The sequence below is a fragment of the Peromyscus maniculatus genome, chromosome 1, assembly GCF_049852395.1.
Source record: "Peromyscus maniculatus bairdii isolate BWxNUB_F1_BW_parent chromosome 1, HU_Pman_BW_mat_3.1, whole genome shotgun sequence".
NCBI lineage: Eukaryota > Metazoa > Chordata > Mammalia > Rodentia > Cricetidae > Peromyscus > Peromyscus maniculatus.
Genome location: NC_134852.1, coordinates 150,997,448 through 151,069,536, shown reverse-complemented (window position 1 = coordinate 151,069,536; position 72,089 = coordinate 150,997,448). Strand labels below are relative to the sequence as shown.

General features: G+C 41.7%; 2 protein-coding genes and 1 pseudogene across 5 annotated transcripts; all 3 read right to left on the bottom strand.

Annotated features, from left to right (window-relative positions):
- Positions 1-33,171: 33,171 nt before the first annotated feature.
- LOC143269528 (olfactory receptor 13A1-like) lies at positions 33,172-36,254 on the bottom strand (annotated as a pseudogene).
- Positions 36,255-40,685: 4,431 nt separating this feature from the next.
- Positions 40,686-56,436, bottom strand: LOC102923916 (olfactory receptor 13A1-like). 4 transcript variants are annotated; one of them, XR_013045990.1, is made up of 3 exons: positions 56,170-56,436; positions 50,175-52,548; positions 40,687-41,480 (listed from the first exon to the last, which is right to left on the bottom strand). XR_013045990.1 is itself a non-coding variant. In XM_076554835.1 (2 exons), the coding sequence occupies exon 2, from the start codon at positions 52,439-52,441 to the stop codon at positions 51,506-51,508; it is 936 nt and encodes a 311-aa protein (XP_076410950.1). In that variant the 5' UTR covers positions 52,442-52,548; positions 56,170-56,436; the 3' UTR covers positions 47,791-51,505. The 4 variants fall into 4 exon arrangements, 1 of the variants encoding a protein (XP_076410950.1); XR_013045994.1 differs by having other exon boundaries at positions 50,175-52,545; XR_013045995.1 differs by lacking the exon at positions 56,170-56,436 and having other exon boundaries at positions 40,686-41,480; positions 50,175-52,498.
- Positions 56,437-65,512: 9,076 nt separating this feature from the next.
- LOC102923606 (olfactory receptor 13A1-like) lies at positions 65,513-66,466 on the bottom strand. The gene has a single exon (XM_006977176.2). The coding sequence runs from the start codon at positions 66,446-66,448 to the stop codon at positions 65,513-65,515; it is 936 nt and encodes a 311-aa protein (XP_006977238.2). The 5' UTR covers positions 66,449-66,466.
- Between the last annotated feature and the right edge of the window lie 5,623 nt (positions 66,467-72,089).

Genomic DNA, 72,089 nt, shown 5'->3' with positions numbered 1-72,089 from the left:
CCTGCTCTCCTGTCTTGGGCCCAAATTGACCCTTTTGATGTTGCTGGAGGGGCACAGACCACTCTGCTCAGGCTCAGTCAGTCTTGGGATCTGGTGGACTGAGTGGGTAATGAGGATATGGGGGTAGAGCAAGCCTCTGGAACCTATGACTGAGAATGCCTGTACTTGCACAACTCACTTGAACACATACATTCTGAGAGTCCCAGAGTGTCACCAAATGCAGGTGTAGTTTGCAGCCAAGTTGAGTATCTCAGAGTTTTCTGTCTATAATGTTATTGGATTCCCAGACACCATTAGGTAATAAATACAAATATTCATGTCTTTTGACATTTCTGTGTATTTGAGTGTTTGAAGTGATAGCTTTTATTTTCTTTGCATATTGCTCAATTGACTGGACCTTGTAGGTTAGGTTAGATAAACTAGGACAGAGTGACTGTGCCTAGTGCTACAGAAGTGGCTGTTTCTTCATGATTCGATCACATTTATAGTGCCAAGTGTACAGAGTGGAGATGATGATGTTGGAAGAGGTTTCTTCTTTACCTAGTTGACTACCAGTATGAACTGTACTAACAGTACCAATTGAGAGTTGAGATTATGACATGTTTTGATTGAGACAGTCCTTCCATCTTTTTTTTTGTTGTTGTTCAAGACAGGGTTTCCCTGACTATCCTGGAACTCATTCTGTAGACCATACTGGCTTCAAACTCAGAGGTCTGCTTACCTCTGCCTCCCAAGTGCTGGGGTTAGAGGTATGTGCCGCCACTGTCTGGCTCAGTTTTTGTTCTTAGACCTTCCTGTTTGATTCTGGATATGTTGTCTCATGTAAATGCACTTCTATGCCTACTTCACAGAATGCTACTATTAGTTGGTGAATAGGCTTAACTGTATTGCTGTGGATCTTGCATTTGTACCATAAATAAAACTGAGCCATGGTGTTGTGTGTTCTGTTATGTTCTTATGTTTTAATTGTGCTAACTCTAGAAATTGTGGAAATACACACACTTTCTCCAAGCTTTTGGTTGCTTTAACCTATAGGGGATTGTCTGGACTTTGGTAGATCTCACTAGTAAAACAATAGAGAGAAGCTTTGCTGGAATGTAAGTATTGTTTATAAATATTAGGAAGATACTCTGGGGAAGTTAAGAAAGGGATTTACTATATAGCTCAAGGGTAGCCTTAAACTTGAGATCTTCCTGCCCCACAAGTGTTAGAAATACATGCCTAGTGTTAGACTTTTTTTTTTTTTTTTTTTTTTTGCACTTGGGATGCTTAGGCAAAAGAATTCAAGGCCAGTCTAGGTTACGTAGAGACACTCTATCTCAAAACAGCAACATCTTGACCCCTCACAAAAGAACAACAATAACAACAAAAACCTAAAACTAAAGTTGAAACATGATACTTTTAATTGGGAAAAGAAAACACCTCCAGTTATAGATCTAGACTATAAAAAGTAGATGAAACTCCAAGAGTTCCACACCTGACCCAATGAAGTAGCTTCCACATTTCAAATACCATTAAGAGAGAACAAGTAGCCAATACTCTCCATTGTTTCTGATTTTTAGTTTGTTTCTACTTATTCTCTCACTCTTTAACTGTGTCAAACCTGCTTAAACACTATTCAGCATCCTTTTGTTCTATCTGGAAAGACATCTTTAGCATTTCTTTTAAGACAAGCCTGCTCATCATGATTTTGGAGACTTTTTCCTTTCTGAAAAATTGTTCTCTCTCTCTCTCTCTCTCTCTCTCTCTCTCTCTCTCTCTCTCTCTCTCTCTCTCTCTCTCTCACACACACACACACACACACACACACACACACACACACACACAAATACACCTTTTTTTTTTTAAAACAGGGTTTCTCTGTGTAACAGCCTTGACTGTCCTGGAACTCACTCTGTAGACCAGGCTGGCTCCAAACTCACAGAGACCCGCCTGCCTCTGTCTTCTGAGTACTGGGATTAAAGGCGTGCACCACCATTGCCCAGCTTTCTCTTTTTTTCTATATGCAGAATTCTGTATTGGCAGCGATTTCTTCTTAGTGATTTCAATGTATCTGCAGTCCTCCTGCCTCTGTGACTCCACTCCGTGGAGGAAGCTGCCATGTCTTACCACCTTGCTCTGATCCAGTGCTATTTGAGTCTCTCTCTCACTGTCTTCTGCAGGTTGGCTGTGCTATGTCTTGCTATGGACCTCCCTCTCTACTCACCTTGGACTTTGCTCAGGTTATTGCACATGTACACAAATGTTTTAAATTAAATTTGGAGTCTCTTCAGCCATACTTCCTTGGAAAAGCTTTTCCGTTCCCTTCTCTTCTCCTGTTATCAGGTATTGCTCATGATCCTATAGGCCTTAATATTCTGCTCTGAGGCCTTTGCTGGAGGTTGGTGATACTGCTAATGTTATTGTTGTTTTCTGAGAAGACAGCGAGGTTCTTATTCTGCCATTCCTAAGGGCTTCTTTTGTCTCCTCTTCTCATCAGAATGGCAGCTTCTCAAGAAACCTCTGGAAAATGTGAAAGTTTAAAAAAATATTGGTTAGAGGATGTCTTAGGTTTCTATTGCTGTGAAGAGACACCATGACCACAGCAACGCTTATAAAAGAAAACATTTAATTTGAGCTAGTTTACAGTTCAGAGGTTTAGTTCATTATCATCATGGAGCGAAGACGGCAGCATGCAGGCAGACATGGTACTGGAGAAGGAGCTGAGAGTTCTACAGTTTGATTTGCAGACAATAGGAAGTGAACGGTGTACCACACTGAACATAGATTGAGCAAAGAAGACCTTAAAGCCCACCCCCACAGTGACACACTTCCTCCAACAAGGCCATACCTACTCCAACAAATCCATACCTCCTAATAGTTCCATTCCTTTTCTGGGCCATTTTCTTTCAAACTACCACATTGCATTGCCTCCAAAGGCTTGTAGCTGTATCATAATGCAAACATGTATTCAGCCCAACTTCAAAAGTCCCCATAGTTGTAACAGTCTCAAACTTATTTAAAAGTCTAAAGTTCAAAGTCTCTTCTGAGACTTTCCATCTCTCAACTATAATCACCTATAAAATCAAAATAAAAAACCAGACCACATACTTCCTGCTATGGGGTCCAGGAATATATTCTAAGAACTCAGCTGGTTATGGCAAAGCCACTACCTGAAGGGATCAAGGAATTCCTTCGGAGGAAGCCAAATTCTAAGGAGCTTTTGGTGCTATTTGGCTTGTTATACATCAGCTGTATTCTGTTGTGAAAATCATGCTTGCCTTCATAGTTTTCCCAATTGATTTTTCCCTAAGAATTGCTAACAGTGTGGACTGATCACTCTTTGGACATATACATTCAAGGTATTTGGAGAAGAGCCCCAGGAAAGGCTTCCTCCCAGCCCATCCATTTCTCCCCTTTCAGCACTGGAATCAGATATCTCCCTTAGCCACATTCAAGGACTAACAGAAATAACAGCCCAGACCACATGCTAGTCTTCTGACTTAAGGTAAATTCCACAAGGAGATACCACCTAGGTTAGGTGGATCTTAAGTAATAGCTTCGCACAATTTAGCTCAGACTCTCCTTTTCTTACAGCCTTACTAACTTTATAGAACTCTAACTCCTTACCTAACCACTTCTAGGAATATTTAGATAATCTGCACTGACAGCTATGCTCAGCCAGAACCCCAGTTCAAGCCTCCCTGTAATTATAGTCATTGGCAGTATCCCGCCAGGTCCATCCCCAGATGGAGAAAAGTACTTTGTCAGAGATACCTCTGTACTTTCTAAGAACAAACTTAAGAGTCCAGACTACCCATTTGAGAAGGCCTGGCAGATGTACCAATTAAGCTTAACTTCCTCCTTTCCCAAATCTTACCTCTACTTCCAGATCTCCCTTTAACTATCACCAGGGCATCTAGCTGTACACAGGTTGCTTAGCGACTGAGCACACTTTCCCCCACCCTGCAGAAAAATGGCAGATAGATTGGACAGATAGGAATCACAGGAAAAAAAGAAGACAGTTTTATTTTCTCCCATTGACCTAGCAACTTATAGATTCTTTTTTTGTTTGTTTGTTTTGTTTTGTTTTTTGAGACAGGGTTTCCTCTGTGTAGCTTTGTGCCTTTCCTGGAACTCACTCTGTAGCCTAGGCTGGCTTTGAACTCACAGAGATCCGCCTGGCTCTGCCTCTCTAGTGCTGGGATTAAAGGCGTGCGCCACCACTGCCTGCCAACTTATAAATTCTTAACATTTTCTACCAATCACGTTTAAGAATATAGTTGAGCACATAAGATCCCTCTTTTTAGATATTACCTGAATTTAGCCTTTAGTTAATTCATTTCCCCATTAGTCACTTTCCTTTTGGGTTACAAATGATAATTAACAATTACTGCCTCTCTTTGTGATTCTTATCACCCCTCTGTTTGACCCTGAAAGCTTGACTTTGCACTGCCAAGGGATTACTCTTGTAAGTGTATATATACCGGGACTCCCAGGTCATGAAGGGTGGGGAGGGGGATGGAGAAGAAGATTTGGAAGAATAATTGACTAGACTAAGACCTCAGTGTGCTGAGATCCTATTTCTCGAAAATAGTCCTTGCCATTCATAGTTTTCTCTCCTGAGCCCCTGGGATGTATAATATTAAGGCTGGTCCTTCTAATATTATATAAGAACTTCCAACACATAATGGCACAGGATACACATTACTATTCCAAAATGTAGGAAGGTAGCACGGTGAGGAAGTACTGGACCAAATCAAGACTGAAAACCAGCTGGGCAAACTCCAAACTCTGCATCTTCATATCTAATGTCAAAATGACCTTCAGAGCTCCAACTCCTTTCATCTTTGTTGACTATAGCACACTTCTCTCTCTTGGGCTGGTTCCACTTTCTGTTAGCAGCTTTCCTTGGCAGGTACCCACATCTCTGGCATCTCCAACATCTTGGAGTCTCTAAGGCAATCCAGGCTTCACCTTCACAAGTTCACAAAATGGCCTTTCCAGACTTTCATTCAGGGATACCCCTGACACATGCCTGGCCTCAGCAACCTTCCTTAGTCACAGAATAGGATTCCATAACCCCTTTCTTCTATCCTCTAAAGACAGAACCACGTGGCCAAAGCTGCTAAATTCTGTTGCTTCCTGGAACTGGAACATAGCTCCCTTGTTCAGTTGCATCTTTAGTAGCTTTCTGTTTTATGTGGTTTCCTTTACACTTAAGCCTGGCTCTTCTGGAACTCACTCTGTAGACCAAGCTGGCCTCAAACTCTGAGATCTACTAGCCTCTGCTTACTGAATGCTGGATTAAAGGCGTGGGCCACCACAACCAGCTCTAAGCTTTTCTTTAACTCCTTTTTACAAGTCAGAAACTTAGCTGGGTGGGATCTTGCCCTGAGGTCACCACTCCTTTTATTCATTTCTTAATCTGTTTATCTCCTTGAATGCAGGATTTAGCTCTATTCCATTTACTGGTGCTCCTTTTCTCCTCAAATTGTACATTTTGTGTTTTTACTTTCTCAGCTTGCTCCTTTTCATTATAAATCTTCATTAGAGTTAACACTAATAACCACACAGCAGAGTCTATACTAGGCTGTTTTGAGATTTCTTCGGCCAATGGAATTAACCCAAATCTCTTCACTTTAGCCTCAGGCAGACTCTTCAGACAAGGACAAAAAACAGCCACATTTTTAACTAAAATGTCACAAAAAATGATCTCTAGGCAACATACTAAAATTCTTCTTTTTTAAGACCTCTTGAGCCAGGGCCCCATAGCTCAAATCATCCTCAATACCACTGTCTTCCATGCTTTTACTAATATGGCCCATTAAGCAGTTCTTAAAGCATTCCACTGCTTTCCTAACCTAAACTCCCAAAGTCCAAATTCCTCCAAACAAAAGCATGATCAGGCCTATCACAATAATACTCCAGTCCCTGGTACCAACTTCTGCCTAAGCTAGGGTTTTGTATTGCTGTGAAGACACACCAAGATCACAGCAACTCTTACAAAGGAAAATATTTAATTGGGGTTAGCTTACAGTTCAGAAGTTTAGCCCATTATCTTCATGGAGAGATGAAGATATATCTCCAGACATGGTGCTGGAGAAGGGGCTGAGAGTTCTACATCTTGATCCACAGGCAACAGGACATGAGCAAAGGAGATTTCAAAGCCCTCAGTAATACACTTCCTCCAACAAGTCCACACCTACTTTTACAAAGCCATACCTCTTAATGGTGCCACCCCCTTTGGGGGCCATTTTCTTTCAAACCACCACAGAAGGTGTCCTCTGCTATCTGCCAGAGGTTGCAAAGTGATTAAACTGGTATTCATAATGTTCTGCCTCCACTATCACCATAGCTTCACGTTTCTGTTTATTATATTGTCCTAATTTTTGTTCATTCTCACATTTGAAATATTGCTATGTTATTTTTATCTTAATAAGCATATTGAAAACATTCTACTATTCTATTTAATTATCTGAATCTGAGGCTATTTTCACTCAGGTACTTTGAATACTCTGAACATATTTCCCTCACACTGCCTTACTGTCTGTATTTCACCCTCTCCTATTAATCTCCCCTATTCCTGAAGTTTTGTTTCCATTTTTATCTCATACACACACACACACACACACACACACACACACACACACACACGATTTTATGTAGCTCTATAAAACTTAGGTCTTACAGAAGAGAGAAAACTTACATAGCTTTGACATAAGCTGACAGTTTTTTAATGGTTTCAAAAGTGGTGACTGCTGGCCTGGACTCACCAGTTAAGCTAGGCAAGCTAGTGGTCTCTTGCCTCTTCCTCTCCAGGGCTGAAATTACAAGTACATGCCACTATTACGCCTTTTTTTTTTTTACATGGATTCTTGGGATTGAATTTTGGCCCTCATGCTAGTGTGGCAATTAGTTCAGTGAGCTATAGATCTCACATGGTAAATATATTTATAATAAACTAAAAAAAGCAAACAAACAAAAGAGGTGATTGATTTATTGGAAAGGGGAGCTGCTGGGTCCTGCTCAACTATCAAACAGTCTTGAATGGAGGAGTGAGGATTAAAAATAATAGATATGAAAAATAGAGATGTAGACGATGTAAAAGAAAAAGACAGAGACACAGAATGGCATTGGTAGGGCTCTGGGTCAATACCACAGTCGCCTCTAGTTTATTCCTCATGGGATTTTTATACACTAGCAAGGGGAGAGGCAAAAGATCTCCCCCTCTCAAGGACACAATGGTTCAAGGTACAAAGTACAGACAAGCATAAACACTTCCTTAATTCCCAAAACATCTAGTAGCCATGACTTATGGCAAAACATTCTGTAATTATGAGACACCTGATAACTATGCCTTTGGCCAAAACATCCTATTATGCAAGCTTGTGGGGCAAAACAAGCTCAGACTCTCTGACCTTGAGTCAGGATGGAATAAGGTCACACTATGGAGTCTCTGTATGCCTCCACAGAGAGCACATAAGATTACCATTATATGTACTTGGACACTGGTTGGACTTGGATGGAATGGGAAAGCACCACATATATGCATGTATAACTCAAGTACTAAACAATAGTATCTTTGTAAAACACACACATGTGACTAAAGCACCACACAATGGAAAATTTCAAAAAACAATGTACTACTCCTGCAGCAAAATCTAAACTCCATTTACAATAAAGCCTATGAGTTTACTAGCCCAAGTCTTGCACCAGAGAGCAGCATACCAGCTCCTAAGTGGATAGTGATGGTTAAGAAGACGATGAAAATGGTAGCACTATTATCACATCGTGAATTTATTAATAGCAATGCACCACACTCAGAGTGCTGTAAGAGATCTGATGATAGATTACAGGAAAGCAGAGCACACAAGATTATTATTGTAGCACTGAATCAGGACACCGATTGAACAAGAATGGGATAGGAGAGCACAGCACATGGATCTCTAACTGACGCAGTGTACAGTGGCATCCTTGGAAAGCACACACACATGTGGCTAAAACAACACAATGGTGAATCTGCAATAGCCAGTGTGCAACGATTGTAGTGAAACCCAATGTGCATGATAAGAGAGCCGGGATGTTTATTATAATCACTGGCCAATTAGGCTTTATGATATATGTGTTCCCTTTCCAGCTTTTGCTTGCTTGATCATATTTTGTTAGCTCCTTTTCTTCCTTGATACATCAGCATTCTAAAGACTTACTGCTATTCTTTGAATTGCTATCCCTCCATCTGAGAGCATGTTTAGGCTTTATGTTCTTAATTAGCTTTGTTATACCTGTGTAGTGAGTCCTCAACAAGACCACCAAGGAGCTGACTTTTGATGCAAAAACAAAAGGTTTCTTTATTCAAGCCCAGGCAGGGACTTCATCCAACACTCAGATACAGTGAGTGAAGGAGGAAGCCATGAGCATCTATTACAAGGGTTTATGTAGGAAAAAGTTTACAGGCAGTGGGTTACGTATATTGGCATCCCAGGGTTGGATGAGGGAGCTATGGGTGAGGTAGTTCTTTGAAGTTATTGGTTGAAAGCATGAAATTACTAATGGCTGACAGGATGCAGGGTATCTATAGAGACATACATTTTTTACTCCCTATATCCTGTTTTGCTGGGTCCAGGATATATACATTTAGATTTATTGTTCCAGCCCATTTCTACATGTGTTTAGTCTCCGGTCAACAGATACCTCGAGATGGGGGCCAACTCTCAAGAGGGCTACTGGTTTTCCCCCTTCAGCTTGAATAGCTTAATTAATGAGTTTAGCAGGTGTTTCTTCTTCACTCTCCACCCAATGTGCAGACTTAGGAATTTTAGAACATTAGCTTTAAATTTGTTTGGATTACATTTTCTCTTACTTTATAAATTAATTCTAGTAATGACATTAATGTTTACAGTGGTCCTATCCAGTGATTCTTTGTGCTTTACTAGCCCCTCTCTGCCTTCTGTGTCATATCTGGTCCATCCTGGGGTCCGTCCTGGCTTCCTGCTCCTGGTTATGTGAACTGTCTTACACCACAACAGTTGTTATGTGTAAGAGATCAAGTTCCACAAACGTGCCAAAGGAACATCCACCTCCTGGATCCTGGCCCCTCCCCCTGGGACAGGTCACATGTCAGTCCTGGTGCACTGACTTTCCATTCTTTTACACTCAAAGAAGAACGTTTTTGAGCAAGCATAAATTCTTAGGCCACAATGGTTTAAAACAACAGTAGGCAAATAGGACATTGTGAACACCAAAAAACAAAACAAAACAAAAACAAAAACAAACAAACTAGTAAAGTGGGAGCTGATTCAAGGACTCTTTCCTGTAAAATTTCTATTGTTTTAGTACAGTAAAATGCCAGGCCATTGTTAAGTTCTTATTTCCAATTAAAAGGGCCCCAAATTAGACATTTGTTGGATAAGTACCTGAAATTTAATACTATTTTCCATTAAAATTAATGTCTTTGACTGAAGCCCAAAATTCTCTTCCAAGTAAAATAAAAGCACAGAATTGATAATGTGTACTATCAATGCAAACAAGGTAGCCTGGCCTGGGTACAGAGTCCCCACATCAAAGGAGTTGGAATTGCTGTGCTCTTATCTGCCAGATGGCCTCCAAGTCTGAACTGCTGCTTGACCTTCTGGGAACAAACAATGTTTTCCTATTAACAGACCTGGGGGGTGGAGGAAGTAGCCGGTTCCCGAGTGGACTTCAGCACTCTGGGACCTCAGTGGAGATATTGTGAAACACATGCCCTGTGGAAAGCTTAGCCAGGGCAGGGGGAGGCAAAGCCCAGCCTGCTGGCCAGAGGTCAAGACAGAATGCAGCTGTGCAGCAAATTCCTCTCATGTTTGAGGTCTGAAGGAGGGTGGGGCAGTCCTCTCCGCAAGTGGAAAGACATGCTAGCTTAATTAGCAGGAGTTCTTGCTCCTCACCCAGCACATACATTTCAGCTGTGCCCCATCCGGAGCTAAAATTACCCTCAATGTTGCTCTTTATAGTCTCTGATTTTTCTTGTATCTTTAGTGTTCATTTTCTTATTTTTTTATTTTTATTTTAATATGTTATTTCATGACATTTGTGTTCGCAGAGGCCTGAGTTTTCAGCCGTTATTACCTTTATGAGATGCATCAACCATGTGAGATGTGGTGATGGCCACTGAGTTCAAGATGTCATACCTTTTTGAGACTTTTATAATGCATATTTATTGACTTATTTTCTCATGGGAACTTTTGTGAACATATAAACTTACGTTTGTAATTATGTCAATAATTTCAAAATATTACCTAGGAAAATGTAAACAAACTGCTAAAGAAGTTTGAATATGTTTTTTTTTTTTTCAGCCAAGAAATCCTAGCAGATTCTAAAACGAAGTTTATAAACAGCAGAGTTAGCAGCATGGGCAGTTTGAAGAAACTCAGTTTTAGAAGTTCTCTTTGTACTCAATGGCCAGGTTGTCACAGGACAATAGTTCACTGGAAGGAACAACAGTTTTGGTAATGGTGGACGGCTGCAGGAGCACAGATCAGGGAAGTGCATCCGTGTTAGTAAGCAGACTAACCCTAACCCTTTGTTCTTTTTCTCTGTTTATATGATTTGTATGAATGCCACTTTCTCTTTTAAACCTAGATTGTTGTCTGCTATCCCCAGGCTCCAGGGGACTTTGGGGTTGTAGCTTCAGTTTCCACCTCCACCCTACCCCACCCTACCCAGGGCTCCTCCAGTGGAGCTGGAGCCGGCTGCTGCTTTTCTTCGTCTTTCTGTTCTCCCTTCTTTCTATATGCCCAGTCACTGCTTTCCCCATTCCCACATGTTTCCTCCTTTTCTCTCCTCAGAACATACTCTCTTTCTTCTTCTTCTTTTTTCTTTCTTTCTCAAGACAGAGTTTCTCTGTATAGCCTTGGCTGTCCTAAAACTCACTCTGTAGATCAGGCTGGCCTCAAACTCACAGAGATCCACCTGCCTCTGCCTCCTGAGTGCTGGGATTAAAGGTATGCACCACCACCACCTGGCATAACAATATTTTTATAATGTATATCTTTTAACAAAATATGAGGGATTTTTTAAAATTCATTAACACAATTTGGTTGAGAGATGCAAAAAAAATCAATAAATTATCCTTCTGGATTTATTTTTGAAGGTGTTTCCAGAGACCTGTGATGTGTGTAAGTGAACTGAAATTGGAAGTTTGCCTTGAATCTGGGCATCACTGTCCAACAGACTCTTAGCCCCGATGGAACAAAAGTTTGAAAAAGAAGAGCCCTATCCATGCAGACAAGCTTGATTCTTGAGTATATGGATTTAAAAAATAATTTTTATTAGTTTATTGAGAATTGTGTACTGTGAGTTTTGACTATACTCACCCTTTCCCCCAGCACCTCCCAGATAACCCCCTTTTCCTTTCCATTCAATTTTTTATCCTTTAAAAAATCCATTAAGTCTAATATGTGCTGCTCCTATATTCACTGATGTGTGGCCTTCCACTGGAGTGTACCCAACCTACCAGTGGCAACAATCTTAGAGAAAACTGACTCCCTCTTTCCAGGGAGCTCTTTGGCTAGGGGTGGGATTTCATGTGTCCCTCCCCTCTCAGTGCTGGGACTTGGTCTGGCTTGAGCACGTGTGGGTTTGTGCATGTTGCATAACCACTGTGAGTTCATAAGTGCAACTGCCCTGTTGTGTCCAGAGAACATCGTTCCTTTGTGTTCATTCACAGCTGCTGGCTCTTACCTCTTTCTGCTTCCTCTTTCCCAATGATCCCCCAGGGTGCAGAATAGATGTTCCACTTAGGGATGCACATTTCCAAGGCTCGTAGTCTTTGTGCCTTAGCCAATTGTGGGTCTCTATGTGAATCACCATCTACACAAAGTAGAAGCTTCTCTGATGAGGGCTAAAAGATACAATTATCTATGGGGATAACACTAAATCACTAGGAGTCCCTTTAATATTACATTCAGTCAGCAGAGTAACAGCAGCAGTTCTTGCCTGGGGACTATGACCTGTTTAGTCACAGGCTGTTGTCCAAACTTGGTGCCAGGTATGTACTCCATCATCTTGTGGAGTGGGACTAAGTCTAATAATAAAGTGGTTGGCCATCCCCGTGATGCTTATGCAGCAGTGCGCGTGACTTGCCAGGCAAGTCATTATTGTAGTTCCCAGAGTTCCCAGCTGTTTACTTCTTCTCTCCAGTAGCATGGCTGTAGATGTAACCAACCGTCTTATTAAATAAGAAACACAGAACCAATGTAAAGGAGAAAGCCAAGAGGTCAGAGCTCAGAGCTAAAATCTTACCCTTCCTGCGGTGCTCCTACCTCTCCGAAAAAGAGCTACTTTCTGTGTGTATGTCTTTACATAGTCTTTCTGTTCTGCCTTCTCATTGGTTGCAAACCCAAACACATGACTGCCTCGTTACTGCCTGTAAGTACAGCCCTCCAGGTCTTAAAGGCATATGTCTCCAATGCTGGCTGTATCCCTGAACACACAGAGATCTATCTAGCTCTTCTACCAAGTGCTGGGATTAAAGGTGTGCGCCGCCGCTGTTGCTGCTGCTGCTGCCGCTGCCGCCGCCGCCGCCGCCGCCGCCGCCACGCTCTTGCTATGGCTCTAATAGCTCTGACCCCTGGGCAACTTTATTTATTAATATACAATTAAAATCACATTTCAGTACAAATAAAATACCACTATATTTCCCCTTTTCTATTTTAATAAAAAGAAAAAAGCAAAAGGTTATAACTAACATGAGAAAAACTATATACAAAAGTACAATAACTATATACAATATATACAAGTAACAAATACCTAAACAATGTCTAGTCCATTTGTATTTGACAAATCAGAGAAAATAATTCCATTATCTATCCTATTTTGGTAAGTCCAAAATGTATCTAATTCACTTTCTATCCTAATTAATCTTCAACTATAACTAACTAACCTTCAACATAACTAACTAATCTTCAACTATAACTAACTAATCTTCAGCTCCCTCAGAGACTCAAGAAAGAAATAATATTAGCTAACAAGAATAAAAACAGGAAGTGCATGCAAGCAACTTCCAAAAAATTTGTGAGTTGACAGAAACAGCCAGCTGCCTGGACAGTTACCTGAGGTTTCTCCGCAGTGTTGGGGCATCATCTTCAGCCTATAGCCTTAGCGTATCTGACAGACTCATTTGTGAAGTAGGATGTACACAAGGTCAACAGTTCAACCTCACATTGGGTGAGAGCAGTCCATGTACCAGAAACACCTGAATTCCACTAGTGTCCTGTCATGATTCAAGATTTTAAATTCTGGAAATTGTTGACGGTTTTTGAATTCAGTTGTCCATTCTTCTTGGCTGTGTATATATGGCTTCATCTCAGCATCCCCTTCTTCTCCACATCCCTCTATTAAATACCAGTCTACTATTGAGAGGCGTGAGCTTAGTTACTCTTCAAGAATAACTGTTTCAGCTGCTGTTCCATTGCACATCAGAAGCCATCAGCCCACTGCCTGTTCAGCTGCCTTTGAAGAAAAGGGCATTGTACCTTTTCCGGATTGTGAAGGCCACTTCAGGGATGATGCCATATTGTCCTGGTCTCAGAAGATGTCTTTTGATAAAGCCATATCCACACTTGTTTTGGCAAGTATCAGTAGTCCTTTGTTTCGTGTTCTGTCTGTCCATTCTGCCCTGTTGATTCGAGGATACTTTGTTGTCCAGTGGCTAACTTTTGCCACAATGAAAGTTGACTCCATATGCAGTTTCTTCAATGCCCATATTTTCTCTGAAGTAGATTGGTACTGCCAGGAGCCGACCTGTCTCAAAAAAGAAAAATTTCTAAGTTATTAAAACATTTTAAATGCCATATTCTGTAGATCTCTGAAGGGTTTGAAGATGACCTGTCTAAAATATATCTGCTCAATTTTTAAAACACATTTAATATGACTACAAGTTCTATTGTAATGTCTAACTACTAACTTTCATTTCTTTATATCCTAATAGTTGGTAATAATAACGTTCAAAGATCAGAAAATTGCATTACATTGTTAAATAAATGGTATAAATACAATTAGAAATATACATATAGCATTTTCTAACAATATCAATTTCAAATTTGTATACAATATAAAACAATTCAATGTAAAGTATTTAAGACTAGTAATTGTCTTTTTCTTTTCTTTTCTTTTTCTATTTTTTTAAACAAGAACCTTAAATCTAATCTCCTTTGCTTAGCCTTTTTCCTAACCCTTGACAACAACTTGTAACCAACCCCCCCAAACAATGAAAATTATCCCAGACCCAAAACCCATTAAAAGGACCAAAAAACCACCCACCCCACACCACCTCTTTGGGAATGTGGGTGTCGTATTCTTAAAATTGCTTCCTGCTGGGTATGGGTGAAGTTATCTTTATCCTGAAAGAAAAATTTTAGGTTAATTGTCAAATTCTAGGAAAGGTAACTGTATCCTTCATTATCCAGTCTGTGTATAATGCCAAAGTTCAGGGTTTATCTCAAGTCCTTATTCAAATAGTCTTTGAGACTGGATCATCTTAGCTAGTCATCTCAAAATTGCGCTGAGCACCTTGTAGTTCAAAGTTGATCTGTAGATGATGTTTGTCAGCTTAATGATATTATTATTGTCCACGTGAAATTGTTGTTGTTGTGGGGACCCATCTTCTTTCTGGAGACTTCAGTTGATGTTAAGCCTGGCCGTGATTTCCTGCAGAAAACTGATAAGGGACTCGAACACAAAGACATATATATGCAGCTAATTGAAGCCTTTTTTCTAGAATTAGTTAGTACTCTATATGACCATTCATATCTTAACAAAGTTTAAAATGTATATATCTATATATATATTAATCTTGTAAATTTTGATATAAAATTCATACTTTAAAAAAGTTTAAAGAATCAGAATAGAATCAAAGAGTTGAGATTAGTAATAGAATAGTCCCTTAATTAATTTGGCTTTTGTCCTGTCCCATAGCAGAAGATGGCTCTTTTATTCTGGTGATACAGGGAGTTTGCATTTTCCTTTTAACAACATGCTTGAGTTTAAAGAAGGAGAGAGCCATTCTCCAACTCCAGTCAGCTTTAAATTTTAATTGAACTGGGACTATTAGAAGACCAATAGTGTTAAATCTTTAGAGAAAAGCAGAAACAACATTTAGGAAGACATAAAATTTTTTAGATAATATATACCCATATGCCGTTTCACTCTGTTTCCTGGGATAGATGATTTGTCCCTTTTCTTCAGTTGTCTCATTTGTCTTGTGTTCTTCAGATTCCTTAACCTTTATTCTCCTAAAAGACAAAAACAAAAACCTTTCCCCAAGACTAATTTTGGGGATATTCCTTTTTGGCAAGTTATTATCTGATTAAATGAAAAGGCATGTGTTATTGATACCAGTTAGTTTAAATTGGATGTTCATGCTGGTTGATGAACTATCACTTCCTCTAATCAAGAGATTTCTTTTGTTCAAATCAAACCTTTATCAATTTTGATGGTACCCACAGCTTATCTTCTCCTATAGAAACAAAAGCAAAACCTCGTCCCCAATGTAATACATACCCTGGTTTCCATTCTGAGGTCAGCACATCCTTAAAGTATATAGGCTGATTTAATTCTGTAGTTTTTTCTATTATCCAATGTCTCTCTGCAGCTGTTATTCCTTTCTCATTGGCATTCAGAAAATTCAAAGTTAATAGAGCATTATGCAGTCTATTTCTGGGGGTTTTTTGTTACCCCTTTCTGTTTATTTAGCATATCCTTTAGAGTTCTGTTTGATCTTTCTATAACTGCTTGACCTGTAGGATTATGTGGTATACCTGTAATAAATATGCTTTATATTATAATAAGCAAAAAACTGTTTCATTTTAACAGAGACATATGATGGAGCATTGTCAGTTTTGATTTGTGCAGGTATACCCATGATGGCCATAACTTCTAGCAAGTGAGTGATTATAGAATCAGCTTTTTCAGAATTCAAAGCAGTTGCCCATTGAAATCCTGAATAAGTATCGATGGTATGGTGTACATATTTCAATTTTCCAAATTCTGCAAAGTGAAACACGTCCATCTGCCAGATTTCATTCCTCTGAGTACCCTTTGGGTTGTATCCTGCTGGTAATGGCGTTTGATTGTAGAAGGAACAAGTAGGACATTTCTTTAGTATTTCTTTGGCTTGTTGCCAGGTTATGGAAAAATCCTTTTTTAAACCTTTACTATTGACATGATGTTTTTTATGAAATTCTGAGGCCTCCAGCACATTTCCTATCAATAATTTATCAATCTCATCATTGCCTTGTGGTAGAGGGCCTGGCAGACCAGTATGGGATCGAATGTGAGTTATATATAAAGGATGACTCCTTTTCCTGATTGTATCTTGTAATTAAGTAAATAGTGAAGTTAATTCTGAAGCATCAGGGATAAATTCTGCAGTCTCAATATGTAATACCACTCTTTCAGCATACTGAGAGTCAGTTACTATGTTGAGAAGTTCTGAAAAATCCATTAATACCAACAGAATAGCATACAATTCTGATTTTTGAACTGAATTATAAGGACTTTGAACCACTTTACTTAAATTTTCTGATTTGTAACCTGCCTTTCCTTGTTTGTTGGCATCTGCATAAAATGTATGAACTCCAGATATAGGTTTTTCTCGTACAATTTGAGGCAAGATCCAATCAGCTCTCTTTATAAGATCAATTCTATCAGCCGGGCGGTGGTGGTGCATGCCTTTAATCCCAGCACTCGGGAGGCAGAGCCAGGTGGATCTCTGTGAGTTCAAGGCCAGCCTGGGCTACCAAGTGAGTTCCAGGAAAGGTGCAAAGCTACACAGAGAAACCCTGTCTTGAAAAAAAAAAGATCAATTCTATCACTTTTGGGATATTTGCTGTTAATTTCTCCCAAAAAATTACTGCAAGCTCTTTGCTAAGGTTCACTTTCTGTCCATAATTTTTCAATATCCTCCTGATACTGTACAGAAATTGGTACAACAATTTCTGCTGGGTCTATTCCTGCTAATTGATGAAGTCTCAATTTTCCTTTCCAAATCAAGTCAGAGATTTTTTTCCACATAAGTTTTTAATTTTTTATTTGGTTTATTTGGTAAAAATATCCATCCAATATAATATCTTCCCTCTGAATTAATATTCCAGTAGGAGAACGCCTAGAAGGTAAAATAACCAAAATGCAATCCAGCTTTGGATCAATACAATCCACGTGCCCTTCATGTACATTCTTTTCTACCAAGGCCAATTCTTTCTCAGCTTCAGGTGATAATTCTCTTGGACTATTTAAGCACCTCCTGGCACTATGAAAATTCTCCGGTAGGTTTTAAACTTCAAGATCAGCACCAGTTTAATCTCCAAGATTTATAAGTCAAGTACATGGTTTCCTCAGTCATAGGGAGGGTCTTATGGTCAAGTTCTGGAAGGTAACCAATAGCATCTTCAGTTGCCTGCAATGTTTGGGGGTCTGTAGGACCTCACTGGCCAACAACTCCAAAAGATAAAGGCTCTTTCTGTGTGGCACTAGGGTTTTCATTTTTTCTTCTTTTGCTGTTTAGTAGGGACATTGTTGTCCCATTATAGGGTTTTAATTACATTTTCATTACATCTGTACAATTTTAAAATTTATATTATTTTAATTACACATACACATTTTAATTATATATAATTCATATATATATAATATATGAAGCTTCTACAGTAACAGTAGGTTTCCATGTGACTTTTTCAATGGGTCTTTTGAGTTATTTACCTTTCTCTATGTTCCCTCTCACCCCCCATCCCAACTTAACCTTCCTAGTTCATTAAATCCCTTTAAGCTTTTTTATCACTACTTTCTATCTCCCTTTTCTTGAACTCTACTCCACTTGGTCCCTTGTTGATCTCCTGACCTCTGTGGATAGTACAAAGGAAATGTAATATCTGAGGTTCAAAAATAACAACCACAAATGGGAGCTAACATGTCACATTTGTCATACTGTCTTACTTGTCACTCAGAATGGTTGTTTCCGGCTGTGTCATTTTACCTGCACTAGTCACAATTTCATTTCCTTAATAGCTTGATAATATCCCATTGTGTAAATATACCACATTAAAGAAAAGCTGCTCACCAGGTGATGGACATGAAGGCTGTTTCTATTCCTGGCTATTGTAAATACAGCAGCAATGAACATGGATAAACAGTTATCTCTGTAGTAGGTGTAGTGGTTTAAATAAGAATGGCCTCATAGGGTCATATGTTTGAATGCTTAGTCACCAGGAAATGGCACTATTTGAAAGGATTAAAAGGAATAGGGGGTATGGCCTTGTTGGAGGAAGTGTGTCACTGGGGGTGTGCTTTGAGATTTCAAAAACCCATGCCAGGCCCAATCTTTCTCTGCCTACAGAACAGGATTTAACTGTCAGCTACTTTTCCAACACCATACCTGCTTGCCACCATGCTTTCTGCCATGATGATAATGGACTAAGCCTCTGAAACTGTAAACAAGCCTGCAATTAAATGCTTTATTATAAAAAACAAGTTATCTTGGTCATGGTGTCTCTTCCCAGCAATAGAACAGTGACTAAAACAGTAGACTAGTGGATCTTCTGGGTATATGCCCAAGAGTGCTAACACTCAGTCACATGGTAGATCTATTTTTTTTTGAGGAGTTTCTACACTGATTTCCATAGTGGCTGTACAAGCTGGCACTCCCACTGTAGTGAGTGTTTCCCTTTCTCCACATTTTGCCAGCATTTGTGATTTTTTTTCATAGCATTTCTGACTGGCATAATATGAAATCTCAAAGCAGTTTTAATTTGCATTTCCCTGATGGCTAAAGATGTTGAATGTTTTATGAATGTTTCTCAGATATTTGCATTTCCTCTTTGGAAAACTTTTTATAATCCCATACCACATTAAAAAAAAATGGGTTGTTTGTTTTCTTGATGTTTAATGTTTTAGTCTTTTGTGAATTCTAGATACAAATCTTCTGTCAAATGTGTAGCTAGTAAATATTAATTCCCCATTTTGTGGTGTTCCTCTTCACTCAAGTGATGTTATTCTTTGCTGTACAGAATGTTAGTCCCGTGGGGTCCCGCTTAATATTCTTGGCGTTAATGCCTGTCAGAAAGCTCTTACCTGTGTCAGTGAGCTCAAGTGTATTCACTACTTTCTCCTCTCTCATATTTGGGATATCTGGTCTTATGTTGAGGTCCTTGGTGCATTTGGAGTTGAGTTTTCTGCAGACAGAGAGATAAGGATCAAGTTCTATTCTTCCATGTAGCTATCCAGGTTGACCATCCAGCGAGACAATTTCTTGGAGATGCTGTCTTTTTTTCCCAGTGTGTATTGTTAATTTTATTTATTTATTTATTTATTTATTTATTTATTTATTTATTTATTTATTTATCTATCTATCTATCTATCTATCTATCTATCATCTATCTATCCATCCATCCATCCATCCATCCATCCATCCATCCATCCATCCATCCATCCATCTATTCTATCTATCTATCTATCTATCTATCTATCTATCTATCTATCTATCTATCTATCTATCTATCTATCTAACTACCTATCTATTGTAAAAAATCAAGTGGCTTGGGACTGGAGAGATGGCCCAGAGGTTAAGAACACTGACTGCTTTTCCAGAGGTCCTGAGTTCAATTCACAGCAACCATACGGTGGCTCACAGCCACCTATATTGAGATCTGGTGCCCTCTTCTGGTGTGCAGGCATACATGCAGACAGAACACTGTATACTGTGGTGATATTTTATTTGTGCTTTAATAAATAAAGTTTGCCTGGACATCAGAGGAAATAGCAAGCCATTTTAAGTAAACAAGGAAGTCAGTCAGCAGTAGCACACACCCTTAATCCCTTAGCAGGCAGGATCTCTGTGTATTCATAGCCAACCATAGAGTTCTGGAGGCCTGTACAGACAGGAAATGATAGAGCCAGCCAGGAAGAGGAAGTGGTGTAGCTAGACAGAGAGCAAATCAGATGGCAGAACAGCAAGGCACAAAAGCCTGAGTAGACAGGAAGTTTCTCTCTTTGGAAGCTGCAGAGTTGGTGAGGTAAGATTGGCTGGTGGCTTTCCCCATTTCCTTGATCTCTCTAAGGCTTTCACCCTTATATTTGGCTCTGTGCTTTTTATTTAACAAAACCATTTAGAAATTTGTCTACAGTATACATAGTAAATAAATCAATCTTAAAAAATATCAGGTAGCTATAGCAGTGTGAGTTTGTGTGCATCATAGATTCTAATCTATTGAATGGGTCATTTTTTTTTTCTGAGACACTGTTTCTCTGTGTAACTCTGGCTGTCCTGGAACTCACGCTGTAGAACAGGCTGGCTTTGAACTCAGAGATCTGTCTGCCTCTGCCTCCCCAGTGCTAGGATTAAAGGTATTTGCTATCCCTACCCTGCTTGATGAGTCATTTTTTTTTTTATGCCAGTGCCATGTTGGCTTTATTATTATATCTCTGTGGTATAACTTGAAATCTGGGATGGTAATACCTCCAGCAGTTTTTTATTTAATTGCTCAAGATTATTTTGGTTATCTTGTGTTGTTTGTGTTTCCATATGAAATTTAAGATTATTTTTCTGTTTCTATGAAGAACTGCTTTGGAATATAATAGGGACTGTACCTAATCTGTAGATTGCTTCTGGCAGTATGGCTATTTTCACAATATTAATCTTGCCAATCCATGAACATGGATGGGCCTTCCATCTCCTGGTATCTTGTTCAATTTATTTTCAGTATCTTAAATTTTTCATTGTGTGGGTCTTTAACTTACTTGGTTAGATTTACTCCAAGATATTTTTAGGTGCTTGTTAATAGTATTTTTTCCCTGGTTTGTTTCTCTGTGTATTTGTCATTTGTATGTAGTAAAGATACTGATTTTCACATGTTAATTTCATACCTTGTTGCTTTGTTGGATGTGTTTATCGGCTGTAGACATTTCCTGGTGAAGTATTTGGGGTCTTCTTTGTACAAAATCATATCATCTACAAAGAAGGATAATTTAACTTCCCACTTTCCTATTTGTATCCCCTTGATCTCCTTCAGTTGTCTTATTCCTATAAGACTTCAAGTACTATACTGAACAGAAGGTGGGAGAGTGGGCATACTTACCTTGTTCCTGATTTTACTAGAAATGCTTTGAGGTTTTCTCCATTTAGCAAGAGATTGGCTATAGGCTTGCTATATATTGCTTTTCTTATGTTGAGATAAGTATCTTGTATATCTAAATTTTCCAGAGCTTTTTATCATGAAAGGATGTTTAATTTCATCAAAGACCTTTTCTGTAACAAATATGATGATCATGTGATTTTTGTTCTTGAGTCTATTTATGTGGTAGATTATATTTATTGATTGATGTGCATTGAATCATCTCTACATCTTTGTAATGACTGTACTGACTGGTTTTGTGTGTCAACTTGACACAAGCTAGAGTCATCAGAGGGGAAGGTGCCTCAGTTGAGGAAATGCCTCCATGATAAACAGTTGTAAGGCATTTTCTCATTTAGTGATGTAATGCAGGGAATTAATTACAAGGAAACTCTACATAGTTTATCTAGTAGTTAAAGGAAGTTTATTTCAGGGTAACTTACAACCAGTAAAGGGGTTTGTTTACAGGATCCAGGAGAGGTGAGGTGCAGTCCAGCATAGTTCGCTGGAGAACTCTGACTTGATCTGCAATCCAGCATCCAGGATCATGAGGAGCCAAGAGGGCCTGCACACATGCATCTTGGGTCTTAAGGGCTCCCATCTTGGCCATGCCCCAGGGGCAGGTCATAGGCAGGCATGGCAGTTACCAGCTGCCTCACTAGGGGCAGTGCTTCAAGGCCAAAGCTGGAACAGCTACCTACTACATTTCCCCCTTTCATCTAAATAAGAAAGTTTGTATAACTTAATACAAAACTTATACAATAGGAATGATTATCAAATTTTCCAAGAGGAATAAGGGATAATGACCTAGACAAAATGGAACTACACCCAACAAGAACATCAAGCAAGAAACACATACTAAAATCCAGAGAAGTCTGGATCACAGGTAAATGGTACATTCCAGAGATCATTCCAAAAGGTGTCCCATCCTGAAGAACCTGAATCTAATACTTAATATGTTCTAGCTAAAATACAAGAAGATTGTAACTATAACTGTTAGTCTTAAGTCCCATCTGATGCAAGCAACTTTCGGGAGTCTTGTGAGAGTAGACAGAAACAGCTGGCCCCCTGGACAGTCACCTAAAGTTTCTCAGCATCATTGGTGCATTTAAATTGGCTACAGGCCTAGACTATCTGTCAGACCAATTAATTGTCAGCAGTGAAGGTAAGGGCAGTTCTTGTCCAGTAGGCCATTTTGTGCCAAGATGAAGACAAACTTCCAAATGGAAATGTCTCAGAAGCCCAACATTTTCTTGGGATTAGATTGGTGCTGCCAGCAGCAATCATGTCTCATGTCAACAGAATTCTAAGTTATCAAAACATTTAAATGCCATATTCTCTAGGTCTATGAAGTGTTAGAAGATTACCTGTCCATCTGACACATGTTTCTGTAAGTCTGGAGAACCTAACTACCATAACTATAGAGATGACAAGCCTAGGTGACTATAAATCTGTAAGTCTTATCTACCTAGATAACCTAAGGACTAAGGCTTCATGTAAATAAGGTAAACAGTCTGTAAGCAGATGTACTATATAAGGACAATGACCTCAAAATTGTGACAATACACAAAATAGCTTAAGCAGAGGTAGGAATGTATAGTGCAACATGCAATATGACAATAATCCTAAATATATATCAATATACAAAATACCCTAAACAGAGTAGAACATACATACAATATAACAAATATAATTTTACATTTGTGTCAATATACAAAATATTTCAATATGTGTACAATACAACAAATATGGTTTTATATTTGTATCAATATACAAATAATCTTGAATAGGAATGTAAGAATAGTCAATATACAAGAATCCATATCAGTGCAAGTTATCTAAGGCTGATATTTTACTCAATTCGTTTACTAGTAAATACAACAACCTACCTTAATATCCTATACCTATCCATTCCCTTTTTTCTTTTCTAAAAAGGAATACTGAGTCCAAATTTTATTGTTTCATCCCCAACCCTACAACTATCCATTCATAATCCTGAGAAAAATGAAACATTTGGGAGAGGGGCATCATTTTCTTATAATTACTTCCTGATGTTTAGAGGGCGACAGTATGTCTGTGGTATTTCTGTAAGAAAGCTTAGATTGTGGACGTGGTGCAACATGCCTTTAATCCCAGCACTCAGGAGGCAGAGCCCGGTGGATCTCTGTTAGTTTGAGGCCAGCCTGGTCTACAGAGTGAGATCCAGGACAGGCACCAAAACTACACAGAGAAACCCTGTCTGGAAAAAAAAAGAAAGCTTAGTTTGTTAGTTCTCAATAGGGCCAGCCATAGAGTGTGCAGCCAGTCTCAGAAATGGATAAGATTGTCTGAGATTCTGTCTAGAAGTGTAGTAAGATGGACCATCTCATCTTAGAACTGTCCTGATGAGTTTTCAGTCCAAAGCTGATCATTGAGTAATATTCTTAGGTAGCATGGCATCTTTCTGGACTGAGTAGAGTCATTGTTGTGGGCCCCATTTTCCTTCTGAGACTTCAGAGATTGCCATTGGGAAGACTTATTTTCACTGTGGAAGACTTGAACATTATTAATATCAAAATGGAAAGTTTGGATTTAAAGATGACATGACATGTAAGAAAGGATTCTGAGAAATCAAGAAAAAGCATGGAGAGAAATAGAATCTTGACAACAATAGTCCCTTTTTATTGGTTTTCTTCCGTCCCACCCCAGATGGCTCTTCTGATATGAGACAGAATATCTTAACCTTTTTATCTAGCAATATGCTTGGGTTTAGAGAAGGAGGGAACCAAATTCCAACTCCAAAGCCAGCTTGATATATAATTGAATCAGGACCACAACTATTCTAGAGTTAAAGAGATATAGATGGTAGGCAGTGAGATATTACCCTGTGTAGATTGGTACCAATAGAGTCTTTCTTTTTTCTGTAGACATCTGAATATCCAAGGCCTTATGATTTCTGGAAGATGGGCATTTCTATTATCCTGTAAAGACAAAAACAGAACCCTGCCCCAATCCTTGTTTGTTAAATTTTTCTTACAACTTGTAGAGATGTCGCATCTGTGGATGAGCTATTACTTCTCTTCATCAAGTGGTTTCTCCTTTTCAAATCAAATTTTTATTAATTTTGTTGGTATCCATAGCTTTTCTTCTCCTGTAGAAACAAAAGCAAAACCCTTTCCCCAATATAGGATGTATCCTGGTTTTCATTCTGAGGTCAACACATCTTTGAAATAAATTAGTTGATTTAGCTCAGAAGTTTTGTCTGTCATCCAGTGTCTCTCCATAGCTGTTGTTCCTTTCTCATCAGCACTGAGAAAATTAAAGGTTAATAAAGCATTACGTAATCTATTTCTAGGAGTCATTGTTACCTGTTGCTCTTTAGCATATCCTTTAAAGTTCAATTGGATCTTTCTATGACTGCTTGGCCTGTGTGATTGTGTGGTATACCTTAACATGCTTTATATTGTAATAAGCAAAACACTGTCTCATTTTATTGGAGACATATGCTGGGGCATTGTCTGTCTTAATTTGTATGGGTATTCCCATGATGGCCATAACTTCTAATAGGTGTCTAATCACAGAATCAGCTTTTTCAGAACTCTTAGGAATTGCCCACTGAAATCCTGATTAGATGTCAATGGTATAATTTTTAATTTTCCAAATTCTGTGAAATGAAACACATCCATCTGCCAAATTTCATACCTTTTGGATTGCAGGTAATGGAGTTTGGTTATAGAAGGAACAAGTAAGACTTTTTTTTTTTTTTACAATATCCTTGGCTTGTTGCCAAATGATGGAGAAATCCTTCTTCAAACCTTTGCTATTTACATGGTGTTTCTTATGAAGTTCTGAGGCTTCTAGCACATTACCTATTAGTAACTGATCAATTTCATCATTACCTTGTGCTAGAGGTCTTGGCAGACCCATATGGTATCTGATATGTGTTATGTATATATAGGATGTTCCCTATTTCTGATAATTTCCTGAAACTGTATGAATAATGAAGTTAAATCTGTATTATCAGGAATAAATTCAGCAGTTTCCATATGTAACACAACTCTCCCTGTGTATTGAGAGGCAGTGACTATATTGAGGGGTTCTGTGAAGTCCAACAGTACCATAAGAATGGCATACAGTTCTGCTTTTTGTACAGAGTTGTATGGACTTTGAACCACTTTACTTAAGTCTCTTGATTTGTATCTTGCTTTCCCTGATTTATTTGCATCAGTATAGAATGTGAGGACTCCAGAAATTGTGTTTTGTTGTACAATGTGAGAAAGGACCCATTCAGTCATCTTTATGAATTCTATTCTCTTGCTTTTGGGATAGTGGTTGTTAATCTCTCTCAAATAGTCACTGCAGGTTCTCTGCCAGTATTCATTATCTTTTCATAGTGAGGAAATTTTCTCATTAGTTAAAGGTACTACAATTTCTGCTGGGTCCATTCCTGTCAACTGGCGAAGTCTTAATTCTCTTTTTTTGAATCAAATCAGAGATCTTTTCTATATAAGTCTTTAACTTCTTACATGGTTTACATGGTAGAAATATCCATTCCAATATAATATCATCCCTCTGTATCAAAATTCCCCCTGTGGGGGAATGTCTGGAGGGGAATATGACCAGAATGCATATAAATTCTGGATTCATATGATCCACATGTGCTTCTCATGTTCGGGGAGTTAGTCCTACTTTTATGCTAGGTATTTCTAAAACTAATTTGTTGACATTTTATTTGTTAACAGGTAGCCTCCCTGGTGATGTGAGTAGCAGTCCAATCATCCTTGTTCCACCTCTAGTATCCTCCTATGAGTGAGTATACACCATATTTGTCTTTCTGAGTCTGGGTTACCTCACTCAGGATGATTTTTTTCTAGATCCATCCATTTGCCTGCAAACTTCATGATGTCATTGTTTTTCTCTGCTGAGTAGTATTCCATTGTGTATATGTGCCACAATTTATTTATCCATTCTTCAGTTGAAGGGCATCTAGGTTGTTTCCAGGTTTTGGCTATTACAAACAATGCTGATATGAACATAGCTGAGCAAGTGCTCTTGTGGTATGATTGAGCATTTCTTGGGTATATGCCCAAGAGTGGTATAGCTGGATCTTGGGGGAGATTGATTCCCAATTTTCTAAGAAAGCACCATATTGATTTCCAAAGTGGTTGGACAAGCTTGCATTCCCACCAGCAGTGGAGGAGAGTTCCCCTAGCTCCACATCCTCTCCAGCATAAGGTGTCTTCAGTGTTTTTGATCTTAGCCATTCTGACGGCGTAAGGTGTTATCTCAGAGTTGTTTTGATTTGCATTTCCCTGATGATTAGGGATGTTGAGCAATTCCTTAAATGTCTTTCAGCCATTTGAGTTCTGTAGACCTCAGCAAATATCTTTATAGCCACTATTTTTAATTCTGTGAACTAGGTCCATTTCAATAGAGTTGGTTTGTGGAAACCTGTCTTGTCTTGTCTTTTTTTTTTTCATTTTTCTTTATTAAGAAATTTTCTACTCCACATACTATCCACAGACCCCCCTCCTCCCTTCTTCCACCCCCCAGCCCTCCCTCCCAAGCCACCCCGCATCCCCACATCCCCCAAATCGAGGTCTCCCATGGGGAGTCAGCAGAGCCCAGCACACTGAGCCTAGGCAGGTCCAAGCCCCTTCTCACTGCACCAAGGCTGTGCAAGGTGTCACACCACAGGCACCGGGTTCCAGAAGCCTGCCCATAGACCAGGGAGAGATCCCGATACCCCTGCCTGGGTGCCCCCCAAACAGTTAGAGCCAAACAACCGTCTTCCGTATCCAGAGGGCCTAGTCCAGTCCCATGGGGACTCCACAGTCACCAGTCCACAGTTCATGGGCTTCCACTAGTGTGGCCGGTCATCTCTGCACGTCTTCCCATCATGATCTCGATGTCCCTCACCTGCAGTATCTCCCCTCTCTCTCATTAATTGGATTCCCAGAGCTCAGCCTGGTGCCTGGCCGTGAATCTCTGTATCTGCCTCCATCAGTCACTGGACAAAGGCTCTATGATGACAGCTAGGTTATTTGTTAGGCTGGTCACCAGAGTAGACTGGTCCAGGCACCCTCTGGACCACTGCCAGCAGACCAAGGTGGGGTCAACCTTGTTGATTCCTGAGAGCCTCCCCAGCACCCTGCCTCTTCCTGTTCCTATGATGTCCTCATCTATCATGGTATCTTCCTCCCTGCCCTCCCACTCTGTCCCTGTTCCAGCTTGACCCTTCCATTTCCCTATATATCTTGATTTTTTTTATTCTATTGGACTCTGTGTTGTTTCTTTCAATTATATCATACATCTATCTCTCTTAATCCTATCAAAAAGGCTTTGTGTAGGAGAAGGACCTTAGCAACTTAGTCTGATCTGTTTATATATGACTTGTTACATATAAGGGACCTCAATAACATTTGAATTGTGTCTGTCCAACCCACTGTCTGTTTTCAGTGGGCTTGAGTAGATTAGGATTTGCCAAGTCGTGTCAACACTCTGAGACATGTGAGATGGGAAACACACCTTTTAGATGTGGCTGGGGAGACTGGAGTGTCCAGTGTGTGTCCTTGTCCCCAGCACAGGGGAAGGCTGGGATTTGTCCTTCACTCTCTCAATGCTGTCTCAGAGTAAGCACTGTGGCAGTTCATCTGAACTTTCAGCCAGCTTGTCCTGCTAATCCTTGGGAAGTGTCTGCCAAATGTGAGCCCAGTGCATATCCATACTGTTTTTCTGTGGTGTAGCTCATTAACTCTCCAAGCTCGGGTTAGGGACTCGGTACCTTGGATGGGATCTCTAACAGTTGGGCTGCAGGGACAACTCCTTCTGGGGAGAGTCTACAGGCTTTGCTTTATTGAGAAATTAGGAGAAAATATTTCCATAGCCTGAATTCCCCTTTAGTTAAAGGAAGGCTATGTTTGTTTTTCCTTTTTGTTCACAGTTCCAGGTTGGATAGCAGTCTGATCCTTACACAACAGTGAGAAAAGCTAAAAAAAAGTAAACCCATTCCAAGGAGCAGCCAGGGATACATTTTAGTAGCTTCTTGGCACTGATCCTGGGGAGTCATTTAGATCCTGGAAGTGCTTGCATATTCATTTAAAACCCATTTACTAATTGTGAGCTAGGGCTGTTAAAGAATACCATGTTCCTCCAGCAGCTAGGGCTATGTGATCTTGCATAGAGACCCTTGGGTAGGGTGAACTCAAAGTGTGAACCAAGTATTTCCAGAAGGAATTTCTGGGTTCATAGCACTGGGATGAGCAAGGAGAAGAGGCTTCAGGAAGTGACAAGCTCTTATTTCATCTCCAGTTAATGCTCTGATGTAGACTGTCTAGAAGCTTTCCCATCATCAAGGCTTGGAAGAGACTGCTTGCTTTCAGAAAATAAAAATGGAGCTTTGTGTTTTTAGCCCCTTATCTGCTCTGGTTTAGGGAGGAGGAGGAGTCCTTGGAAGTACTTGTACATTTGTATAATTCATCACTTTGTTTTGCAGAGTAAAGAGAGTCACATAAGCCTAGTACACTCCGTTCCTAGAACTTAATAAAGAGCCAGACCATGGGAACCTTGGCATTGTCTGTGAGATTAGGTCTGTTTGATTAGAACTCCTAACCACTGATGTTCAATAATATTCCATCCTGATCTTTACACTATATGTTGGCCATAAATTACTATTTGTTTTTTTTTAAATTTTATTTTATTTTACAATACTATTCAGTTCTACATAACAGCCACAGATTCCCTTGTTCTCTCCCTTCCTGCCCCCTTCCCCTTCCCCCTAGCCCACCCCCCATTTCCACCTCCTCCAGATCAAGGTCTCCCCCAAGGACTGAGATCGACCTGATTGACTCAGTCCAGGGAGGTCCAGTCCCCTCTTCCCAGATTGAGCTCAGCGTCCCTGCATAAGTCCCAGGTTTCAAACAGCTAACTCATGCAACGAGCCCAGGACCTGGTACCACTGCCTAGATGCCTCCCAAACAGATCAAGCCAATCGACTGTCTCACCTATTCAGAGGGCCTGATCCAGTTGGGGGCCCCTCAGTCTTTGGTTCATAGTGCATGTGTTTCCATTCGTTTGGCTATTTGTCCCTGTGATTTATCTAACCTTGGTTTCAACAATTCTCGCTCATATAAACCCTCCTCTTTCTCACTAATTAGACTCCCAGCGCTCCACTGGGGCCCTAGCTGTGGATGTCTGCATCCAGATTCCTCAGTCCTTGGATGGGGTTTCTGGCACAACTATTATGGTGTTTGGCCATCCCATCACCAGAGTAGGTCAGTCCCGGCTGTCTCTCGACCATTGCCAGCAGTCTTTTGTAGGGGAACTCTCCTCCACTGCTGGTGGGAATGCAAGCTTGTCCAACCACTTTGGAAATCAATATGGTGCTTTCTTAGAAAATTGGGAATCAATCTCCCCCAAGATCCAGCTATACCACTCTTGGGCATATACCCAAGAAATGCTCAATCATACCACAAGAGCACTTGCTCAGCTATGTTCATATCAGCATTGTTTGTAATAGCCAAAACCTGGAAACAACCTAGATGCCCTTCAACTGAAGAATGGATAAATAAATTGTGGCACATATACACAATGGAATACTACTCAGCAGAGAAAAACAATGACATCATGAGGTTTGCAGGCAAATGGATGGATGGATCTAGAAAAAATCATCCTGAGTGAGGTAACCCAGACTAAGAAAGACAAATATGGTATGTACTCACTCATAGGAGGATACTAGATGTGGAGCAAGGATGATTGGACTGCTACTCACATCACCAGAGAGGCTACCTGGAAAACAGGACCCCAAGAAATACACGGAGATCACCCAATGACGGAGAAATGGATGAGATCTGCATGAACAGCCTGGACATGAGTGGGAGCAATGAAGGGCGAGGGTCGAGGGAAAGAGAGCAGGAGATCCCAGCTGGATCAAGAAAAGAGAGGGAGAACAAGGAATAGGAGACCATGGTAAATGAAGACCACATGAGAAAAGGAAGAAACAAAGTGCTAAAGAAGTCCACAGAAATCCACAAAGATACCCGCATAAATTACTATTTGTATATGATAGATAAAAAAATGAATCAAAACCCTCTGCTGCACAATCCATTGCAAAAGTTTCAATTCTTAACATGATAGTCATTGATAAAGCCACTTTATTAGATTTAAAAAAGAAATATTATTTTCCTTGTTTCTTCAGTTACTCTAGGCTATGTGCTAACATCTGAAGATTTGGAGTTAGGAGCCTTCAACGAGAGAGAACACGTGGCATTTATCTTTCTGGGTCTAAGTTACTTCACTCAATATGATCTTTTCTAGTTCATCTATTTACCCGCAAAGCTCACTATTTCATTTTTCTTTACAACAAAAAACTACAAATAATCAAAATGTGGAGCTATGGAGCTCAGTCCCAGTGGATGCATCTACAAAATGCTCCTGTTCCCAAGGCTCAGAATTCTGAAAGAGGGGGTGGAAAGACTGTAAGAGCCAGATGATCAGGGGGTTTGTTGTGAAAGTGTGTCTTCTAGTAATGCCAGAAGCTACACCCATAAAGTTTTACCAACACAACTGCCCAAACGTGAGCCGAGCAAGGATGACACCAATGGACATGCCAAAGTGAGTGGGGAAAAGCCTCAACCCTACACAAAACACCGCAGGCAACTGAGGAATGCTGGGAATGCGAGAAATAGTCTTCCCCAGGGAGGAGCACATACTATTGGTTATCCAATACCAAATGGTCAGCCCTGACAATGTACATATAAGTAGTGTTATAAAGACTGAGTAGGTTCTATTTAGGAATATATATGCATATACATATACATGTGTGAATGAAATAATGACTCATGAAAATTGAGGCCGTAAGTTCAAAAGGGAGCAAGGAGGAGCATATGGGAGGGTTTGGAAGGGGGAAAGGGAAGGGAGAAATGTGATTATATTATAATTTTAAAAATAAGGAAAAATCAGTAAAATAAATTAAATAATGTTTGTTTAACATTTCTCAGCACTGTTGTCATAAAGTACCAGAGGCTGGAAGGCGTAAATGACAGAATCTTATTTTTTCATAGTGCTGGGACCACACTACAAAATTTAGTACCAGTGGAATCATGATGCATGTGAAGTCCACAGGAAAGAATCTTTTGTTGCCGGGCGGTGGTGGCGCACGCCTTTAATCCCAGCACTCGGGAGGCAGAGCCAGGCGGATCTCTGTGAGTTCGAGGCCAGCCTGGGCTACCAAGTGAGCTCCAGGAAAGGCGCAAAGCTATGCAGAGAAACCCTGTCTCGAGAAACCAAAAAAAAAAAAAAAAGAATCTTTTGTTGCCTTTTCTCACTTATGATGTTGCTGCCAACACTGTGCACCTCAGGTTGTAGAAATGCCACTGTAGACTATGTATGTCTCGGACCTCACTTGACATCTTTGCTATCTGTCTGTATCTCCCTTGTGGATAAGAGCCCATGCTAATGGTTTTATTTCAACCAGTAAACATTTATCTTCAAAAGACCCATATCCAAAAATGAGATCACATTCCTCTAGGCACCGGCCCTGTAGCACATCTTGTGAGACACAATTCAAATCATACCTGGAGGGAAACAGGATTTTAAGTAGATCATGAAGAAATTAGTAGAGCTAAAACCAAGGGTTTCTGTTGGAAATCCGTGGGAAGAAAACATAAGTGTGGACATTTGGATTAGTTTGTGTGGAGATCAGAGGAGAAGATCAGCATTTAAATGATGACGGGTGCTATGATGCCAGTGTGGTTTGAGGATTAGTGCTACCAGGAGAAGGTGGGACCTTTAGAGAGTGGTGCTCATCAGGAGGCTCCTGGGAGGAGTCCTTGGAGGATAGTTCTTAGAGGACTCCTTGGCATTGTTTTTCTAAGATGATTATTATAAAAGCCCGAGTTTAATCCCACCCAGCTTCTCTGCTTGTTGGCTCTAGCTGTGGCTGCTTTCCCTGGCAAACACTCCAAACATGGCGGTCTATCAATCAAGCTTCGTGATGTTCTCATCAGAAAGGAGTGAATGCAGGTGCCATGCCCTCAAGCCTCCAAAATTGGCAGCTTAATAAATCCTTATCAAATTATCTGTGTCTGGCATTCTGATTTAGGGATGCGAAGCTGACTACTACAGGGGCCTTTCCATGTGTATGAAGGGAGTGAGCTGGCAGCTGGCTGTTTTAGGATTGGAAGCTCTGGAGGGAGCAGTTCAGGTAGGTCCCACAGCAATGTTGAGAATACCAAGGTAATTCTAGGGCTATAATGAGACATGGATTCCAGGCTGGTGATGGTGATGGTTTGTGTGTTAACCCTGACATGTGAAAATTAGGTAGATGGATCTCAAAAGGTGAAAAGAACAAGTGAGTATGAAAGAGAACTTCAGTGTTGAGATCACAAACTGCTGCATAAATGGTGCTGATTCTGGTCCTGCTCAGTCACCTGGACAACTGAAATCTTGAGTTACAACCAACTGACACCAAAGAACCCCGCAGATAAAGCCTGTGAGAGACCCAGTCACTTGTTAGATACACAGGTCACAGAGTGGCACAGGATCAGGCACTCTGCCCAGGGTGACTGTATGGTGCCTCCTCCATGGACAAGGGGCCATTCCTGGGATAAATATCCATTTCAGAGACACCAGCATGACACATCTGCCAACATCACAGGAATTAAAGAGTGGGCAAAGAGTTGTGTCACTATGCAGATGTGTAGGTTGGAAATAGGATTAGCTACACATACTAAGAAGTTGGGCTAGAATTAGGTACTGGCTGAGCAAGGTTCAGATAGAATGAGGAGTAACCAGAGAGCTGGAGCTTCAGGAGGCACAGTGACAGGTCATTTTTGCCTGATGAAGAAAGGCTGGGGCATGGTATGTGGAGGATTTTGAAGAATAGAACATGGCAATGTATTGAGGGAGGGAGAGGATGTGAAGAACAGACCGTTAATTACCCTCTTGTGATGGATAATTTGATTGTCAACTTGACAGCACCTAGAATCCCCAAAGATTCTCTTGGTAGTCAATGAGCAACTATCTAGATTAGGTTAGTTATGGTGGGAAGTCCTGTCCTAACTATGGGGCATTGCTATTCCATGGGCTAGAGTTCCAGACTATGTGCAAAAGAGAAAGCTAGCTGAGTGTAGACATTCTTTGCTCTCTGATGTGGATGCCATGTATCTACTTGACATTTCTGCCACCATGTTTTTTCTGCCATGGTGGACTGTACCTTCAAACTGTGAGCCCAAAATAAGACCTTTGTAAAGTTGCATGTGTCAGCTATTTTGTCAAAGCAAGGAGAAAATTCAACTAATCCACCAACAGTGTGAGTCATTGGGAAAGAGGGACACTGGCCTTTTGAACAATGAAAAGGAGTAGTGGTAAGTAAGCGAGGGCTGAGCTGAGCAAAGCCATGCTCTGGGGTGGTGTCACCCTGGGATGCTTACCTAGATGGGAGAACATGTGTCAGGACCCTGAGGTGCTGTGGGATGTTCTGTATGTCCTGTGGGAGCCTGTTCTTGGGTTCCTCGTGGCTTTACCCAACAGGTTCGAATAGAGGATGATTAGGACCACAGGCCTGAGTGCAGGTGTCTGAGATGGTCTGCACTTGGCTGTGCTGTGGGATGGTCTGTATGTCAAGTTGCTCTGATTGGTCAATAAATAAAACACTGATTGGCCCGTGGCTAGGCAGGAAGTATAGATGGGACTAACAGAGAGGAGAAATAAAAGAACAGGAAGACAGAAGGAGTCACTGCCAGCCGCCACCCTGACAAGCAGCATGAAAAGATGCTCGTAAGCCACGAGCCACGTGGCAGGGTATAGATTTGTGGAAATGGATTAATTTAAGCTATAAGAACAGTTAGCAAGAAGCCTGCCATGGCCATACAGTTTGTAAGCAATGTAAGTCTCTGTGTTTACTTGGTTGGGTCTGAGCGGCTGTGGGACTGGCGGGTGATAAAGATTTGTCCTGACTGTGGGCCAGGCAGGAAAACTCTAGCTACACTGAGGTCACCGGTGCTTCTGAAAACCAGACATTTATGGCTGGCACATACATCCCTGTGACCAAAATAATGCAGCAGAGTCAAAAACACAGAGTCTATCACCTGTGACTGAGATTATTTTCTTTATTATGATAGCTGTCTCTGAACTTTATGGAGATACTCTCAGCAAGGCAAATGTGAGAGGAGCATAGGCCTACAGAGCAGCTTGAGCATCATCTCCTTATTTCTCAGTGTGGGGATGAGCAGGTTCAAGGTCAGCCTTAGGACTGGGTATGACACTGAAGACGCTGCTGCTTTGTGGGGTATAGTTGGAAGCACTCTGATATAAGCATGGAGCTCAGACAAGCAGTGTGCTGAAACTACTGGGAGGTGTGAAGAAGAGATAGAGGTTTCCAGCTTCCCCTCAGCTGATCACATGTGCAGAATGCTGATGATGGTTCAGCCACAGGACAGTAAGGTGAGCAAGAAGTTGATACTTCCATAGAAGTCATTGGCCATGGGAATCATGATGCTGTTCACAGTCTTGTTATCAGACCAGTGTGGACAGATGCGCTCAGAGCACAGATGGACCACACACCCATGGCTAGGGCCCCACACAGGTGTGGGCTCATCCTAGAGCTGTAGTGCAGGGGATGGCAGATGGCCATGTAGCGGTCATAGGCCATGACTGTGAGCAGCAGCAGCTCAGAGGATGCAGACCACACAAGGAAGAAGAGCTGGGCCATGCACCCCTTGAAGGAGATGGTGTTTTCCTCAGATACTAGGCCAACCAGCGCCTTGGGCAGCACAGAGGAGGTGCAGACAATATCCATGGTGGCCAGGTTGCACAGGAAAAAGTACATGGGACTGTGGAGATCAGTGTTGGAGGTGACCAAAGCAATGATTGCAGCATTGTCTGTGAATGCCATGATATAGACATATATGCCATATCCTCTATACTACAGAGGGACAGGAAACAGCCAAGCAGGAACAGTCACAAACTTGGCTGTTCTGAGAACCTTTGTAGCACAAACTCAATCTTGTCTGGTTGGGACTTGACATTAACATTGAGCAGCCCTGGATCCATTCTTGTGTCCACAGGCCTCTGAGACAGGTCATAGTTCAAAACTTCAAAGTCTGATTTTCAAACTTAACCATCTTAAAGCTTACCCTCTTGCCATAAAGGGGCAGAGTGAACCCGTCTCACTCATGAAAGCTTGCTTACTCATCACCAACCCTTCCTAGTTTTGAAATCTCATTTTCTTCATTTACTTTTTAATTCCTACCTTTGAAACTTTTGTTTTCTAGGTTTAGGTTCCAAGTGTAGCAGAGCATCTCTTATCCGGGACCCATCTACTCTAATCCGTGTCACTTCCAAGCTGTGCTCTGGTGACTGTCCTGAAGACAAATTTATGCCCTTCACCTTCATAGCAGCTATTCTCACCACCACTGTCCCCTCTTGGAAAGACTACATGCTGAGATGGCTCTTGTAGTCTCTGCTCAGCCTTGTTTCCTGGGATCTATCTCGGGCACTATCCTTTCTCTGGTACTTGTATGGACACTGCTTGCCCATATCTCTCTGTGTTACTCTTCATAAATGAACGTCTTTTTTAAAGTGTAAATTGGTGTTTTGCCTGCAGGTATGTCTGTGTGAGGGTGTCAGAATCCCTGGAACTGGAGATACAGTCTTGAGCTACCATGTAGGTGCTGGGAATTGAACCCCAGTTCTCTAGAAGAGCAACCAATGCTCTTAACCTCTGAGCCAACTCTCAAACCCCAAATGAATGTCTTTCATAAGCTTTGCTTAGTGTGATCCATCATTCTTCTTACAGTTGATTCTGTCATTAACATGATCTATCTCAAATCTGTCACCCCAGAGAGCCTCCCTCTCTACCACAAGCCTGTGAACTCAAAGTACTCTGTGGCTTTTCTGCCTTTGTGACCACTAGCCACGCTAAATTCAAAACACTCATGGTCAATGGCATCACTATTTTTCGGAGCTTTTTCCGTGTGATTTAATATGCAGCTCACTCTCAGTCATCCAGTGTGTGAGGGAGGGGATGGTGCTTGTTTTGCTGAGCAAGGCTCAATTTCTCTAATTATCTTATTTTTAGACTCTGCACCCATCCCCCGCCCCCGGGAAATACCCATGCCATGACCTGAGACCACCCAGGGGCCTTTTCTGTAGGTTTCTCCATGAGTTTATAGACAAACACACTCTACCCCTACCTATGAACCTGTATGTGCCAATTCTTTGTGGTGCTATTTATGTTTACCCCTCTTTCACTGCCTGCGGTCCTAACCCTTCATGGTCTAGCATATCCACCATGTATTATTCAGTGAAGCTCTTCCACAGGCCCAGCTAATTCAGTAAAACTCACCACATCTACACTTTCCCCTACAATACCTTGCACTCTGTAAGCTTCCATTTCTGTCCCCTAGCTCTTCATTTTTTCCTTGTTGGTACTTTGTTGGTAATCTCACAAATCATGTCCAGAACAGAACTCATGACCTGATTTTTTTCTCATGCTCAGAAATAATCCTTGGACTAGTTAAGGATAGCCACCATTCCTTTCTGACAGCTTCCGGTCCTCCATCCGAAACTGGAGATACGCAAATATCAAGTTTGCTCCAGGAAACCATGCCGACAGTGTAAATTCTGACTATGCTTCCTTGCTGTCATAAAATCTGTGAGATGCAACTACCTTGTGGATGATTTAGAAAGCTCATTGGCAGACCTATGTCATAAGAACTCTAGATAACAAAAAAAATATTCTAATTCACAAAAGACACCAGTAGTTGTTAAACATGCATACTTACCCTGGCTACAAATAAAATTCTCCAAAGTATCACTTAGTGGCCAAAAGACACAGACACACACACAAAATAGATAAGAGCTATATCGTGTTATCTGCAAGACTTACTTTACCCTTAAGTGTACACAGAGAAACTGGAAGGAATGGGGTCTGTGATGGCTGGTCTTGACTTTTAATTTGTTGGGATTTAGGATCACTTAGGAGACACCTCTCAGTGTGTTTGTAAGAACATTCCCAGAAGGGATTAACTGAGTGAAAAAGTCCCACCCTTGAAGTGGGTGGCACTTTGCAGTGGGTGGTCCAGATAAACAGGGGTTTAAAGAAAAAAGCAGTATGTGTGGCTGCTTTTATGTCTTCTTTTTGAGCAAATGTGTCTGTGACTGTTGCTGTTCATACTGCTGCTGCTGGGAGCCTCCATTGACATCAGATTCCAGATTCTTCTCCCTTCCAATATAGACTCAATACTAGGAGCTCCCCAGACAGATTCTGGTTTTTAATGCCAGATGGGGTCACTGAGGTGACAGGTTTCTTGTACAGATCCACTATTTGGCTCTCTGTCTCCCCAGAATACAGTTATTGTTTGATTACCTACCTCCTCTCTTGTAAGCTAATTTAATAAATTCCCTTTTAGAAAACTCTCTCTCTCTCTCTCTCTCTCTCTCTCTCTCTCTCTCTCTCTCTCTCTCTCTCTCTCTCTCTCTTTTATTCTCCTAGATAATTCTGCTAATACAGATAATGGTATTGTCTTTCTAAAGAAATGGTTATAAAAATGAACGTTTTAAATGTGGTGGTTTCTGGGACTAGTTCTCTAATGTGACTACAATCCAAGTTGCTAAAGACCTTCTTGATAATAAGGAAAGCATGGACAATCCATCCATATGAACTTTTAAAATAACTAGGCAAGATAAATGCATGTGATACCTCGCAGTGACTACTTGTGAGAATCAAGGAATTTAGTGATTATATATGTAACAGTTTTGAGCATTTGGGGAAATCTAAGGAATATAATAATGCTGCTTTTTGTTTCTATCATCTCTTGATAAAGTAAAAGGGAAAAAGAATGAGCTCATAGATGAAATTTATCAACTTTAGCCCCAGATATAAATAAACAACCTAAAGTCTTCTACGTTCTTCTTTCCTAAAGACATAGGACTAGGGTTACCAAAAATAAAACACAATCTCTCATTATGTAATTGAGTTAATTATAATGCAAGTCGAAATCTCAGCCTTGAAGGGCATCTATGGTTAAAATGAGGGGAATGATTGGAAGAGAGCAGGATCTTATTGGGGTGAAGATGTATTGGGAGGATTCTGAGGTTGTGAATATTGAAAACTTGGATTCTGATGGCTTGTTTTTACTTCCATAAGTACCATTGCACACTTCAATTGGAAGATGAATCCCCACCACAAAACCTGATAGAGGGGATTAGTCCTGCATTGTATATGAAAGCATCAATGACCTTTCCAGAAGTAGATATCAATGTAGAAAATGCTGATACCCATCAGAACCTCCTCACCACCCATCTTTTCCTTAGACATATAAACAGACTCAAGTTTAAGCAAGTCCTTAGAAATGAGGTATATAGTGGGACACATGAGGAATTATTGGTCAGGGGAAACTGAGAGACCCCCCCCCCAACACTATAGATTATTGTTTGCCAATTGCCCTTGGTGCCTTTCAGAGAAAGAAGGTAAGACCCTATTGCTGAAGACGTCACACACTTCAGACACAGGACTTGGAAGAATCAATCTGGATCTGACCTGGAAGCTTTATTTCTGGGGACAAGCTCCCAATTTCCAAAGGAGTCATGAGAGCTGCTGATGGAGAAAAGCAATCCATATGCCACCCAGCTGTAAAGTCTGTGAACTACAAAAATGATCAGCCCAGCAAAATATTCCTAGAGGTGTAATAGCAGCACTTATATCCCAGGAGTAGCCATCTAATTGGATTTAAGGCACATTAAATAGGAGGGATGCCATCTTGTTACTATAACCTAGCTAATTACTTCTGCTTTGAACCAAGAGGAGAACCTACTACTGTCACTTTTCTAAACCAATATCATTTATAACTGTATTCTGAATACTTTTCCACATACATATTCCAAATACATTCACAGATAAACGTAGCTATCATCATTCACCAAGGAAGCTTCTTTATGTAGTAGACAGATATTATTATAGAAATCCACAACTAGTTAAAATGAAGAGATCAACTGACTGTGGGGATGTCCCATCCATTTACAGCATAACTCCCACACTTAAGGCCCAAGGAACATCATGGAAGAGGGGGCAGAGAGACTGTAAGAGTCAAAGGACATCTGCTGCAAAAAAAGAGACACCAAGTGAGGTGGTAGGGAGGAAGGGTAGATCTGAGATGAGTTATGAGGGGGAGTAGAGAGTGAATGTCATCAAAATTTGTTGTATGAAATGCTCAAAGGAGTAATAAAAATATTATTTAAAAAAGAACCAGGAAAAAGAAAAGGATACTATTTCAAGCAGAGGCTCCTCAGAAACAAAGGCAATTGAAAGCTGAAGGGACTCATAACCACTAGACCAGCTCACAAAGTATTTGTCATGGAGTCCTATATTCAGAAGTGAAAAAAAACTACTATCAGGAAAGCATGTGAACTCACTAAAGGAACAGGTGTATGAAGAAAAAGAAGGTGAACCAAACTTTACTAATACACCAAATCATCTCGCTACACGAACATTTAGAAGCAAGAACAAGAACCATCACAGTGAACATCCAAATCCTTATATACAGTTCTGGATTAATGGGAACCAGGGCTGGTTCAGGGCTGAGGCTTAGGCAGAAAACCATCAGCATAGACTATTGATTTGAGCGATGATGGGAGGAACTACTCATAAACAATGAATCTATGCTAAAGGAGACAAAGGCACTGTGGAGGACTCCTGCCTGCAAACTCCAAACCAATGTGATACAAAACAACCGAGGAAAACAGATGGGAATTTGTGATCTAGGATTCTAGATCTCACACTTAGATTACATCTAATTGGAAGGAAGAGGAAGAGAAGTTATTTCTGAAGAGCACAGTGGGAAGAGCATCATAGCCAGGGGTTTATAGCTGGGCAAAGGCTGAGTTAGACACAGGACTGATACATTCTCAACTCCCAACAGATTATGAACTGGTTTTATAAGAAAAAGTAGAAACTTCATGTTGAAGATCTCAACTAAATTGTAATATCATTTCCTGAAGGGCAGTAACATGGGATCTCAAGTCAATGGTTATAATATTGGCATAGAAGTTGACTATAAAGGGAAAGGTAAGTGGAGGAGCTCACACTAGCGACCAATGACTGTCTTTATGGTTCATCTGGCCATTTGGGGAACTGCCATATACTGGTATGCAGGATATATTCAGCAGCTGTAATGCAGGCTTTTTGTGGAGTGTTTTGCGTGCATGATAAAGATGAGAGAGGTTCTTCACAGAATACCAAATGATGCCAGTCCTGCACATGGCATTAGCAAGTGTCTTAGGGTTTTTTTAATTTTATAATTTAGTTTAATTTTACATATCAGCCACGGATCCCCCCCCCCCATGCCTTCCTCCCAGCCCACCCCCCATTCCCATCTCCTCCAGGGCAAAGATTCCCTTGAGGATTGAGATCAATCTGGTAGACTCAGTCCAGGCAGGTCCAGTCCCCTCCTCCCAGACTGAGCCAAGCGTCCCTGCATAAGTCCCAGGTTCCAAACAGCTAACTCATGCAACAAGCCCAGGACCTGGTACAACTGCCTGGATGCCTCCCAAACAGATCAAGCCAATCAACTGTCTCACCTATTCAGAGGGCCTGATCCAGTTGGGGGCCCCTCAGCCCTTGGTTCATAATTCATGTGTTTCCATTCGTTTGGCTATTTGTCCCTGTGCTTTATCCAATCTTGGTTTCAACAATTCTCGCTCATATAAATCCTCCTCTTTCTCGTCAGTTGGACTCCCGGAGCTCCACTTGGGGCCTGGCTGTGGATCTCTGCATCCGGTTCCCTCAGTCATTGGATGGGGTTTCTAGCATGACAATTAGGGTGTTTGGCCATCCTATCACCAGAGTAGGTCAGTTCGGGCTGTCTTAGGGTTTTTATTGCTGTGAAGAGATGCCATGACTGTGGCAACTCTTATAAAGAAGATTTAGTAGGGACTAGCTTACAGTTTCAGAGGTTCAGTCCATTATCATTATGGCAGGGAGCATGGCGGCATGCAGACAGATATGGTGTCGGAGGAATAGCTGAGTGTCCTACATCTTGCAGGCAATAGGAAGTCAGCTGAGACACTGAGTGGTATCCTGAGCATAGGAAACCTCAAAGCCAACTCCCACAGTGACACACTTCCTCCAACAAATCCATACCCATGCCAGCAAAGCCACATCTCCTAATAGTGCCACTTTATATGAGATTATGGGGGCCAGTTACATTCAAATTACCACATTCCACTCCCTGGCCCTCATAAACTTGTAACAATATCATAATGCAAAAAACATTCAGTCCAACTTCAAAAGTCCCTATAGTTTATCACAGTCTCAACAATGTTAAAATCTGAAGTTCAAAGTCTCTTTTGAGATTTGTGCAATCCCTTAACTGTAATCACCTGTAAAAATCAAAATAAAAAAATCAGTCACATACTTCCAACATATAATGGCACAGGATATATATTATCATTCAAAAACACAGGGAAGGAAGCATAGCAAGGAAATACTGGACCAAAGCAAGACCAAAAACCAGCTGGGCAAACTCCAAACTCTGCATCTCCATGTCTAATGTCAAAACACTCTTCAGATCTCCAACTTCTTTCAGCCTTGTTGACTGCAACACACTTCTTTCTCTTGGGCTGGTTCCACTCCCTGTTAGCAGCTCTCCTCAGCAGGTATCCTACATCTCTGACATGTCTGATATCTTGGGTTCTCCAAGGAAATCCAGGCTTCAACTTCACAGCTTCACGAAATGTCCTCTCTCCTAGGTCTCCATTCAGGGACACCTCTGACACATGTCTGGCCTCAGTGGCTTTATTCCATAGCTCCTTTCTTCTATCCTTAACTCTAAATCCACATGACCAAAGCTGCCAAGTTCTGCTGCTTGCTGGGCAGAATCATGGCCTCCATGTTCAATTACATCTTCACTAGCTTTCTGTTTTTGTTTATTACTTTTACTGCTTAAACTTGGCTCTTCTTGAACTTGCTCTGGAGACCAGGCTGGCCTCAAATTCAGAGATCTACCAGCTTCTGCCTTCTGAATGCTTGGATTAAAGGTGTGCCCCACCACACCTGGCTCTAAGATTTTCTTTAATTCCTTTTCACAAGTTGGAAATTTAGCTGGGTGGGATCTTGCCCTGAGCTCACCACTCCTTTTATTCCATTTCTTTCTTTCTTTCTTTCCCCCTCAAGACACGGTTTCTCTGTGTAGTTTTGCACCTTTCCTGGAACTCACTTGGTAGCCCAGGCTGGCCTCAAACTCACAGAGATCTGCCTGTCTCTGCCTCCCGAGTGCTGGGATTAAAGGTGTGCACCACTTTATTTCTTGTTCTGTTTATCTTCTTGAAAATAATACTTTATTCCATTCCACTTCCTGGTACTCTTTTTTTTCTCCTCAAAATTTACAATTTGTAATTTACCCTGCCCAGCTTGCTCCTTTTCATTATAAACCTTCGTTATAGTTGTCACTAACAACCACATGACAGAGTCTATGCTAGGCTGTTTTGAGTTTTTCTTTGCCAATGAATTATTCCAAAACTCTCCACTTTAGCCTCAGGGAGACTTTTCATACAAGGGCAAAAAGCTGTCACATTCCTCACGAAAATATTACAAGACCAGTCTGCTAACACTTTTCTCCTCTGAAACCTCTTGATCCCCACAGTTCAAATAATTCTCAGCACCATTGCCTTCTACACTCCTACTACTATGGCCCATTAAGCAGTGCTTACAGCATTACACTGCTTTTCTAACCCACAATATCAAAGTCTAAATTCCCTCAAATGAAAACATGGTCAGGCCTATCACAGCTATATCCCACTCCTGGTACCGAATTCTGTTTTAGTTAGGGGTTTTAACAATATTTTGATGCTACTCATCCCTGCTTCCTCAAGTGGTAATATTTTTGTGTTTTTCAGATGTGGAATATCCAGAGTAGAAAAAAAGACAATGAATATGCTTTCAACTGCTCACCTATATATATAGCCAGGCTAGTATATTCTTCTGGGACTATAGCATTGATGGCTAATGTATACATCTGTTCCTCAAAGAACATGGGTAAATCTAGGAGTATGGTAGGAAGTACGTGAAAAGCTTCAAGAAGCTTCACAAACAGCTGCATGTTGCAATTAGTGACTCATCTCAGCAAGGCTGGTTCTCCAACTTACAATAGCTGAGCTTCAACTAAGAAAAAGGCTACTGAGGGTCCTCACCATGGTTGTACCCTGGAATGTCTACAGTAGCACCCCAAGCCTGGCCTGGAACCTTGGTGCACACAGAACACTTTATTGAAGACCACTTATAGTTACAACTGTGTTATCATCATCCAACCACTCTTATTTTGTCATTTATTCTGACATGTTAAGGTCAAGCACAGAAATCCTTTATTTAGCTGAATCTCAGTCACAATGGTTGGGGGAAACCCTGCATTATTTTTTCAGCTAGCATTCTTTTATATTGTATAAAATATATGTAAACACTTTGTAATCTCTATGTATGTATATGTAAAGACTATGTAAACACTTTGTAAACTCTATGTATATGTAAAGACTATGTAAACACTTTGTAATCTCTATGTATGTATATGTAAAGACTATGTAAACACTTTGTAAACTCTATGTATGTATATGTAAAGACTGTGTAAACACTTTGTAAACTCTATGTATGTATATGTAAAGACTGTGTAAACACTTTGTAAGCTCTATGTATGTATATGTAAAGACTATGTAAACACTTTGTAATCTCTATGTATGTATATGTAAAGACTATGTAAACACTTTGTAATCTCTATGTATGTATATGTAAAGACTGTGTAAACACTTTGTAAACTCTATGTATGTATATGTAAAGACTATGTAAACACTTTGTAAACTCTATGTATGTATATGTAAAGACTATGTAAACACTTTGGCAGCTCAGACTGGAAGGGACAGTGCAAACACGTGGAGGTGAAAATGTCACCATTGTTGTGAAGGGTTTTATCTATGAATATAGGCTTAACTAAAAAAAAAAAATCACACACTGCAAGGCTGCCCCACAGCAAGCTATCCAGATGGGCAGGCACCACTACAATGAACAGGTACGTGGTGGAGAAATGGGAGAGAAGGAGAAGCAGAGTGGTTTGCTCACTAAAGAGAGAAGAGGGCCTGAAGATGAGATGGCTGTGAGGAACAGGCTGATGATATGGGTGGCCTGTGCTGCCACCTGGGGCCATGTGATGTCCAGGCCTATGGTCCTGTGTATGGCCATGTCTGGGTTTGTGGTCCTACTGCAGCCAGGGTCTGTGTTGATGTCCATGGCCTGTGATACCACCAAAGGCCATACAGATACCTATGGTCTGGGCCACCACATGAGGCCATGCTGCTGCTGGGGGTCATGCTGATCTGAGTGGCCTGTACTGCCACTTAAGGCCATGGTGACTTCCAGCTGAGCTGTAGCTGAGGGCCACATATGGGTTCTGGCCCTACCACAGCTAGGGTCTGTGTTGATATATGTGACCTGTGTTACCACTGAAGGCTGTGCAGATGCCAGTGGTCTGGGCCCTCATCTGAGGCCATGTTGATGTCTGGGGCCATGCTGCTGCTGTGGCCATACTAATCTGAGTTGCCTGTGCTGCCAGTCAAGGCCATGGTGATGTCCAGGCCCAAGCTTCAGCCAAGGGCCATGTCTGGGTCCATGGTCCTACCTCAGCTGGGGTCTGTGTTGATGTCTGTGGCCCATGTTACCATCAGGGGTCATGGGAGAGCTGGTCCAGTGGCCTGGGCATAGGAGAGCTGGTCCTGCCCCTTGCAGGCTACTTCAGTGGGAGAGTGTCCCTCCCCAATCCCAGAAGACTGTTCCCAGTGTCATGGGCACAGAAGAGCTGGCCCTCACCCTGAATGGCCCTGGAAAAACTGCTGCTCCCCCTCACCAGCCACAGTGGGAGAGCTGGATCTGAATGCACATGGAAGAGCTGGCCCTGATGGAGTGGGCACAGGAGATCTGGCCCTGACCCTCGCCTGAGTTGGGGATGTGCCAGTGGAGGCTGGGACTAATCAACTCAGCTATCACCCAGGCCCACATCCAAGGCTTTGAGTTCACCCACCTCAACATCTACTCCATCTATGAGCTGCTGGAGTGTATGAAGGGCTGGGTCCTGTGGAACCATAACCACAGGTTGTTGGTGATTCCAGGCAATAACAGAATATCTGAGAGAAATTTTGATGAAGGTCCAGTATTGATGGTATACCAGAAGCCAGAAGCTTTGAACCAGACCAACAACTCATTGCAATGAACATTTGCAAATAAATAAAGAGGGTCTACTTCGAGACACATTGCAGCTCCCAAGGCCACTATGACAAAATGATTATATGATGGAGAGGCGGGGGAATGTGGAGGAAAGAAGCAGATTTCTTTTTTCTTTTTTTTTAATTTTTTAGAAAAAATTCTTTTGGGGGAGGGCTACATGGATGGAGGGTAGACATGGAAGGACTGGGAAATGAGTAGTATTGGGGTGCATGATGTGAAATTCCCAAAGAATCAAATAAAAATTATGTAAATATAAAAAAAATCAGATACATTGCCCCTAATTTTAAATCTTTCCAGCACCAAGAATGTAAGTTCCACCTTTATTCTGTTTCTCTATCAGAATTTTGTGATGCTGAAGGCATTTACTATCCTGAAACTTGTACCTTGAGGAGCAAGTAAAAGAAACTTCATTGGTGGAGGTCCATTTAAAGACACATGACCACCATATTTCAGGGAACTGAATTCTTACAGCTCCAGCCTGGATAAGCGTACAGTGCCAGCCAGTGCCTGAGGTGCTGGGGTATGTGGGATAGCAGCCTGGGGTCCTGGAGTCCTGTCTGCCTGGACTCTCCAGGACATCCTGCAGGTCTCCAGCTCTAGTTTGCCTCTATTGAGACACAGAGAGTAGGGTGACCTTTTCCCACACATGTTTTGTCATCACAGTTCCAAAGACAGACAGACTTCTTCATGAATGGCCTCATGAAGTTAAAGAGAGCTGAGATCCTTTTCTGGTGAACTAGAACCTCTAGGTACCATGAGTCCTCTTTTACTCTATCTCCATCTGAGACTTGGAGGCAAACACTGAGCTGGTGTGGGGCCAGCATTTGGCTTCTGGCCACAGGCAGCAGGAACACAGAAAAACACCTGTGACCTATCTGACCTGGGTTTGATCTTTTGAATAAATTCCACCGTGGACTTGGCAGACAGGTACAAGGCCACAGGATCCAGGGCTTGGGGAAGACCTCACATGGAGCAGAGGTTGTCTTGGGTTGCATCATATAGCCAAGACTGTCCAGATATAAGTCAATATTTCTTGATGTTGGCAGATACCTCTGAACTCTGAGCAGCAGGGCAGAAGCCTTCCATAGACCAGAGAGAGTGTGTGATGAGATCCCGAGGGACCTTAGACCTGGCTGGCCTCTCTCCCAGGGTCTGAGCCTCTGCAGTACATTGAAGACTGTCATTTAGGGAATCAACTAGAAAGTTTCCTGGTTTCAAAACCCCTTAATGTACACTGATGTTTAAAATTAGGTAGTGATTTCTCTTACCTGCTAGTTGTTCAATCAGCAGATATATTGACAGAGTTTGGGACACTTAAGAGCATGAGGGCTTGTGTCAGAAAAATACAGATGTGCATTTGTGGATACTTCTGATGTCTGCTGAGGAAGTCACAGGTTCATGTTCTCTTATCTCTTTCCCCCCTCTTTCTCTCTCTCTCTATTTACCTACTTACCTACCTACCTACCTACCTACCTACCTACCTACCTACCTACCTACATCTATCTATCTCTCTCTATATCTCTCTATATCTATCTATCTATCTATCTATCTATCTATCTATCTATCTATCTATCTATCTATCTATCTATCTATCTATCTATCTATCTGGTTTCTGTCTACTGACTACTGGATGCCCAGCCCCAAGCCTGTACTCATATATGTGTTCATACTTGTGACTTTTCCATTGCTTTGGAATTGAAGTATGTCCCCTCCATGGAGCTCATGTGCCTTACTCACAAATTCATCAAGATACAGTGGGCACTATCAGTCACGATTCAGGAGTGGCTGGAGCCACCGACACTGGACCTAGAGGAGCTTTAGAGGGATTGTAAGGGAAACTTCTCAGCAGCAGCTCCTGTCCCTAGCCTGTCTGTCACCATTAATGTGACACCATTAGTCTCTCTGAAGGACCTGAACACCATGTCTATCTCATCCCTTCTTTAGTAGGGGCAGTATGTAAAGAATTGCCTTACTTCCCCAAGCAGGCATGTAGCTAGTGGTTCCCTGCCTTGCCCACAGTCAGGACAAATCTTTGTCACCCGCCAGTCCCACAGCCGCTCAGACACAACCAAGTAAACACAGAGACTTATATTGCTTACAAACTGTATGGTCATGGCAGGCTTCTTACTAACTGCTCTTATAGCTTAAATTAATCCATTTTTACAAATCTATACCCTGCCACGTGGCTCATGGCTTACCGGCATCTTTTCATGCTGCTTGTCCTGGCAGGCGGCTGGCAGTGACTCCTTCTGCCTTCCTGTTCTTTTATTTCTCCTCTCTGTTAGTCCCACCTATACTTCCTGCCTAGCCACGGCCAATCAGGTTTTATTTATTGACCATTCAGAGCAACTTGACATATTGACCATCCCCCCCAGCACAGTCAAGTGCAGATCATCTCAGACACCTGCACTCAGGCCCGTGGTCCTAATCATCCTCTATGCGGACCTGTTGGGTAAAGCCACGAGGAACCCAAGAACGGGCTCCCACAGGACATACAGAACATCCCACAGCACAGGCAGAATGACCCTGGACTGTACCCATCTCTCATCTTGCTAGTCACTCTAAAGAGACTACAGGCAGCAATTTCCTCTTGACACCTCTGGAGGGGAGGTGTTGAGGTGATTATAGATGGCGTTAAGGGATTTTCAAGTCTGTAGGACATTGTGATTCACCTCTCTGACACCTGAATCTCAATGTGGGGAGTTTACTAATTGCTACTGGGCTCAAAGGCACAGAAATGGTGTAGTGTTTGATAGTGGATCCACTACCATTTCAAGAGAAGATACAGGATGCCTATTTCCACCTAGATATTAGATCAGCAGCAAATCCTCTATAATTGAATTTTCCAGGCAGGATTTGGGACATACCTTGACTAAGGTGTACTAAGGTTTATCTGGGTATCTGGGTGTTCAGGGACACCACATGCATGCCCTGGCCACTGGCTAGTAACAGACTTCATGAAACTTAGGCAAGCCTGGACAAACAGACAGTGTCCTGAGGGCCCTGTGGCTGAGAAGGTGAAGACAAGAAGAATGAAGGTTCATCCCAGGAAGAGGTATACAAGCCTGCCAGTTCTGATGGGAGCTTCATCACATTGCTGTTGATTTTCTGATTGGCGAATGGAAGTGGAGCCAGCATAACATAATCTTCCCACATCTCTCTCCCCACAAGACCCTAACAGGAGAGTGAGAAGTGGTCTTGGGGGGGGGCAGTCACAGGGTGGTGGAAACATCACTAATATGCACCTAACACCCTGAATCTCTGAGACTATGTTCTAGTACAGGGCACGATCTTGTAGAAGTGGATGAAGGACTTTTATTAGGAGTCTGAATTTCATTTTCAACCTGATCTTGATGATTGGCTAAGCTCAATCCTGCTCATGCTGTGTACCCTCCTCATATGGCCACAGTGGATAGATACTGCTGTAGCCCCAACCTTGCCCCAACTTTAGACTCATGGCTCATACAGATGGAAAAGCCTAGTGTTCATTGCACTCTGACTGCCCAAGTAAGGTTGCGGGACCCCGCTCCCCATGCTAATTGTTAGTGCACATACTCTGGCTGACAAAGGCATCTGGTCTGTTCTATGTGGACCTGTGCAGTTCAAGCACATATTGGACTGGTGTGACTATCAGAGCTCAGTGCTTCAGGGTCAGCACAACATTCTTGTTTGTTTCCATGGGAAACTGTTCTGAGTCTGGATTGAGGACCAGCCTAGTTGCTATGGCTGAGAATCTGAGCTATCTGAGACACCCTGTCAGCTAGGAGGGGCTGACCTCACGGAGGACCAACCTTCCTTCTTGGGCTAGGCTTGTGTACTCTGGTTTGATGTCCTAGTGAGAACAAAGCTCCTGGTATGAGGGTTCAGGACTTATTGCTGCCACATGGATGACAAGATGCAGTCCCAGAGAGAGCACATTGTGCCTGTCTCCGGAGAGTGTGCCACTGGCTTAAGGACCTGAATGTTATAGCCTACACTCTGTGGTCAACAGCTGCACCAAAGCAAATCCTTCTCATGGCAATATCTCACCATCCACATCCCATCGCTGATTTTATTTCTGTTCCTAGCATCACCACATGGTCAGCTCCCTGGAGCATGGCCAACTCTGTCATGAAAAGTTAGGTCCTTGATGCATACACAGTTTGCTCAGGGACTTGACATACAATGTCAACTCACATTCATAAGCTGTTTCCAGGGGGTATGTCCCTAGCCTGCTCTTTCATTCAACTTGTGAGTCAAGAGAATAGAAACTAAAGGGGATGTCCAGAACTCCTCTGTGTTATGTGGATGAAGAGCCACATTGCCATATGGACCACATTTGGGTCTGTCCCTGGAGTCTGTCATCTCAGAAGAATATGTGTGTTATTCTCCATACTCAGAAGCCAGCAGCAGGTATAAAAGAAAAAACACTTCTTACTGCCTCCTAAACTGCACAGCCTCATTTCTGATTGTATTCTTCCAGCACCCCAGAAGGTAGCCTGTGAGTGTTTCCAGAAAGATTTACTGAAGGGAGAGATCACTCTCCACGTGAACAGCAGTACCCAGGGAGAGTGGACTAAAAAGCTTGGACTAAATGGAAAAGGAGAAGGTCAATTGTGCACAGGTGTTCCTCTTCTATGTGTTTTGGGCTGCCACGATGGGAAGAAACTTCTCCATCTCATACTCCCACTGCCTTAGTCCCTGCCTTACAATAGGCCAAAACAAAGAGCCAAGCACCCATGAACTGAGTCCTCTGAAAACATGAGACAGAACAAATGTTTTGAAAAGGTATTTTAGTCACAAGTTTGAAGAGCTAATTAATAATAACATACCTGATTTGCATCACAAGTCCTGCTGTGGTACAGAATTTAAGAAGAATAAGGAAGTAAGTTGATGAAGAATGTGTTCAGTCTGAAAAGGATGCAGCATCATCTCAGCAGCAGTTGCTGCAGATGCTGCCCTTTCTCCACTGAGTTGTCTTCCCACTGAATCTTAGCAGTGGTCTCAGATGCTCTTCCCTTCCTCTTCCTGTCCTACTCTTCCTCCAGATGCACTTCCCTTCCTCTTTCTGTCTTCCTCTTCCTACAGGTGCACTTTTCTTCCTGCCTTCTGCCTCCTCATTTCTCTTCTCAGATTTGCTCTGATTGATTGATAAAATGCTGATTGGCCAGTAGCCATGCAGGAATATACAGATTGTTCGAGGAATTTTAGCTGGGAGTGGTTGGTCAACACAAAACTGACCCCATTTTTGCTGTGTGCTTTTTGTTTTGTTTTGGTAATTTTTTGTCTTATTGACTTGGATTTGTCTTTTTTCTTCTGTTTTTGCATTTTGTTTCAGAGAAAGGGGAGTTTTGGGTGTATAGGTAAGTAGGTAGGTAGTGTCTGGGAGTTGTGGGAAGCGAAAGAATATGATTAAAATATGTTGTATGAAAAAAGTCTCATCCTAGCATTTTGTCTATCTTCTTTTTATGTTGATTTTCATGCATAGAGTGAAGGAAGAGTTCCACTTCACCCTTTGCTTTTAGACATTCAAGTTTCCCCAAAACTTTTTGTTGGAAATAATTAATCTTTCCCAGGAGTTCGATCGTCATCACTGTCATAAGCAAGCTGGACTCACATATGTGAGTTCATTTTTGAAGCTTAAACTTAATCTCTGCTCCACAGATTTCTGCTTTCTCCATCCAGCTTTGACTTCCACAGCTCAGTAGGCAGCTGTGAAATGGAGAACCACTCAACTTTGGTCTTCCCAGGACACTGTGGCCATGCTTGCCCCTCAAGGTTCCTTATGAAGTTTAGATTCTAAGGCAGAGTTCTGAAACAAAGCCCTGTGATGTTTACAGGGCGGCACTGGAGGAAAGAGCTTTGTTTTGTGACTATGACCATTATCACCCACTGAAAGTTTCCAGACTAGGAAAATGGAATCTCCATTTAAATAAACTTTACTTTTGAAATGGTTTGTACTAGTTAAGAGATAAAGCTTGTGGGTTTTCTGTTTGTTTGTTTACATTACATCTAAAGAATTTTGTTGTTTTGAGGTCATAGTCCTTGCATCAGAGAATGTTTTTCTAACACAATAATAGGTACACCCCACTCCACAGGGCTGCTCTCAGGAGGGCATGTGTAGGAAGAGCACAGGCCAGGAGAAGAGCCTGCACATCTCTGCTTAGTGTGAGGAAGAGGGCAAGAGTCTCGCCAGGGCGAGCTTGACATCCTTGTTCCTCAGTGTATAGATGAGGGGGTTCAGGGTTGGGCTGAGCACTGAGTACAGCACTGAAGATACTTTGCTTCTTTCTGCGCTGTAGCTGGAAGCAGGACTGATGTAGGCACAGAACACAGATGAGTAGTACACACAGACCACGATGAGGTGGGAAGAGCAGGTAGAAAATGCCTTCCTCTTGCCCTCAGCAGAACGCATGTGCAGGATGCTGGCGATGATGTAGCCATAGGAGAGTAAGGTGAGGATGAAGTTGATGCCTCCATAAAAGGCATCTGCCACAAGAGTCATAATGCTATTCACATATGTGGGGCTGCAGGAGAGGAGAAGGAGTGGGGGGATCTCACAGAAGAAGTGGGTGATGACCTTGGGGCCACAGAATGACAGCCTTGTCATCAGACCAGTGTGGACAGATGCATTCAGAGCACAGATGGACCACACACCCATGGCTAGGGCCCCACACAGGTGTGGGCTCATCCTAGAGCTGTAGTGCAGGGGATGGCAGATGGCCATGTAGCGGTCATAGGCCATGACTGTGAGCAGCAGCAGCTCAGAGGATGCAGACCACACAAGGAAGAAGAGCTGGGCCATGCACCCCTTGAAGGAGATGGTGTTTTCATTAGATACTAGGCCAACCAGTACCTTGGGCAGCACAGAGGAGGTGCAGACAATATCCATGGTGGCCAGGTTGCACAGGAAAAAGTACATGGGACTGTGGAGTCCAGTGCTGGAGGTGACCAAAGCAATGATGATAATGTTGCCTAGTAGAGCCATTGTGTAGAGGGACAGGAAGCAGCCAATCAGGAGCAGCCGTAGGCTAGGGTGCTCTGAGAACCCTTCTAGCACAAACTCTGTCACCATTGTCTGGTTGGGACTCAACATCATAATGGAGAATATCCGTTTCACAACCGTGTCTGTTGGCTTCTGAGAAAATATGACAGTTTACCACTTCAAAGTCTAGTTTCCAAACTTGGTCATCTCAAAATTCTCTGCTGTCAGAAAGGGAAGGAGTGAATGTATTTCCTTCATGAAAACCTCTTGTCTGTATCACACAATTTGAAATCACATATATTTGATTTATTTTTGATTTTCCACCTAGAAGCTTACACCCCGTAGATTTGGATTAAGAGGGATATCTGTTCCTCCCTCATCTTGAGCATGTGGTCCCTCACTCAGGACCTGTCTATAGTCTATTTATCAGTCACCTATAAGCACTGTGCTCTGTAGACAGTGCTGGAAACACACCTGTGCCCCCTTCCACAGCAGGTATTCTCCATACAATGACAATTTCTGATGGACACACACTGAGGTGACTCATGTACCTTTCTTCACATCTGGTCTCCTAGCTTCTCAGGCACTTTTTTGTTTAAATACATAGAGTGGTTGTTCTACGAACCCTGATAATGGTATCCTCCATGGCCAAGTAGCCATGTGTTTTCTGAATTTTACTTACTGGAATCTGTGACTTCTCCTGAACTTGGAGCTATCCTGACTCTAACCCATTTCAAATCTATCACCCCAGAGGGCATTTCTCAAAACTCAAGCCTATAAACCCAAAGTACTTCTGTCTCAATGAACCACAGTAACATCAAAGTTAATATACCCACAACTGAAGTCATAACCATTGTCTATAGCTGCTCTTGTGTGGTGTTAATGACCTTGCTCAGAAGCTCACCCTCTGCTACCCAGTGTTTCAAGATGCTTATTCTATGGAGCATAGCTCCATCTCTCTGACTCATTGTCTTCTCTTTAGCCTAGACCCTTGATAGATCCTCAGTAGCTTCCCATTCCATGAGCCAAGTATGGTGTTCTGCATCCTCTTTACCTCTCTTATCCAACTGGTACCCAAAGCCTGCAACTATAGCTTTCCCAACATTACACCTCATGTTTCCAATTTCTTTAGCTCTTTCATAATTTCAACATTTCTAGTTTCCTCTTCCATCATCCAAGGAGCACAGACTGTGTACCTTAAGATAATGGACCCCTGGCCCTAATCCAAATTCCCTAGGCCACTCCCCAGTCCTTCAGCAAATCACACTCTATAGCTTGACACAGAAGACCCACCTGACATCACCCATTAACCTTTTCTATAGGTTCCTGCATGCGTTCATATGTGTACACTTTCTACCCCATCTATAAACCTGTTTTTGGATATTATTTGCAGTGCTCCTAATCTGGAAATATTCTTTGTTTTCCAGCAATCATTCAGTGACATGTTTCATTTACTGAATCCAGTGGCACTCACCGTTCCTTCACTTTGCCCTATACCAGTCTTATAACACTTCCTTTGCTTTTACCACATTTTACCTCACATATATTTTTCATAGTATGGGTCACAATTTATTTTCTCCCAAATGTAGTAGCAAATGTTGAATTTTAAACATTATAGCTGTCTCCATGTCAAACTAGAGATACTCAAATATTGTAAATTGAGTGATTCGAGGTCCCAGACACATGTCTACACATTTATGGACACACAATTTATTGCAAAGAAACAAACAAAACAATTAAGCACTAGAGAAAAAAGACAGCATGTTCAACAAACGGTGCTGGTCAAATAGATAGTATCATGCTGAAGAATAAAAATAGACCCTTATCTCTCACCCTGTACAGAACTTAACTCTAAGTGGATCAAGAATCTTAGCATAAGACCAAAGAGCCTGAAAACGACAAAGGATAAAGTATGGAATATGCTTGCACTCATTGCCACAGGAAAGGACTTTTTGAACAAGACTGTGATAGCACAAGCTTTAAGATCAATAACAGACAAATGGGTCCACATAAAGCTTCCGGACAGAAAGAACACCAACATTTGAATGAAGAAGTAGCCTACAAGATGGGCAAAAAGTCTTTAACAACTATTCATCTGACAGAGGGTTAGAATATACAAATAATTTAATAATTTAAACAGAAAGAAAACAAAGAATACAACTAAAAAGGGGAATGGACTTAAACAGAGAATTTCCAAAGAGGAAACACAAATAGCTGAAAAACATTAAAAAATGTTCAATATCATTTGCCTTCAGAGAAATGCAGATTAAAACTACTTTGGGATTAAGTCTTACCCCAGTCAAAATGGCCAAGATAAAAAAGTAGTTCATAGAGTTCTGAGCTGGGTAAAATTGATGATGATTTTTTTCTCCTCATGTAGTGTGTATCTTCCAGAACTGTAAAAACTAGCAAGTAGGGGTGAAGCTCCCAGGTTAGTACCCATTTGATATCTCCATGTTTATGGCTTAAGTAGTGGTGTCTTCAGCAATAGGGTCTTACCACCTCATTCGGGGGTTGGGGGGATAAAAAAAAAGCAATAGCAGTAGCCTGCAACGTTTGAGGGTCTATGGGACCTTGTGATTTACATCTCAGAAAGTGGTACCTCATTCCTGGTACAGGAATTTTACTTGGTAGTCTGTGGTCTCTGGTTGGGATGTTGTCTTAGTTTGGGTTTTTATTACTGGAACAAAACACCATGACCAAAGCAACTTGGGTAGGAAATGGTTTGTTTGGTTTACACTTACCCAGGACTGTTCATCATTAAAAGAAGTCAGGGCTGGAACTTAAACAGGAAAGGAAATGGAAATGCCCATTTTCCTACAAACCTCATAATTCCATTTTTTCTTAACAGCTGAGTAATGTTCCATTATGTAATTACCACAGTTTCACTACCCATTCATTGTTTATATGATGGATGTAAACAACATTTATGTTGTTTCCATTTCCTGACTACTGTGAATAGAGCAGCAATGAACATGGAAGAGCAAGAATCGCTTTATTAGGCTGTATAGTTCTTTGGGTGTATGCCCAAAAATGATAGAGCTGAATCATGTAGTATATTAATTTCCATCTTTTTGGTGAAGCTCCACACTGATTTCCAAACTGGATCGTCTGCAGATCCCACAGTCTGTCCTGAAAGATTGGTAGAGGGAGCATGTACACTTACAGCCCTGTTATTACAGTCCTCCTCCTCTTTGACCATTTTTCTTGAAACTTATTTTTAGACAGCTGTAATTGTTTCTTTAGGTGACTCCCAGTCATGTCAGCTCTGATCTGTAGCAGATAAGGCAAGGCTAACACCCACAGGACTGAATTGGTATTTTTAACTCCATGGAAGATGAAGGTCTTTTCTGTACCCCAACAGTGGATTCTGGATACCGGGGTATGGTGACATTTTCTCACCATGCTCTGTGGATGTCATGGTCAAACAAGACAGCATTCAAGTCCTTTCTAGTCATCAATATAGATCTTAGATTCATCTAAATTTGCTGGTTTTCATTTCTAAATTAGTGTGAGCACTGAGGGTCATGAGAGTAAGCCCAGTTTTGAACATAAGGCAAAAATAACAGACATGAATCAACTCTCTGATCATGAACATTCTGCTAGAACTAGAACATTCTGCTGCTTATACAGTGAAGCATGAAACTAAATCTTTCTATCATAATCTGTTCTCTGACCCAGAACTCCTTTTCAGTCTCAGGACTCACTGGTAACATGAGTTGGTGTCCGTCTGTGCTAACATTCAAAAAGTAGGACAAATGTCACTCTTATAGTGAGACTTTGCTTTGGACCTCCACTGTTAATCAGAAAAGTCACACAGTGGAATTTAAGGTTTCACTCACCTTTCCATGTCATAGTGAATTCAGGTGACAGATGGCTTCCACCAAGGAGCACATTACTGACCACAGACTCTCCTTTCTTATAAGCACCAAATCTTTAGTGTCCCTTTGAAGCTCTGTCTTCCTTTGTGTAGAGGTCATTGGTCTTCAGAAATATCTATGATTTTCTGAGACCAGGGTCAGGTGCTTGTCCTGGTGCCTCCTGGGATAGAAACTGAAGGAGAAAGCTCTGAGGATCAATTAAAAGGGACTTGTAGCTTCATGACCCAAGCTCCCTGCAGACTTGTGTGGAGGACAATGGTCAGGGGAGTCACATTCTGTGGGCAGGAACAGATCATCATCCATACTCTTCCTTAACCAACATTCTGCATGCATCTCCCAGAGTGTCAGTGGGATTCTCATACCCTGTGCAGAAGGTCCCACCATGATAGAAATTGACTCCTCTGTTCTGCTGAGAGTGCTTATCTGAATCGGACACATACACAATGGGTTTATTCTAAGTACCTTGTACTTTATGTGCCTCCCCCTCCTCTTTTGATAGTCAAGCCTTTCAATATATTGTTATGAGTTAACGTTACTTCAGCACTTTCATTCTGTTTGCCACATTTATAAGCATTTAAAATATTTATTCAGCTCTGAGATTATATATACAGGTAGCATTATACAGACCAAACAGTTTATATTTATGAATATTTATGAATATACATATACTTATAGGAATGCAATAACAATTATTAAATAAAAAGGGGTCATGAATTTGGAGAAGAATGAGTGAGGGACATATGGAATGGTTTTGGGGGAGAAAGGGTGGGCAGAAATATTATAATCAAAGTATAATCTCAAAAATGTAAAGATAAAAATGTTATTCAAAGTTTTATGTTTCACCAGGTCATAAAAGAAAATCTAAATAAAACCAATTCAATTACAATTTTTAATTGAAAAATTTTTTTTTTCATACAGTGTATTCTGATCATGGTTTCCCCTTCACAAACTCCTCCCAGGTCCTCCCTACTCACCTAATTCCGTGTCCTTTCTTCCTCTCTGTCTTTAGAAGACAAATAAGCATAAAAGCAAACAAAATAACAAACCAACCAACTGAAAATGAACAAATGAAAGAAACAAACACACATAACCAAAAATCCATAAAAACACAAGATCAGACGCAAGACAAAAACGACCAAACAAAGAAATATGAGAGAAAAAGTCTACTAAAATACTTTTTTTAATCAAAATTTTTGTATTGATTCTTTGGGAATTTCACATCATGCACCCCAATCCTACTCATTTCCTAGTCCTTCCATGTCTTCCCTCCACCCTTGTAAACTCCCCCACAAAATTAAAATAAAAAACCCAGAAAACAAACAAACAAATACCTAGCTGACCCCTCTTGGTAATAACCTGCTCTTTTCTCTTTTCTTTTTTCTTTTTCCAGACAGGGTTTCTCCATGTAGCTTTGGTGCCTGTCCTATATCTTACTCTGTAGACCAGATCTTGCTCTGTAGACCAGGCTAGCCTCAAACTCACAGAGATCCGCCTGCTTCTGCCTCCCTTGTGCTGGGATTAAAGGTGTGTGCCACCACTGCCTGGCCTCTTTTTTAAAGATTGTCACTTTAAATTTATTACATAATGATTGGAATGGTATGACATCATCATTGTAAATATATGTCATCATTATTAGATGGGAATTATTTTTTCTTTTTCTTTTTTTTAACAATGTAATGATAATTTATTGCATTTATTTATTCATTCATTTATTTGTGTTTATGTACCTTTATGTCACAGTGCATGAGGAGGTCAGAGGATATTTTGCAGTAATCTGTTCTCTCCTTGTAAGGTGTGGGACGTGGGGATCAATTTCAGGTTGTCAGCTTTGGTAGCAAGCGTTGTTTCCCACTGACATACCTTGACAACTTCAAAGCCATATTCTTTGCCTAGTCATTTCATGTATATATATGTATATATATATGGACTGACATATGGTGATAGGAGTGGGAATTTGACAGTTTACATTAAAATATACCATGAGATTATATAGATAATACAATCATCAGAAATGAAAGAGTCTATGTGGAAATGCAGACATTAAACAGGTTATCATTTTATGCTTCAAAACCCAAGACAACTTGTCTTTCTTCCTATGACAAGTGTCTGACTCTTTGCTTTTACAATTCATTATATTTTACTTCTTAATATATTTATTGTTATTTTTATTTTCTTGTTCCATAAATGCCAGGCTCCTTATCAATCTAATTTTCACCCCAAATTTTCTTCAGACTTCTTTTATTTATGCATTTACTCAAAAATGATTGGCAGACATAATCCATTTATTGAACCATTTTTACCAAAACTATTTTTGTGTGTGTTTTGTATGTGTGCATTTCTGGAGGCCAGAGGCTGACATCAATTAGATGTCTATTTCTGTCTCCCTCACTATGTTTTTTAAGAGAGATGTGTCACTGAATTTGAAACTTAGTGATTTGGCTACAATGGCTAGACTGGGCCTGCTGATCTACCAACTCAGCACTAGGGTTCCAGGCAAGGTAAGAACATAGCTCTCCAAATCCCGGGGACATTTATTCATATAAAGAGTTTAGAAATAATGGCTGAGAAATACTGAGCATTATTAGTTTTGGAAATTCTGGGTCATAGCAACCTCGTACTCATTTTTGTTTCTTGATTCCTACAATTCATACCATGGGTTCTGATCTGACAGGATACCTGATAGCTAAGTGCCACCACCAATTCTTAATCAAAACTGAAAATGCAGCATCCCCTATTGGTACTAAGCTATGGTAGGATAGCAATTCTAGGGAACAATTAACAGTGCACCAGACCCACAGGAGTACAAAGAATGAAGGCTCAAGTCTAAAGAGGTTTTCTTAACTTGCACTCATCCTTTGGGGCTACATGAAGTAAGCTCTCTTGGGAAGGCTGACCCTGATACTCCAATGTGCAGAGCTAAATTTGCCAGCACACAGCCTCCACAGCTACAGAATCTTATGCTTGCTCTAGTGCCGTCATCTCTGATTACCTAGTCTGTTTAGCGAGCAAACCTGAATTTTCATTTTTCACAGAGCCCTGTGGTTCCAATGCAGTTAATTCCATTTGGTGTCTGAACATTCTGAGAGTCTGTCTCCTCCATAGTATTACTATGTTTAAGGTTTACGTATGTAACTCACTGTCTGCTGCTTCCTTCATGCTTACAAAGTAAATTCAAAAAGAGAAATGGGATTTATAATTTCACCATTTTCCATATTGCTTAATTGAGGTACTAAGTTAACACAACTCTGATGCAGAGATGGCTCAGTGGGTAAATACTTACCGTGCAAGCATGCAGGCCTGAGAGTGGATCCCCTTAGCACTCACATAAAAAGTCATTAACATGCTAAGAAATTTTCTAGTCGTTCATTTTACATATCAACTACAGATCCTCCTCTCCTCTCTCCTCCCATCCCCCAGCCTTCCCCCCCAACCCATCCCCCATTCCCACCCCCTCCAAGGCAAGGTCTCCCATGGGAAGTCAACAGAGCCTGACATTCACTTGAGGCCGGTCCAAGGCCCTCCCCTCTGCACCAAGGCTGCACAGTGTCCCACCGTAGGCACTGGGCTCCAAAAACCTGCTCATGCACCAGGGATGGATCCTGATCCCACGGCCTGGGGGCCCCCTAAACAGTTCAAGCTAAACAACTGTCTCGCCAATCCATAGGGCCTAGTCCAGTATCATGGGGGCTCCTCAGATATTGGTCCACAGTTCATGGGTTTCCACTAGTTTGGCTGGCCGTCTCTGTATATTTTCCCATCATGATCTCAATGTCCCTTGCTCATAGAATCCCTCCTCTCTCTCATCAACTGGATTCCTGGAGCTTGGCCTGGCGCTCAGCTATGGATCTCTATATCTGCTTCTTTCAGTCATTGGATGAAGGCTCTATGATGACAACTAGGGTGTTTACTAATCTGGTTACTGGAGTAAACCAGTCCAGGCACCCTCTTGACTATTGCTAGTAGTCTAAGGTGGGGTCATCCTTATGGATTCCTGGGAACTTCCCTAGCACTCTGTTTCTCCCTATTCCCATGATGTCTTCATTTATCATGGTATCTCTTTCCTTGCTCTCCCATTCTGTCCCTGTTCCAGCTCAAACCTCCCGTTCCCTTATGTTCTCATCCCCCATCCCTTGCACTTCATTACCCCAGCCCCCACAACTCACCCCCAGTTTGCTCATGTAGATCTCATCTATTTCTCCTTCGCTGGGTGATCTATGTGTCCCTCTAAGGGTCCTCCTTGTTAGCTAGCTTCTCTGGAGCTGTGGGTTGCTCTGGTTATCCTTTGCTTTATATCTAGTATCCACTTATGAGTGAGTACATACCATGTTTGTCCTTCTGAGTCTGGGTTCCCTCACTCAAGATGATATTTTCTAGTTCCATCCATTTGCCTGTGAATTTCATGATTTCATTTTTTTTATTGCTTAGTAGTACTCCATTGTGTATATGTACCACATTTTCTTTATCCATTCTTCAGTTGAGGGGCATCTAGGTTGTTTCCAGGTTCTGGCTATTACGAATAATGCTGCTATGAACATTGTTGAGTATGTGTCCTTGTGGTAAGATTGAGCATTCCTTGAGTATGTGCCCAAGAGTGGTATAGCTGAGTCTTGAGGTAGATTGATTCTCAATTTTCTGAGAAACCGCCATCCTGATTTCCAAAGCAGCATTCCCGCACACCCACCACAGCTGTCTGGGCTCAGTGATGTTGTGTGTGTGCTGCTTCCCCTCTCCTTCTTTCCTGCCTTTCCCTCGACATACTTGTTCGTAGCAGTGGCATGGGAGGCCACCCTTTTGCCCAAACAGCTTTGCTTGCAAATGTTCATTGTAATGAGTTGTTGGTCAGGTTCAAGGCCTCTGGATTCTGCTACCCCAGCAATACTGGCCCCTCACTGAGATTCCTCTCTGCTATCCTGCCGTTGCCCCAAGTCATGGCGATCCTGTAGTTATGGTTCCACCAGCTCTCGGGTGCCCAGGCCACCGCCATGTGGTAGCTGGTGAGGGGCAGGACCAGTTCTCCCGAGTTCTGTGGCTGGCAAGGTGTGGGTCCATCTCTCCCTTGTCCAGGCCACCAGGGCCAGCTCTCCCACGCCCACACTGTATCAGTGCCAACTTGTGGTGGTTGGTGAGGGGCGGGGCCAGCTTTGTACCATCCTCAGACATTAACATGGCTTCAGGAGGCAGCCCAGACCACAGGCATCGGCACAGCTTTTGGTGGTACTACATGGCAGGGACACCAACATGAACCCTGACTGCTGTAGGACCATGGACCCAGTCATGGCCCTTGGATTAGAATAGGGTCCTTGTCCTTGGTATGAGGAAATACTTTACCCAAAAACACAACTTTGTGTATAACTATATGTAAGCCTTTGTATGGCTATTTGGGGTCCAGTTCGTCAGAGGCTGGACCTTCCTGCTGCCACACAAGCCTTAAAATTTCATTTTGGAGTGACCTCTTTCCTCGACCGAACCACACAACACAGAACACCTCACACCTGAGTACAGTGACCCAAGTTCCAAAAGATAAATAAGGTAAGTGTTCACTTATTCGTGGGTGTTGGCTGTTAAGTCTTTGATAAGGAAGCTGCAATCCATACAACCCCAGAAATCACACAGAGTAAGGGCCTGTGTGGCCCTGGTAAGATTTGTGTGGTTCAGGGGGGTTCTCAACTACTGTTGCTCACCTGCTTCATTTTGATGCTGTCCTTCTGTGACTCCAGTCTGAGCTCACAATTTATCTGTGAGGTCCCATTGATATTGTTGCTATCCTGTAGCTACACCTTCGTAACAATGTCATGAAAGTCAGACATGTTCGTTAGTGTCCTAAACTTCTTACTGACCATGTTGTCCAATGGTTTCCTCACCACTAGCATCCTGCACATCTGCTCAGCTGAGGGCAAGAAGTGTGCTTTCTCTAGCTGCTCTGCCCACCTGGTGGTGATCACCCTGCTTTGCTCCATAGTATCCTACACCTGTATTCATCCCACAGTGGGATCTACTGGTTCCTGGACAAGGCCATAATCATTTTGTATACCACCATGACCCCATATCTCAGTCTTCTCATTTACAGCCTGAGAAGTGAGGAATTCAAAACATCTCTCATAAAACTATATTCCCCTTATAGACTGTAAGATTAGAGAGGAACACTGGAATCATTTATGCATTCCCTGACTATAGATTGGATAGGCTAAGACATCACCTTGGACCACATGTCCAAGTCTATGTATAAAGAAAACCTCAGTTTCTACTGGATTTGTCTCTTTTAAAATAATTAACTCATGCATTTTCACATATCTAACACATTTAAGTGTATTTAACTATAAGTACAGTGCTCTTAACCATTAAGCTACTTCAGTGACTCATTGACTCAGACCTCACTGCTAATTAGGAACGGACTGTAAGTTCTTTGGGGAGACATAATTCAACTACTTGAACTTCGGTCCCCACAGCTGCTAGTTGTGTTGTCACGGGGATGAGGAACCTCTGCTCTCAGCCCATGCTTCCTGTAGACTCTCACGGCCCTAGCTTGATTCTTTACATCTTTCCTATTAGCACTTCATAACATTCTTGAAGCATAGTTTGTATTCCAGCTTGAAGGAAGGATTTCCATTATAGAAGAATAAGAGGCTGAGCTTGACAACCGCTGATGCCTACTGAACCTCTCCTGATCCAACACACAGAGACCAGAGACAGACACCAGCACTGCTTACAAACTGTATGGCTGTGGCAGGCTTCTTGCTAACTGTTCTTATAGTTTAAATTAATCAATTTTTATAAATATATACCTTGTCACATGGCTCGTGGCTTACCGGCATCTTCACGTGCTCCTTGTCATGTGAAGTGTCTCCTTCTGCCTTCCTGTTCTTTCTTTTCTCCTCTCTGTTAGTCCTGCCTATACTTCCTGCCTAGCCATGGGCTAATCAGTGTTTTATTTATTGACCAATCAGAGTAATTTGACATATAGACCATCTCACAGCAGTAGCCCTTTCCTAGACACAGTGCCATATCAATGGTTTGCTTAGTCACAGTTTTGACTTAGATCCCAGTGCCAGGTTTGTTTTGTGTGACCTGACATTTCCTGGAGGGTCATTGCTTTATGTTGCATATGTTGTAGGTAATGTTAACATGACATAAGGCATGTCTCATGATAAGAATTCCCAAATAATGTATCTATGAGATGTGTTTGTGACCATTTGTATACTTGTGATGGGGGAATTATCAGTTGTAGCTTAAATCACAGGCATGAAATTAATAATAGAAGAAAGGGCACAAAACATGACTTAAAGATGAAGCAAAGAGTGTCAAAGAAATCCACAGGCAAATTAGACCCGGGCCAGTGGTTCACAGATGTTACTATTTGTTGTCACCATAACTGAATCCAGAATCACCTAGGACAGTGGTTCTCAACCTTCTTAATACTGCAACCTTTTAATACAATTGTTCCTCATGTTGTGGGTGACCCCTTACCATAAAATTATTCTCATTGCTACTTCATAACTGTAGGTTTGATACTGCTATGAATCATAATGTAAATATCTGGTATTTCTGATGGTCTTAAGTGACCCCAGGTTGTTCAACTCCCATAGGGGTCATGACCCACAGGTTGAGAACCACTGTCCTAGGAGCTCACCAGAGGACACATTTGTCCATGCAGTTGAGAGTGTTTCCAGAAAGAATTCACTGAAGCAGGGGATCTATTCTCTATGTGGGTAACAGCATTTCATGGACTGGGGACTGGAAAGCATGGGCTAAAGGGAAAAGAAGAAAGCCAGTTGGGTACAGGTGCTCCTCTAATATGCATTCTGGGCAGCCATGATGGGAAGACACCCCCACTGTCTCCAGTGCCATAAAGCCCTGCCTCATGATAGACAAAGCAAAGAGCTGAGTGTCCATGGACTGAATCCTCTGAAAACATGAGACAGAAGACAAGTTTTGAAAAGGTATTTTGGTCACAAGTTTGAAGAGCTAATTCATACAACATATCTGATTTGCATCACAAGTCCTGCTATGGTACAGCATTTAAGAAGAATAAGGAAGTAAGCTAATGAAAAATGTGTTCAGTCTGAAAAGGATGCAGCATCATCTCAGCAGCAGTTGCTGCAGATGCTGCCCTTTCTCCACTCACTTGTCTTCCCACCGTATCTTAGCAGTGGTCTCAGATACACTTCCCTTCCTCTTCCTAAAGATGCACTTCCCTTCCTCTTCCTGTCTTCCTCTTCCTCTTCCTACAGATGCACTTCCCTTCCCCTTCCTGTTCTCCTCTTCCTCTTTTCTATTGTCAGAGAATTTTAAGAGTTTACCCAGGAATAACTGGTAAACACAAAACAGACTCCATTTGTGTGTGTGTGTGTGTGTGTGTGTGTGTGTGTGTGTGTGTGTGTGTGTGTGTGCTTTTTGGTTTATTTTGATATTGTTTTGTGTTATTGGTTTGGGTTTTCTGTACTTTGAGAAACACAGAGAGAGACAGAAAGACAGAGAAAAACAGAGACAGAGACAGGTTGGGTGAGTAGGAAAGTAGGTAGGTAGGCTCTTGGAGGAGTTGTGGGGGGAGGGGAAAGAATATGATGTAGAAAAAAGTTTTACCCTAGCATTTTTGTTTGTGATCTATTTTTTATGATTTTTAATTACACTGTGGTGTAAGACTTTCACTGTACTCTTGGCATGTAAACATTCATCTAGTTTCCCTAAAACTTTTTGTTGGAAATAATTAATCTTTCCCAGGAGTTCCATTGTCATAAGCAAGCTGGACTCATCAATGTAATTTTCAATTTGAAGCTTAAACTTAATCTCTGCTCCACAGATTTCTGCTTTCTCCATCCTAGCTTTGACTTCCACAGCTCAGTAGGCAGCTGTGAAATGGAAAACCACTCAACTTTGGTCTTCCCAGGACACTATGAGCATGCTTGCCTCTCAAGGTTCCTTATGAAGTTTAGATTCTAAGGCAGAGTTCTGAAACAAAGCCCTGTGATGTTTACAGGGCGGCACTGGAGGAAAGAGATTTATTTTGTAACTATCATCATTATCACCCACTGAAACTTTCCAGACTAGGAACATGGAATCTCCATTTAAATAAACTTTGCTTTTGAAATGGTTTGTACAAGTTAGGAGATAAAGCCTGAGTATTTGTTTAATTATATCTAAAGAATTTTGTTGTTGTTATTTTTGAGGTTACAGTAAGTACAATTGTCCAGTCCTTGCATCAGAGAATGGTTTTCTAAAACAATAATAGGAACATCCGATGGGGCTGCTCTCAGGAGGGCATGTGTAGGAAGAGCACAGGCCAGGAGAACAGTCTGCACATCTCCACTTACTGTGAGGAAGAGGGCAAGAGTCTCCCTAGGGCAAGCTTGACATCCTTGTTCCTCAGTGTATAGATGAGGGGGTTCAGGGTTGGGCTGAGCACTGAGTACAGCACCGAAGTCACTTTGCTTCTTTCTGCGCTGTAGCTGGAAGCAGGACTGATGTAGGCACAGAACACAGATGAGTAGTACACACAGACCACGATGAGGTGGGAGGAGCAGGTAGAAAAGGCCTTCTTCTTGCCCTCAGCAGAACGCATGTGCAGGATGCTGGCGATGATGCAGCCATAGGAGAGTAAGGTGAGGATGAAGTTGATGCCCCCATAAAAGGCATCTGCCATAAGAGTCATAATGCTATTCACATATGTGGGGCTGCAGGAGAGGAGAAGGAGTGGGGGGATCTCACAGAAGAAGTGGGTGATGACCTTGGGGCCACAGAATGACAGCCTTGTCATCAGACCAGTGTGGACAGATGCATTCAGAGCACAGATGGACCACACACCCATGGCTAGGGCCCCACACAGGTGTGGGCTCATCCTAGAGCTGTAGTGCAGGGGATGGCAGATGGCCATGTAGCGGTCATAGGCCATGACTGTGAGCAGCAGCAGCTCAGAAGACAAAGACCATAGAAGGAAGAAGAGCTGGGCCATGCACCCCTTGAAGGAGATGGTGTTTTCATCAGATACTAGGCCAAGCAGTGCCTTGGGTAGCACGGAGGAGGTGCAGACAATATCCATGGTGGCCAGGTTGCACAGGAAAAAGTACATGGGACTGTGGAGCCCAGTACTGGAGGTGACCAAAGCAATGATGATAATGTTGCCTAGTAGAGCCATTGTGTAGAGGGACAGGAAGCAGCCAATCAGGAGCAATCTTAGACCAGTGTGCTCTGAGAACCCTTCCAGCACAAACTCTGTCACCATTGTCTGGTTGGGACTCAACATCATGATGGAGAGTATCCGTTTCACAACTGTGTATGTTAGCTCCTGAGAAAATATGACAGTTTACCACTTCAAATCTGGTTTCTAAACTTGGTCATCTCAAAATTCTCTGCTGTCAGAAAGGGAAGGAGTTAATATATTTCCATCATAGAAGCCTCTTGTCTTTTTTGTCCATATCATACTGTTGGGAAACCACACATATTTTATTTACTTTTGATATCCCACCTAGAGACTTTCCCTGTGTAGATTTGGATCAGCAGGACATCTGAACCTACCTCATCTTCTTGACTATGTGGGTTGAGTGGAGCATCCCTTACTCAGGACCTGCTCATGCTTTACTGCTCTGTCACCTGTAAGCACTGTGTTCTGCACACGGTGCTGGCAACACAGCTGTACCACTCTCCTCCACAGCAGGTCTTCTTCACAGCATGACAATTCTGGATGAACGTACTGAGATGACTCTTCTACCTTTCTTTACATTTGGCCTCCTAGCTTTCCAGACACTTTGTCTTTTCCGATATTTGGAGTGGTTTCTCTATCACACATTTCAACCTGACAATTGTCATTCCCCATTGCCAAGCAGCCATGTATATTCTGAATTTTACTTACTGTGGTCTGTGATTTCTAGTTTGGTTGAAACTGTCCTGACTCTAACTACTTCAAACCTATTAACCCAGAGAGCATTTCTCAAAACCCAGGACTATAAACCCATAGTACTTTTATGGTGTTGCAATGAATCATAATAACTTCAAAGTCAATATACTCACCACTGAAGTCATTGCCACTATCTACAGATATTTCTTCATGGTTTCAGTAGCCTTATACAAAGCTCACCCTCAGCCACACAGTGTTTCTAGATGCTTATTCTACAGAGCACAGCTCCTTCTCTCTGACTCATTGTCTTCCCTTTAGCCTAGACCTATGATAGATCCTCAGTACTTTCATGTTCCATGAGCCAAGAATATTGTTATGCATTCTCTTCCCTCTCTTATTCAACTTGTCTGCAAAGCCTGCCATTATAGCTTTCCCAACCTTATGACTCATGTTTTCAATATGTTCGATTGTTTCATAATTTCTGGCTTCTTGTCATTTTCAACATTTCCAGGTTCCTCTTCCAGCAATCAAGTGCTGTGGGATGTTCTGTTTGTCCTGTGGGAGCCCTTCTTGGGTTCTTTGTGGCGTTACCCAGCAGGTCCGTATAGAGGATGATTAGGACCATGAGCCTGAGTGCAGGTGTTTGAGATGGTCTGCACTTGGCTGTGCTGGGGGATGGTCTGTATGTCAAGTTGCTCTGATTGGTTAATAAATAAAACCTGATCGGCCGTGGCTAGGCAGGAAAGATAGGCGGGACTAACAGAGAGGAGAAATAAAAGGTCAGAAAGGCAGAAGGAGACGCTGCAGCGGCCACCATGACCAGAGAGGCTGCAGCCACCGCCATGACCAGCAGCATGTGAAGACGCCAGTAAGCCACCAGCCACATGGCAAGGTATAGATGTATGGAAATGGATCAATTTAAGATAAAAGCACAGTTAGCAAGATAAGGACAGTTAGCAGGAAGCCTGCCACGGCCATACGGTTTGAAAGCAATATAAGTGTCTGTGTTTACTTGGTTGGGTCTGAGCGGCTGTGGGACTGGCGGGTGACAGAGATTTGTCCTGACAGTGGGCAAGGCGAAAAAATCAAGCTACAATCAAGAACTACAGAGTAGCACCTGGAGAGAATTGGCCCTTGGCCCTAGTTCAAATTCACTGTGTCTCTCCCCAGTCCTTCAGCAAATCACACTCTTTAGCTTGCCATAGGAGACTCATCGATGTCCCTCATTAGCCTTTTCCATAGGTGCCTTCATGAGTTCATATATGAACACACTCTACTCCTATTAATAAACATGTTTGTGGCAATTATTTGCAGTGTTACTTCATTTTTTAAAAATCACATTTTTATCTCGTGTCTCTTTTTCATAGTAAGGTTCACAATCCAATTCTCACCAACTTAGTAGTAAATGTTGACTTTTAAATATTGTATCTGCCTCCATTTCAAAGTAGGAGTACTCAAATATAGCATTTACTCTGACGGTGTTATGTCTAACCACATCTCTTCCTCTCCCTTCTATTCTATTCCACTAGAGAATGTCAATGCATAGTTTGCTATTGCAAGGGGTTCTGCAAAAACAGAATTGCAAAAAACGAATTCCTCTAATGTTCTTGGAAGTTTCTGGATCTGGCTATCTAATTTAACTACACTTGCAATTGTGAAATACTCCGCTGATAGTGCTAATAATTTATGTGTGATATTAACTTCCATTCCCAGGGTACACCTTCCTTAGAGTACAGGAAGTATGATCAAGATTGACCATAGGTTGAGCTAGAGGGAAAGATTTAATAATAATTGAAATCTGTGAATAACATGTGCTGTATGGTAGAACTTTCCTAACATCAATAGCACATCTATAAAAATTAAAATGTGTGAAAAATAACTAACCAATTTCTTTTTATATATATATTTTAATTTTATAATTAACTTAATTTCACATATCAGCCACAGGATTTCCCATCCTCCCTCCTCCCACACCCCAGCACTTCCCTGCAACTCACCCTCCATCCTCACCTCCTCCAATGCAAGGTCTCCCCTGGGGAGTCAGCCTAGTCTGGAAGAGTCAGCCAAGGCCGGCCCAGTCCCCTCCTCCCTACAGCAAGCTGAGCAAAGTCCCAGCACAGGCCCTAGGCTCCAAAAAGCCAGCCCATGCACCAAGGACAGGCCCCGGCTCCAATGCCTTAACAAATTTCTAAATAACACACCTAAGAAGAAATGTAATAAATAGGGTGATATGAAGACCTGGACACATGTCCATGTCCTTATAGACAACCTGTTTATTTTCTTCCTTCCTTCCTTCCTTCCTTCCTTCCTTCCTTCCTTCCTTCCTTCCTTCCTTCCTTCCTTCCTTCCTCTCTTTTTATTTTAAAATAAATTTCTTTATGGTTTTTTAAATTTTAATTATCAAGAAATTTTCCTTTCATTTTACATAACAACCACAGATTCTCCCCTCCTCCCTCTTCCTGCCCCCAGCCTCCCCCTCCAACCCACCCCACATTCCTACTTCCTCTAAGTCAAGATCTCCCATGGGGAGTCATCAGAGCCTGGTACAATCACCTGAGGCTGGTCCAAGGCCCTCCCCCTGTACCAAGGCTATGCAAGGCATCACATCTTAGGCACTGGGCTCCAAAAAGCCTGCTCATGCACCGGGGATGGATCCCAATCCCCGTCTGTGGGCCCCCTAAACAGTTCAAGCTAAACAACTGTCTTGCCTATCCAGAGGGCCTAGTCCAGTCCCCTGGAGGCTCCTCAGCTATTGGTCCACAGTTCATGGGTTTCCACTGGTTTGGTTGGCTATTTCTGCACATTTTCCCATCATTATCTTTATGTGCCTTGTTCATAGAATCCCTCCTCTCTCTCATTGATTTAACTCCTGACACTTGACCTGATGCCTGGCTGTGGACCTTTGTATCTGCTTCCATCAGTAAGTGGATGAAGGCTCAATGATGACAGTTAGGGTATTCACTGATCTGGTTACTGGAGTAGACCAGTCCAGGCACCCTCTTGACTATTGCTAGTAGTCTAAGGTGGGGTCATCCTTGTGGGTTCCTGGGAACTTCCCTAGCACCCTGTTTCTCCCTATATGGACACCTGTTTTATTTCAAAGACGTAAAAACTATACACCAGAGAAAAGACAGTGCTGGTCAAACTGGCGTTACATGTAGAGGAATGAAACTAGTTTCTTATCTCTCAACCTGGACAAAATCCAACTCCGAGTGGATCAAGGGCCTTAGCATAAGACCCAATACCCTGAACATGACAGAGTATAAACATGGAATATGCTTCAACTCATTGTCACAGGAAAGGACTTTCTGAACAGACAATAGCTGCACAGGCACCAATCTCAATAACTGAAACCTGGGCCGGCCACATGCAACAACAAAACGTCTGTGCAGGGAATAACATCATCATCTGAATGAAGAGGCATCCTAAGAATGGCAAAAAGTCTTTACCAACTCGACAACCGAGGGCATTAATATCTAGAATATACAAATAATTCAAAGTTTAAACAGAGAAAACAAACAATCCAGCTAAAAATGGGGAATGGAATTAAACAGAGAATTTTCAAAGAGGAAACACAAATAGATGAAAAACATTAAAAAATGTTCAACATTATTTGCCATCAGAGAAATCCAAATTAAAACTACTTTGAGATTAAATCTTACCCCAGTCAGAATGGCCAAGGTAAAAATTAAAAAGCAAATGAAGCACAGGGACAAATATCCAAACGAAAGGAAACACATGAACTATGAACCAATAGCTGAGGAGCCACCACCTGGATCAGGCCCTCTGGATAAATAAAACAGTTGATTAGCTTGATCTGCTTGGGAGGCATCCAGACAGTGGGACCAGGTCCTGTGCTCATTGCATGAGCTGGCTGTTTGAAACCTGGAGCTTATACAGGGACACTTTGCTTAGCCTGGGAGGAGGGAACTGGACCTGCCTGGACTGAATCTACCAGGTTGAACTCAATCTTCAGGGGAGTCTTTGCCCTGGAGGAGATGGGAATGGGGGGTGAGCTGGGGAGAGAGCGAGGGGGGGGTCAGGAGGGGGTGAGAACAAGGGAATCAGTAGCTGATTTGTAAAATTAAATTTAATAAATAAATTTAAAAAAAAGCAAATGAGAGCAGATGCTGCCAAAGATGTGGGGAGAAGGAACAATTGCTCACTTCTAGTGGGTGTGCAAACTGGTCCAGCTACTATAGAAATCAGTATGGAGGTACATCGAAAGCTCGAAACAGATATAGTACATGCTTCAGCTACAACACTCCTATGCCTGTGCCCAAAGGACTATACCTCTTAATAAAGTGACACTTGCTCTTCTGTGGTCATTGGTGCTCTATTCACAGTAGCCAGGAAATGGAAACAACATAATATGTCCATCACGTTAAGAATGAATAGTGTCTTAGTCGATCTCAGTCCTCGGGGGAGACCTTGATCTGGAGGAGGTGGGAATGGGGAGTGGGCTGGGGGGAAGGGGAGGGGGACAGGAAGGGAGAGAACAAGGGAATCTGTGGCTGTTATGTGGAACTGAATAGTATTGTAAAATAAAATAAAAAAATTAAAAAAAGAATGGATAGTGAACTTATGATACTTAAATAATGGAACATCTCTCAGCTGTTAACAAAAATGAAATTCTGAAGTTTATAGGAAAATGGTGGATCTGGAAGCAATCATCCCAAGAGAAGTAAGCCAGATGAAGAAAGACAAACATCACATGTGGATGTTACCTTTTAAGCTTTCGATATAAGTGTCTTAGGGTTATGATTGCTGTAATGAGACACCATGACTAAAGCAACTTGAGGAGGAATGGGTTTATTTGACTTACAATTCCACATCCCTCTTCATCAATGAAGGAAGTCAGGGCAGGAACCAGAGGCCATGGAGGAGTGCTGCTTACTGCATTGCTCATCAGGAATTTCTCAGCCTGCTTTCTTAAGAACTTATAAAATTAGCCAGCAAAATAAGCAACATTAAAAGCCTTTTGAAAAATTCATCTGTAAACCTAGTACAGCCCAATATTCTTAAAATACATTCATATACAGAATAAAAAGAA

Bases quoted from the DNA above. Each gene is read 5' to 3' on its own strand.
- LOC102923916 (XM_076554835.1), bottom strand. From the start codon at position 52,441: ATGATGTTGAGTCCCAACCAGACAATGGTGACAGAGTTTGTGCTAGAA.
- LOC102923606 (XM_006977176.2), bottom strand. From the start codon at position 66,448: ATGATGTTGAGTCCCAACCAGACAATGGTGACAGAGTTTGTGCTGGAA.